The 60948-nt window shown below is 41.4% G+C and overlaps 1 protein-coding gene across 1 annotated transcript; it reads left to right on the top strand.

Moving 5' to 3' along the window:
• The first annotated feature begins 2789 nt into the window (after positions 1–2789).
• On the top strand, positions 2790–55370 carry PPP1R14C (protein phosphatase 1 regulatory inhibitor subunit 14C). Its single transcript, XM_042893938.1, has 4 exons — positions 2790–3167; positions 43759–43842; positions 45069–45101; positions 54044–55370. The coding sequence occupies exons 1-4, from the start codon at positions 2910–2912 to the stop codon at positions 54116–54118; spliced, it is 450 nt and encodes a 149-aa protein (XP_042749872.1). The 5' UTR covers positions 2790–2909; the 3' UTR covers positions 54119–55370.
• The last annotated feature ends 5578 nt before the right edge of the window (positions 55371–60948 follow it).

Genomic DNA, 60948 nt, shown 5'->3' with positions numbered 1-60948 from the left:
ATTCTTGGCAGTGCTTTTTGCCCTGGCTTCCTGAGGAATGCACTTTCTTTACAAACTGAATGAAAAACCAGTGGTACATAAAGCTGCCTTGTGACAATGCTGGCAGTTCTACCCATTTCTCATCCACCCACATTTACAAAGCACTATGCATTATGTTAGAACTGTAATTTCTAAATGATAAACCCTAAGGACTTGCTTTCCCATCCCCAGCAACTCATTTTCTACTTTAAGTGCACTGTAGAAACGCTGTTTGAAGAATGGGTGCCGGCTTTCACACATCTGCAGTGATTATAATATCTTATTAATTATAGCATTGAAAGAGTGCTTCCACTAAGGCTTTCTGGAATCTCACACTGAGAGTCAATAAGAGCATGCCACCCATCTGTATGCCTGGTATTAGCAACACTACTGATTGTGTGCTCCATACTGGTTATACCAGGTAACATAAATCTCAGTATTTCCTATCTGGGTCTAATGCCTCAAGCTACAGGTCCAGTGTGGAACACCTGCAGTGCTTTTGGCTCCAGAAAAGATTCTATTATGGCAACACGTTGGCTCCTCTTGCTTTATACCTCACAGAAAAGCAAGATGATCCTTGTTGTCTTTAAAGTGTCTCATTTTACCTTCTTTCATGTGAATCAATTTTTTCTCAGACCTTTGAACTGTAGTAGATTCCAGCAACTGGCAAAAAATCAGTCTATAAGGAGGGAAGTGTTTCTGCTCTAAATGGAAAAGTGTCAAGTTTTGTGGTGGAGAACCTCAGGATCAGGCTTCCAAGATGACACGCAGAGCCAAAGCCCCAAATTACAGGCTACTCCAAACAAAAAGGCACCCACTGCCCCCTTTCAAAAGCTCTTCTGCATCTTTTTGGTTTCTCTAAGAACAAACTGTAGAAAATGGTGCTTTCTTACTGTATTTACCCAAGTCCAGATTTATAAGCTGGGCAGTCCTGTGCAGCTGCAGCTGCTGTCTGGGATTGCTTGTGTCACGGCTGAGCCAGTGGCCAGAACTACTGGCACCGGGTCAGAGCTGTGGGATGGGGCTCACTCAGCTCTGCCTGCTGCCCAAGCTCCCAGCAGGGCCTCCTCTAATGCCCAGCTGTGGTTGCCCATCTCTGAAAATCATGTGGTCTCTAAATACACACAAGGAGCTTAACTTTGCGTGCTTTGTTTTGAAGAACAGGCTTTATTTTAGATGATAATTCTAAAAAGCTATCACAGCATTTAAGACCAATAATGAGATTTTATCTCCCACCCATATTAGATTATGATCTCTTTAGCAGCACAAGCTGGGTTCCACGTAAGTACCATGATGAGGCTGGGATGCCTCATGCTGGCTGGCTCAGTGGTGGTGTCAAATAAAGAGAGCAGCAGAGGCTGAAAGGCTGCCGCTACCACACAGCCTGCCATGCAGCAAATGCATTTGCCTAGGGCAGGCTGAGGGCCCCAGGGCTGGATGCAGTACTGAAGGTTGCATCTGGAGTACTGCACTCAGGCCCAGGTCCTCCAGAACAAGAAAGTCATGTTGCAGGTTCAGAGGAGGGCCACTAAGGTGATCAGAGGGCTGGAGATCCTCTACCTATGAAAAAAGGCTGAGGGAGCTGACCTTACTTGCCTTGGAGAAGAAAAGGCTCTGGGAAGACGTCACTGTGACTTTCTTGTTCTTGAGGGAAGCTTGCAAACAGGAGAAGAACTGACTTTTTACATGGTCTGATAGTGATGGGACGGGCGGAATGGCTTTAAACTAAAAGAGGGGAGATTTAAGTAAGCTGCTAGGTGGAAATTCTTTACTCAGAGGGTGGTGACGCTCTAGCACAGGTTGCCCAGAGAAGCTGTGTGTGTGTGTGCCCCATCCCTAGAGATGTTCAGGGTTAGATTGGATGGGGCCCTGGGCAGCCTGATCTGGTAGGTGGCAGCCCTGCCTATGACAGGGGGGATGGAAGTGCATGAGCTTTAAGGTTCCTTCCAGCCCAGGGCATTCTGTGATTCTGTGATTCTATGATTCTGTGACATGCCTAGGTGTTACAGCTGACTTTCTGCCCTGTGCTGCCTTCACACTCTCACCAGAACGTGCTCTGAGATTGCTGGACACGCTCCCCCACAGCCATATAGGGTTATGGGACACTGGATGATTTCAATCTCATGTCTGAACACGTGGGAAGCTAACTCCTGTCCCTTGTTGCAGCTGTTTGCTGTCAGGTCCAGCCTGGGGCCCCCAAGCAGAGCCTGCCTTAGGTCAGCTGCTTACTTGCAAACTTGCAAAATATGCTCACAGGTGTCTTTCAGCGTGTGCTGGGCCATCGTGGCTCCACTCGGTGCCTCCTGAGACGTGCCTTGCCATGCTAAATAAAACACTGCTGCTAAATGGTGCCGTCACACTGATGCTAAATGGTGGCTTTTAGAACGACAGCCATCTTCCGATGGCTAATCCTTATAGGAACTGCTGAGAACTAGCAATATTTGCTTTCTATTTGGATCCACTGTCCTGGAATCACTGACCCCCCCTCCCCAACCCTCAATTCCCCCCAGCCCCCTAGCCTCGAAGAGCAGAAAACGATCGCGTGCAGATAGGCGACACCGACAACCGCAGTGCATAAGGCAGGGCAGCGCGAGCATTTTCTCTGAACAATACGCCCGAAAGCCCACAGCTCCCGCTCCGGGGCCAGCAGCGGGCAGCCCGGCAGCCGGGAGGGGCGGGCCGTGCCGTGCCGTGCCGTGCCGTTCCCACCCCGCCCGTGCCGCCCCTTCGCGGAGCTCCTGCCCCGCCCCGCGCCGGCACATCCCTCCCCGCGGCGGGGCCGGCCGAGCCTCCGTGCCATGCCAGCCTTTAAACGGCAGGTGCGGGGGAGCCAGCCAGACGCACCGGCGGATCTGCGGTAGCGGCGGGCGCCTATCGGCTCGGAGCGGAGCATGTCGGTGGCGACCGGGGGCAGCGAGGCGGCGGCAGCGGGCGGTGGAGGCGGCGGGGGCCGCGTCTTCTTCCAGAGCCCCCGCGGCGGCGGAGGCTCGGGGCGGGAGGACGCGGTGTCGGCGGCGGCGGTGCAGGTCCAGCAGCGACGCCACCAGCAGGGCAAAGTGACGGTGAAATACGATCGGAAGGAGCTGCGGAAGAGGCTGGTGCTGGAGGAGTGGATCGTGGAGCAGCTGGGGCAGCTCTACGGCTGCCAGGTGCGGGGACGCGGCGCGGGCTGCCTGGCGCGGGCTGCCTCTCGCGGCTGCCGCAGAGCCCCCGCCCGCCGCGGGCACCGGGACCTGCCACCGCCGGCTCCGGGCGGCGTCCTCGGCACGGAGTCCCGTCCCGCAGAGAGGGGCGACCCGGGGGCAGCTGCGGCAGTGGGGGGAGGAGGGGAGGAAAGGGTCGTGAGGGGGCGACCGGCGGCGCTCCGTGTCCTGCCCTGTCCCCGCCCGCAGATGCGGTGGGCGCTGCCGGTGGGCTTCGGTGAGCAGACGGAAGGAAGGAAGGTCGTGAGAGGGAGAACTGCGAGCGCCGATATGGCTGTACTTAGTGTATTTAAGTCGTGAACGTCAACGCCGTCTTTGAATTTTCTTCTGTAGAGAGTGTATGCACGGGAGGGCTTTCAAGATTATTCAGAGGCATAATAACAGTTGTAAGTAAAGGAGCTTTGTCAAAGCTTCATTGGAAATGTAGCTCTACTCCCCAGGGCATCCTATTTCTCCCCCGCCCTCTCTCCTCAATACTTAATATTATAAAGGCTTAGAACGTTCAGTCTGAGCTGAGACTCACTCGTGCCTTTCTCATCTGTAGGATCTAATTCACCTTCATTAATGTCTTCCGAAGGGAGATTTGTTGGAGCTTAATGTGTGCTTTGTAGCTCACATCCCCAGAGCCAGCATCTCACCTCTGTGCTTGAGGTGAAGCAGAGGAGAGCCTGGCTGCCTTGAGGTGAGGAGGTAAGGGCCCAAGTGACTGGGCCTTGGTAACCAGCACATATGTCATACAAAGAAGCTCCCTTCCATCTTGAAACTAGTTTATCAGCAAATTTGTCAGAAGCATTTGCCTTCATCAAAAATGTGCATGTGACAAGCGAAGCCTTCTTAACTATTTGCATCCGTGAACCAAGGGAAGATATAAATGGAAACTGGTTTAAAAACAAGCAGCTGTCATCTTGGTGTGAATTGCCTTTGCAGCCATGCAACCTGTAGGCTGTGAAGAATCCTTTGAGGTCAGAAGTACTTACATCTCTTTGCAACTGTTGAATTAGTGGCAGTGTGTGGGGATGTGGTCAATAGCTGGCTTGCTGCATCTCCTGCCTCTGGTTTGACTCATGTTGCTCAAAACACACAGCCTGTTTGGGCAATGTGCTTTTAACATGTGCAGGCAGTTCTTCACAAAGAAGGGTGTCATGTTGGACTAAGCCAAAGTCCAGGGGAGCTATTGCTGCTCTTTACAGCATTAAAATAACTGGTTTGTTGTGTACAAAAGCCTGGAGAATATACATTTGAGTCTTTTCCTCACTGTTGGTATTATTTCCAACTGAAATAGGAGGGCTCCCCAGTAAGGTGGAAATAATATATGATTGCTTAAAAGGAGTGGTTTTTTTTTTTTTTTTTTTTTTAAAGAGTTCCTTTTCTAGTATGTCTTTTATATGGGGGGGAAAAATGGTTTGACACAACAGGTGACAATGTTTATAGCTTTGAAGACTGAGGACAAAATGTGTAGGTGTTCTGCTCTTTGCTGTCACACTGGAGCTCTGACTGGTGTCAGCACTGATGGCGGTATGAAAAGGTCAAGCAGTTAATATGCTGTCAAAATCAAGCTGAAGGTGCATGATGAATATAGTGAATAAAGGCGATAGCAACTTAATGGAAGATGCGTTGCTGGAATCTGCCCGATTTACTTCTAGGCTTATGGATCTAGCTCTCATGCTGAAACTTCATCGCCTATGCGGAGTTGATAACTTCGTCTGCAAACTGGGAGGCATTGTGGGAATTGCACCTTCTGTGAAGTATCTACCACAACTTCCTTGCTGTGATGGCACTTCAGTTCTGAAATAACCTCAAATCTTCAAGCGTGTCAGAAGTAGCCATAAAATTACTAATCCTGGAAGAGCCAAGGGGTGTTGGTATTTTGCCTTTATTCTGATCTGAAGCTGTGCTTCTAAGGAGCAATGAGCTCCATTGCTAGGAAGAACAGGAATAAGAAAGCAGAGGGTACTTGCAGGGCACCACACTGCAACTCTGCCAGAGTCCTGGGTGTCTGTGGAACCAAATAAATGTAGTGCCTATCCACTGTTTGGTCTTTAAATAATACTTTCTGCTGAATTATGCCAAGATTTATTGGTAAATGTACGCTTACAGAAAGATTCCCTTTACTCAGAGCTGGACAAGTATTCATAATCTCTCAAGTTACTCTCTCTCTCTTGCAAGTTGCATCAGTTTGTGAGCATGTCTTGGCTTGGTGACAAAGTTTAGCAGATGAGGTTGGGGATTAAGGAAATAGGTTTGTTTGTGCACTCTTTCAAGTGAATCTTGGTTTTAACAGGTCTGATTTCTAAAATTAGATGCCAAATTGGGTAATGATGCTCGTGGAATGCTGTTTAGAAGTGTTCAAGGTGACTTTTGATGGTGGCCACAGATGCATGATCCAAATACCAGCCATAGATAAGGCTGCTTCTACATAAAGCAGTTGCTATGGATAGAGACCATTCTGAATGGTGAAAGGTTACCATGGCAGTAAACTTCAGTGGGACCAGAGTCTCCTCAGCAGGACTCAATTGGCATCAGACCCTGCCAGCCTAGCATACTAAGGACAAATGCTTCAGGTGGACATTGGGCTGGCTGTTTGCTCTTAGAGCTGCTGTCATTTAAAAAATAAAAATAAATAAATAAAAAATTCTGTAGCCCATTCATTTTGGTTTATGTGATGAGGATGCAATCTCAAATTAGTGCATTGAAAATGCAGTTCTTTAACCACAGGGCTTGAACTGACTTCAGTGTCACTCTTTACTAGGCATCTTGTTTCTAAAAATAGTTTCTCCAGATGCTTCACGTTTTGGGCTAAACTCATTATTGGTTAAGAATTGCTAAATAATGCTGCACAGAACAACTTTCATCATTGCCATTTGTTCTGCAATAATTTGTAACTTGTATGGCAGCACGTAACAGATGAGAGCCTAGATTTCCAGATGGATCTACCTCGTGTGTACCTACCAAACTTGTACGACTTTAAATATTATAAAAGCAAATAGACTTGTCCCCGGAAACCATTTAGATTTTCAAGTACATCACTATGCCCAGTGGTACTGTCTACTCATGAGTACAGCATTTGCTATAGATGACAGAATGCTGATGGAATAAGAGCACAGAGGACATATAGTTTTTATGCAACATTAATAAACAATGAAGAAAGATTTTTGCTGACCTATGGGTTTGTTGCTAAGTATTTTTTTTAATGCAGAGATGTGGATGTACAAATCAAACAAGCCCTTAAGTTTTGTGTGCTAGAAGTTCCTTCTAACATAAGCTGTTGCTGCGTGTATTGGATAATCAATTGTTTTACTAGAGTAGTCTATAATCATGTATGGCTACCAGTGCTTAGCACAGGCTATGATCTCAGTGTGGAAGTGACAGGGAATTATGTTCCAACTTGCACCCTTTCCATTCCAGAGCAGCTTACACATATGGAATTCTCTGCTTAAAAATTCTAGAAGAAATGACAACTGGGAAGGCTGCCTGCTAAAGCCCCTCAAAGACTTTATTTCAGAGCACAGAGCTGTGCCAGATTGGAGATTGTTGTTGCATAGGATTTTTTCTATTCCCTCATATGTGGATGCTACAAGGACAGGAATGGCTTAAAGCCCTCAACTGGGTGAGTGGTTTCGTGTTGGCAGGGCCAATCATTGTGTCCCTTAGTTTAAAAATAAAAATAAAAGGTATTGGTGGGAATGGGAGGGAAGGGAACTGTTCAAGCTGTTCCTGCATGGACTGATGTCCCTTCCCTTGGGCTTTCTCTGGGAGAGCACTCTATTTAGACATCTTTGTGGAGCTGCTGGGATACGCTCACAGAGCAGCTTGTCTCTGGTGTAGTGTCAGAGTCTGCCAGTCTGTACACGTTTGACTTAAAGCTGTTTGGTGCTAGATGGGAGAAAACAAGAGGAAGGCCCTTATTTAGGCTGCAGAGGTAGATCATAAAAGTGAGAACTCCCTGACGCTCCCTTTCCCTTCCTACCGCACACACTTTTGGCTGCAGTGGTAAAGCTGATGGTGAAGTGTCAGTGTAAAGAGTTGCAGGAAAGGTGTGCGCTCTGCCTTGTCAGGCTTTCTGGAAAGGATGGGTTTTTGCAAGATGGACTCTAGATACTTAACCTGCCTTTGAACAAATTAGCTGCCTTGACAATTCCCAAAATATTTTTTTTAATACTGAATCAATTTGCAGACTGAGTATTGATGGTCTTCCAAGAGCAGTGCTGCTTATGCAGAACAATGAGATGCTGTCTGGGGTATCAGTTCCTGTGTAGCTACATCCATACAGACCTTTTGTGACCTGATGAGCTCTGCTGCAGCTGTTTCTCTCCCAGATGTTTGGGACTGTATACAGATGGGCTGTCAACCTTCTGCATGGCATGAACTGCCTTCTTCAGCCCATTCCTAGCAATCAGACTCTGTGCAGTCCTGTGCAGCTGAGGCAGTTGCTAGAGTTGCTGGTGGTGTAGTTTGCTCTGTTTTGGGAAGAATGCTGTGTATAAGGGACAAATACTTTCTTTTTTTCCTTTGTAAGGGCACACCAGTATTTCCAAAACAGTGTGCTCAGCATGCAACTGTGGTTGCTTCTTAGTTCTGTGGATGTGATTGTGTGACTGGGGACTACTTATTCCTCAGGCTACTGTGAGGTAATGTTTGGGATTTATGACTTGTTTCTTACAGAGGTGTTTGTAAGGAAATCCACCGAATGAAACACCCCAACCACAAACTTGCTGCCTGGCTCTTTGAATAGACTTCCTCTGACTTGGACAAAGGCTTTACAAATGGTAACTGTGTGTGAACTCATTTCCAAAGAGATTGCAAGTGGAAATAAACTGAAAATTAGAAAAGAGGAGGAGGGAGACTTGTCCATTGAAAATAAGCCTGCCAATAACAAGTGTAATGAAGGATTCCTTCCTTTAGGAAAATGAGTATGACAATTTAGATGCATTGGAGGAAAGTGTTTAGATGTTCATCACGTTGCTTAAATTCAGAGTTATTTCTTTTGGATTATTATTACTGGTGTCAAGTTTCCACAGCATGGAGGCTCTTGTGGGCAGAGACCCTGCTCAGCAGCCAGAGCAGGGCAAAGGTTGCTATAATCAGAGACCTGCAAAGAACACAGCAACGCTAGCATAGCAGAAGTTGTGTAGCAGCTATGGAGAGTTATTTGAAGAGTCCCAAGAGTGGAAAATAGGAAGCCCAAAGTAGCTTATAACATGCTTGAAGCTGTAAAACAGTTCTTGTGAAATTCATGCTTCTGCTTTCAGAGAGGGTGGAATTAAGTACCTGCTAAGGTGCCAGCCACCTGCTGGCAGTGAGGTTGGAGCCCTTTGTCTCTAAAAGTGCTCCTTAAACTCTAATCTTAGGTTCTGAAGACCCTAATTTAGTAGGAAATGTACCACAGTTCAGCTACTTTCATCCCTTTAAAATGCAAAATTGACACTAGATTTTAAGGAGTCCAGGAAAATTATTTTTCAAACCACTTGAGCTTTGTGTAGTTTGAATGTCATGGTTCATTTTTTTAAGTAGCAGCAACATTTGTGACTGTTGATTTAGAAGCTTTACAACACAAATCTTCATTTTCCATTAGCTATTCCATATCAAGACTTGTCCTTTCCCTCTTCATTCAAGATTGAACCAGTCTCTTTGCTGGAGGTGTGGGTGTGATTGCTTTATGATGAAGCAAAGAAATAGATTGCTTACATCACCTTTCATAATTGTGCTTCTTATAAACAGTATTTTCCAACCGTTGTTGCTACAAGGACTCTTCTGCCTTTAGGCAAATCACTTCATGTAGTCAGTGCTTGATTATCCAGAATGATGAGTGAGTGAAGAGGAGATAGAAAAACTGTGGATTAAAACAAGCACAACAAAAACAGTTGTGAACTTCTACAGCTCATGCACTGAACAAACAGTGGAAGCGGAGAGAGGGGAATTGTTGGCCTACCCTTTTCTCCTGCTCAGGTTTGTTACACAAACTCAACCTGTGTTCCTTTTGGACTTGATAGCACAGTAATCTACAGCATGGATGCTTTATTTCCAGACAGCTGGGAGCTGGCTACATTGAGCTTTGTTGCAGGACATGGGATACAGTTGTATCCCTGTACTCAGGGGCAAAATGTATGTCAGGGCAAAATGGTGTCTCCTGTTATTCTCAGGGCTTTGCGTTAGCTGATCTGAACTGTGCTACAGAACCGGATGCCTGAAACAAAAATAGCCCTGATTAAATGAGGAAAATATGTATTTCATGATGCATCTGCCTTCTGTTAAAAGGCATAGTGAATGCTTCTAAGTAGGTGTCGAAACTATATTAAAAGATGTTCTACTTGAAATAGAACTTAATTTCACGAGTATTATGATAGTTGGGGTTCTCGTATGACTTTACTAATTCTGTAGTGGTCCATACCTTGCAGAATCTGGCTGAACTCTTGATTGATTAGGATATGTCCATTCACTTGAAAAGGCACAGTACTTGGCCAGTTTTGTAGTGCTTGCTTCCGCACGTAAACTGAAGCAGTTCTCTTAAGAGTGCAGAAAATGCTTGTGACAAAACATGCTGTCCCATCTCTAGCCTACTTCAGTCTGAGTTATGGTCACCTTGTCTCTTGTCACCACAGGTGATAAAGCAGCAGCAGTATCAACCCATTCTTCTAGCAGCCTTGTGTCTTGCCTGTAGTGTAGGTCCTAGTTCTCATTTTTTCCCTTCTCTTTTTATTTTCTTTCCCTTCATCTAACTCCAGAAACTTCTCTTAGACAGCAGCAATTGAGTAGGTTACACATGGCCATCCATCTGTGTCACTGCAGCTTTTGGCTGCCTGTCATAAAGCATTGTGACATGTGGAATTATCCAAGTCAAGATCTCCCAGAGTTAATAACTTTGGAGAAGGGGAGGACAAAAATCTTAATTGGATGCAGTCCATACAGTGGCAGTATGACTGCATTTCAAAGGTAGAACAAATTTAGCATGTTAAAAATCTTGGAATGAGGAACTGTTTTGGCAGAGGTGTGCACTGAAACAAATCAAATGGTCTTTGAAGTGATAAGTATTTAATTCTGAGGCTCACATTTGAGCAGCAGAACTGTTACCTCTTTTCCCCCTGAGGAGCATGGTATCTATTCTAGGAAACCAGTTCAACGCCATTTCTTAAACTATTTTGAGGCATCACACAGATCACAGGCCTGGAAGGCATCTTGTATCTTTTTAATGCGAGTGATATTAATCAGTAGTACAGATCTAGTAGATCTGAACCTAGAAAAAAATGTGTACTATAGATCTTTATTATACTGTTGATAGCTTAATTAATTCAGTGTAATATGGTTCTGCATGTGGAGCAAATCTGGCACAAAGAGAGCTTTAGTTTAAAGAGGCATAATGGCAAGGATCTAATGCTTGGTTTGTGTACTGAGTGACACATCTTTTGGATGGAGAACAGTTCTGAGTGTGATACTAACAAGGAGATCGCACGCTTCATTCCTGTGTATTGGACATCGCAAATGCATGTGATGGCACAGTGAATGCCTAATGAAAATCCTTGTATCACACTGTCTTAATAGGATTACTTTCTGGAAGATAGAATTGGAAAGGATCTCCTAGTTCACAGAGCCTGCTTTCTCATTTGCAAATAAGCTCTTTACATTTCATATAGTTATTTTTTTTTTTTAACAGGGCATCTGAGTTATACATTTCTTTTGAATTATTTTATGGGATTAAATATACCTTTTACACCTGTAAGGAACAGGTTCTCTCAGTTTTTTTTCTGAATTACAAAAAAGACACAGATAAAAGACCTCTGCTTGCTTGGGGTGGTCTTGCCTGAACTCTCACTCTGGGATGGAGTTTAAATGGATTGTAAATGCATTTTATCATCTGTCCCTACACTGATTATTATCAGGGTCAAGTGATGGTCACAGTAGAGAGAGATGAGTATCAAGGCAGTAGGGCTCTGCTGTAGGTCACTTGTTAGCTTACAACAGAAGTCTGCAGACTTCAGGGAAAATGTACTGACTAATATTTTATAGAATTAATTTAACTGTCCCTCTGCTGCCATCTGCCATGTGGCAACAAAATGTAATATAATATTGGTGGGAAGATTTAGTCTCTACTGCCATACCACCAACATCCACCTCTTACACTGTGGGCTAACATGGTAAAATGGGAGGCATTGCTTTCAGAGCAGCCCATGTACTTCAAACACAAAGGATGCCTTGAACTTTTGCAGTTGATTGCTTTCTATTTTGAAGGCTAATACCTGAAGCATGTATTGCACTTTGTCAGAAAGGAATAAATAGAATAAATTCTTTAGGATTCTTGGTTTTACTGTGCTGCTGGTAGGTGATTGAGCTTATTTAGACTTTTTGTGAAACTGTATTCCAGCTTCAGGTGAGGCTGAGGCAAAACTGCTTAGTCTTCTTTACAAGAAAATTAAGGGAACTTACTGAGTTTGGATTGCGGTGGAATTCTTCCTCTTGATATTGAAAACTGAATCTTATTTGACTGCAGAAACTAGTGTGGGGAAGAGCTGGTGGGAAGTTGCTCACTGGCTGCCAGGAACATCTCAACTCTTACTGAAACTGTTGCTGTGGTCCTAGTTTGAATCTAGAGCTGAATGGGCTAGGAGTTGACTTGCTTGTAGGTATTCAACTGCTATTCATTTATCAAGAGTAAACTTGTATAGGAAAGATCTTCTATAGGGTCTTGATCAACAAATATACTTAAATGAGGAATCAAGGTCCATCCTACACTTTGTAATCTGAGGGCTGCCTTATTTTGGGTTGCCTGCTGTGGAGACGTCTAGGACTACCTCCATAAAGGAAAAACACCTTAACAATCTTTCTCCTTTGCCTCTCTTTTAATTTGATCTCTGAACACATCTTCCTGTTTGTTTCTTTTAAGTTCCTGTCAGATTTCCATTTAAAGCATTTATGTAATGACTTCAATTTTAGCTCTCACCTTGAATGTAGAAAGCAGAAGGCAGGGATATGTGCCAGAATGCATTTTAGGGAGCTTACAGTTGGAAGGAACAATGGAATGACGCTATGGCCCCACCGTCTTTGCTCCCTTTTCCTGGGGTTTGTTGTCCTCAATGGAATGGTCGAATGGTGACAGCAGATTTCTCTACTCCCTTGATCTGAGGCAGTTTAGAAAACTCATTTTAAATAAACCTTAGGCAATGCTCTATCGTTAACAGTCTGGGGACTTGCCCAGGGAGTTAACTGTTTTCTCTGGCCCCTGGGGAAGAGGAGTGCCGGCTTTGGAGCATGTTGAAACTCCTGCTTACATCTCTTGACATTGGTGGACTAGAGCCAAAATGCATCAACTGCAAGTCCCCAGCTTGCGTGCTGCTCAAAACTGGTATCTGGGAGGAGGCATAGCAGTCATCACAATGCAGGGTACACTGCTACACCACCCCTTGAAGGAACGACTTTCTGCAGACTATGGGAATCTCTTCAGATCTCTTACCAATCAAATTTCTGCAACAAGAAGTTGCTCCTGTGTGTGCACAAGTTGCTTGTTTTGATGCCACTGGATAAAACAGTTTTCCCCTAGAGAAGACAGGTTTCTTGTCTCCCTTGTCAAATCTCAAATGACCTAATACTTTTGACCGAAGAATTGTTTGTGCTGGAAAACTGTCTGTTATTCCAACCAATAATGGTTTAATTGATTGGTTAGACAAAAATTATAGAATCATAGAATGGCTTGGAAGGGGACTGAAGGGTTGTGTCAAATACTTGATGTACTCTTGCAAGTGTGACTTTTGTGGTAGAAGGCAGTTCGTACGTAACCTCTTAGGATAGAGGACTGGAGGCTAACATGAATTGGGCAGGACTGCTGAAGCTGATTGTCTTGGGGAGGACAATTTAGAGGCATTTTATCTCACGTGCTCCTTCCTTGTGCTCTCTTAAGAGTTCTGATGGAGTAATTAATCCTTGAAGTGTCCCAAGAGGCAAACCTTCTTAATTGCACTGCCTTAGCATAAATCCTCAGAGCATAAAAGGCCTGGTGTTGATCATGTTTGGTTGAAATGTTTTCTTGAAGTGTTCCTTGGGTCTTTATCACCTCTTCTCTGAAAAGCAGTCAGTCTGTCAAATTTGAGGTTGTCAGGCATTCTGCTAGGAGAGCATAACATCATTGCTCTGGAGAAAGCTGCTGGTGAATTTCAGGGTTTCTCTGAAGTGCTGGGTTGATGTTTAGGAACTTTAGCTACTTCTATATGAGCTTCATTCCCCTATGAAAAGGAGGCAGATCTTTATGTAGGCTAGAAGAGCAGTTCCAAACACTGTGTGTGGTTTTTAAGTAAAGCCTTATTTGTGCGAAGGTGCAAGAATTAGGTATATAGAAAACTAGAAAATGCTCTGCGTGTTCCTTCTGTGTTGTCCAGCTGTGGAGCTCAAGGGACATTCACACTTTGCTTCCAAGTAGCACTGCTTGCTCTTATAAGCACTATTTTTCCTAGATGAGAAGTCCTCTCTCCAGCTTCTGATTCATCATTACCCTCTGTGTGGTGCAACAGCAGAACATGGGCTTAGCTGACTTCTCTCTATTGCATTCTTCCCATGTGCAGAATTATGCACAAACCACAGGGAAGAAGTCAGCTTCCATTATTCTGAGGTGAATACTGGCATGCTATTGTGGATAAGGCAATGATAGGGATGTCCTGTGATATCTCTGTGGAAAATCATTCCACTGGCATAATCCTCAAAGTGCCACCATTTAGTAAACTCTTGATGGCTTAACTTACTGCACTGCTCCAGGATGACTGTGTAACAGTGATTTGGAGTACAGTGTGTATTTGCTAATTCCAAACTATTTCTGCCTTGTGTGAAAGTGCATGAGGATAAAAAACATGACGTATCCTCCCTATCTGCTTTGGAGTGTTTTATTTAACAGAAGTGACAACGATGCATAGACTTAGCATGTCCTATTTTTAAATCAAGAACACAAGGTATTTGCTCTGGAGACAACTCTTGACTTTTAATGAATATTTTGCTGAGTTCGGATCCATGTCACGGGTATGGTTTAAAAAGTGCTGAATGTTTCCCTCTTACACTGCTTAGTGTAGTTTGTGATCAATGCCTCTTCTTCGTTTAGCAATTTCGCACGTTAGTGGATCCTTTAGTCTTCTTTAAGAGATGCACAAATGAGACAAAAATTTCTTAACCAGCAAGTTATGAATTTCTTTTTTTCTTTCTTTTTGTTTTTTAAAAAAAAGTTGAGGTTTTGACAATTCCCTTATGAAAACAGTACCTGTGTTAATTCTCAAGAAGGCTAAATGGAGCCTCAGCATTTCTATGACTGGGTGTCAGTTCCTTCTCTTACTAATCACAGTGCAGCTGTAGTTTCTTTATTTTCTCTGTGTAGTTGTCTTGGTTTTAGCACAACTATGATGAATAGATTTTTCTTTATTTTAATATTTTAAACTTATACCTGAGTAAAATAATTGATATGTGTTATTACAGGCAGTTCTTTTTGTGTGAGCAAAGTGATGTTTTGGCATCCTAAAATGTTTTTCTTAAATCACATCCTCTCACCAATTGATTTTATTTGTCATTTGATAAAGATGATAGAAAGCTACAGTCATTGTAACAGAGGATTGACTTTTATGCCAGAATTATGGGCACCATGAGTTGCGGAATTCTCAAAATTCAGAATCTTTAAGCACTTGGTCTTGTATTTCTTATGGTGCTTGTTTTTCATAATTTAGTAGCAATGATGTGAATCCCAGCTAACCTGCTGCTCCTTGTTGTGTCTTGCCCACACCTCCACCTGCTGGCTGCATCCCTGCTTTTACTGCTTGTGGCTGTGGGGTAATTTACCCACTTAGAAAGCATACCACAAAGGCCTATCTGCCTTGAGAACTGCTCTGAAATTTAAGTGCTTAAGAGAATGGAGAGTTTGGGAACCATTAGGGAACCCTTGTCCTAGAAAATGAAAATGCTACAGTTGTTGATAGGGCTGGGAGAAGACTGAGATTTTGCCACTCTCCTTCCACCTATTTTTCCACTGCTGTGTTTGCCAAGCAAGTCTTCCAAGAGGAGAGAGAAAATACTCCTTGAGAGCTTGCTTCTATACATCTCTGTAGTAAGCAGTGGAAGGATATCTACTTCCCTTGAACAAACTGTTGGCTCATCAGAGAAAATGGGAAGCTGGGTGGGCCTGGAGAAGTGAAGGTAAGGTAGAGGTGGTTGAATTAACATAGAAGTCTAAGGCAGACTGCCTGTTGTTTTTCCATTTTTCCACGCTGTTTCTTTCCCTACTGAGTACTTCTTGCCCAGATACCCACGTAAATGTCTGCTTGCGTAAACTGTGCTGGCTTGCTTCTGGCAGTAGGATTATGGTCAGTAAAAGTGTTAATTTGATTTTAAAAGGAAAAAAAAAAGTACTTTTTCAGAACTGTGCTTTCTCCTAGTGCCCCTAGGTCCCTGACCCAACTTTTCTTCTTCTATCTTTGTCTTCTTTGTTTGGCTTCAAAGACTCAAAGGAATGCTTATATTGTAGGTGTAGAGGAAGAGGGAACATCTGAAGTCAAGGATTATAGGAACAATGAGGTTGACAGTGGCTGTGTTTTAAGTTTGCTTCTCTTGCTCTAGAGGTTGCTTCGGGTACAGAATTTTGTATGTTAGGAGAACTTGTTTGAATAAAGTTTAAAGCAACACCAGTATTGGAGAATCTACAGTAACAGTGGGAACATATTAGAGGGAAAGATAACATGATCACTCAGCTGCTGGCATTTCTGTGATTAAATGAGGGTGTCTCTACATCTTTCTTGGAAGGCATGATGTGTCCAATTGCTTCTAGAGAATTTGTCCAATGTTTTTGGTAACTTCTTCTGCAGAGTCTGGGCAGGTGTCTTCAGGGATGCTTGTGCAGTTGCCGACTTGCTCTAATCTTACCACTGATTGGTGAAATGGTCTGGGCTGACAGGTGTTCAGTAAGATAAACTGCTGCTGGCGTTTCATGGAACAGCAAATACCAGGTCCAAATGTCTGAGTTGCAGATTGTAGTAAAAACAAAGTAATGGACACTTATGAGCTGATTTTCTGCACTCTGTGCCTCTGAGAGGAATGTTATGAAGCAAATTTTTTAATAGAACAATTTTCCACTTGCTGAGCCCAGCTTAGTACTTTAGCTATGGTACAAACAGTGTTAGAATGTAGTCATCCTTTAACATTAGTCTCAAAGTGACCTGTTCACTGCCATGTTACACCATATACTTTTATCCCAGACTCTCACCATTTCCTCATCCTTTCTACTTTTTTTTTTTTTTTTTTTTTTTTACCTTTATAAGAAGGCAGAACCTGAACTATACTTGCAATTATTTCCACAGTGCTGAACAGAGATGTACTTCTGAAATGCAGACTGGCTTTCTGTGCCTTGAAAAAAGCAGCTTTTTTTTTTTCCCTTCTGATTTTCACACCTGCAGTGTTAGGCATAAAAGCAATGAAGCTGGAGTGTGTCTGACTGTATTCCAACTATGGCTTGGTTTTCTTTCACCAGAAATTTGTATGATTCTTTCTTTTAGCAGTCATCTAGGTTTCTGCTTTTCTGCTTTGCAAGCGGTCAGTTGCAAAATCGATGTCAAGAAAGTTGCATTAAAAGTTTTTTGGGGAATTTCTTGCCCCCAAAGAAAAAGTGCACAGACAAAGCAAGAGGAGGGAAGCCATCTGTGCATTAACAAAGTCTGACTATTGGTGTGGAAGACTTCATTTCTGAGTGTTTCTTACAGCTATTGGCTCAAGTGTCAGAAGTTTGGACTTATGGGAGGGAGCTCTATTTCTGGATGAGACTTACTGTGGAAGTTAGTCTGCATGCCAGGGACTGAGAGTTTTGAAGGTGTCCATACAGATCCAGCTGTTTCACCAGTCAGTGTCTGTTTTACCCCAATGGGAGCATGTGCGTCACACCACTCATTTACTTTTTGTGAAGACTTGTTTTTGACGTGCATCTTCCTAACATCCAGTGTATGAAGAGACCTGCAAAGATTCAGGTAGATGAGAGAAGAATAATTGGATAGTACGTACTGTTTTTCTAGCAGTGTAAGCCAGTCTTGGCTGCTGCTGTGTTAATTGTGTCTTAAAGAAAAAATATCAGCTGGCTAATGGCAGGTTTGAAAACAGAAACTTACCCTAACCTATTCATTTCCTAAGAGATGAGCATTTCCAGTCCTAATGATCCATTTAACTACAAGTATTAAACACACACCTCAAGAAAAAATATTTGCAATTAAACAGGAAGAAGCCTGTTAATGTAACTTCGAGGCTGAATGGTTGAGGACAGTCAAGTAACCTGAAGATAGATTTTAAAACAGGTTAGCTTTAGTGCAATGCTTACTGGTAGTATTTTATTTTTCCTGTTTCCCAGGTAAATATGTACATTGCTTTGATTCTGAAGTGCAGTCTCAAATGCTCAAAGGATAATGAACAAAGCATCAGAACTAAGGGCTAACTCAGCAGTTCATCCACATTAGAGATGGAAACAGTCACATTATGACTTGCCTGTTGTCACATAAATACTTCTTGGTGAGATCTGACTGAGAGGTTGTTACCCTCATTCATTGGTTTAATTGGAAGAGCACTTCTATTCTGTACCTGTAATTCCACTTTCAAAATGTGGAGCTCTTTACTCCGCCAGAACAAGCTTACTTGTTAATAGTAAGGTTCTGCAAGTTGAATGATAGTCTTGCAGTGCAGAGATGAGTTTGGTGTTCAGCTGGATATTTTTTCTGTATACGTGGTAGCCCTGTCTGTAAAACATACCTGAAAGCAGAGCAGGTGGATGGGCTACGCAGGATCTCTAGTACCAGAGTACCTGTAGGCAGTGTGAATTACTGTGTGTTCCTAGGCACTTCACTCACATATGCCTGTTGCTAGGACTGCCAGTGTTTTATTCTGATAGCTTTTTCTGCAGCAGTTAACTGAGCGGCTCTTTATGTACCAGAGAACTGTGGAAACTTGTCTGTCCTTGGGGCGTGTTTTGAGGGGGAAGGGAGGAAGATATTGTGGGAAAGCATCAAATGACTGAAGTTGCTTTAGGGCTTCAATCAAAGGGCTATAATTATCAAAAGATGGAAGAGCACCAGCCCACAAGTAAGCAGCACTTGGGCTTTTGCCTGTAGTTCCAGGGAGTCTGGGAGTGGAGCAGCAAGGTGCGTGATGGATTTCTTGTGTAGTAGGATGGAGCAATCTGTGAGCCAAAGCTGGCATAATAAGCAATATAAGAAGGGCAGAATACCTTTCTTTAATGAGGGGAAAAAAAAAAAAAAAAGCCATTGCCTTGGCTGCTGTGGAATTGCTTTGTTGTAAAACTTTGGCCTAGTGTTCAAAACAACTCTGTCACCTGAGCCAGATTTCCAGGTTGAACCCATATGTAATACAGGCTGTCATACTGTGCTTACCAAGGGATGAGTAATTGTAAACTGCACCTTTAATTTACCATCATTGGTTCTTCTGTATAGATTGAATTTTCCTTGTTGACTGGAAACTCAGTCATAGAATCACAGAATGGTCTGTGTTGAAAAGGACTGCAATCACCATTTCAATGCCCCTGTTATGTGCAGAGTTGCCAGCCCCTAGACCAGGCTGCCCAGAACCACATCCAGCCTGGGTTTGAATGCCTCCAGGGATGGAGAATCCACAACCTCCTGGGGTAACCTGTTCCAGTGTGTCACCACTCTGTGTGGAAAAACGTCTTCCTAATAGGGACCTAAAGTCCCCTCTCTCAGTTTAAAACCATTTCCCCTTGTCCTGTCGCTGTCTATCCTCATAAGCAGCTGTTGTCCCTCCTGTTTGTATGCTCCCTTCAAATACTGGAAGACCACAATGAGGTCTCCCCTGGAGCCTTCTCTTTTCCAAGCCCAATGAGCTATTATTTCTCCATTTGCCATATCTGAAGTATTTAAGGATTTATTATATGAATATTCACTGTTTGAGTGTGTAACCTGGACTATCTTTAAAAATTGGTTCCTCCTTTTCCTATGCATGTAATTTTTGTTTGCTGATTCATTTGTCAAGAACTGCAACATGGAGTGGTGTAGAAATTATCCACCTTTCCTAAATGTCTTTGCATGTGTTGTTATACAGAGCTGCTTTTGAAACCACAGCAGGAAATGAGTTTTGGCCTGCGCAGAAACAGGGTGAAACCAATGTCCCAATTTTTCTAATTAAACACATAATTGTTTCATCCCTTTAGATTTGGATTGGAAAATAGTGTTGCAAGTTCATGTATTTCAGTTTTGAATATTTTTGTTTTACAAAGATTTTATGTCTTGACTTGTCCTTATTCAGCAGTAGTTGCCAAAAGCATCATAGTGAGGATCTTCAGCAGTTTTAAGGTGGAGTACGTGTGAGCTCTCCTGGCGTAGCTGACCTACTTACAGCTGTAGGTAGTGGGGGTTTTGAGCAAAAGAGCATTGGATACGCTTAATTTTAGCCAGTGGCAGTGGTTTAACTTTCTTTTCCATAGAAAGTCAAATTCCTTCCTTTTTCATACAGTGCTTCCTAGATGCTGTGTTCTGCTATACTGCAGTGCCTAGGTGATGACTGCTGCACTCTTTCTATATTCAGCAGATTTTACTCTGTAGAAGTAACAACATGTTATGAACGTAGGATTTATTAGGATCCTAATTCCCATGCTGGGCACTGTGTGTGTAGAAGTGTACCTTTCATGCTTTGACTAAGCTATCCGCCTATGGGAAGAATATGGGTGCAGTGTCCTTCTGCAAGTTATAAAGATGGATTTGAGGGAGTTGTTCCATCTTCTGTGTGTTTGGAAGAATTTGAGGAGGACTGATGGTAGCTGTTTGGTGGCTTTCAGGTATAATGAGAAAGTAAAGTCCTCAAAGAATATCCACTGTAGCTATGCTCAAGAAGCATATAAACATCTTTCTTTATTATTAGAAAATAGCCCTCCATTCCTTTATGCTGTCTGTGGGCCAGCAGATAAAAAAAACCACCTAAGCTGTCAAAGCCCTGTCAGTAGTGAGTCAGACACTCATAAGCTGTTGCTGTGACGTTGGAGTTCAGTAAAGAAACGTATGAGAGGGAGTGAGGTTGCTACTCTTACTGAGGAAGACGAAAAATTTAACCACTTATTGCTCATTTTGGAAACAGCCTGAGATTTGCTGGCTATTGGAATGACTTAGAGGGCTGATGAGATGGTGCCGATAATTACCCTTGTGCTGGCTGGTATCAATCACCCTGTGCCAGCCAGTGCCTCTTCTGAGCAACGCTGAGGATGGGCTTGCTATAGCAAAGCTTGTCCTTGGTTGCTGCATATGCATGTTGACAGCATGGAGTGCAGCTCCCCTATGTTGGAGGAAAAGGTCTTTGCAGGGAATTGGATTCAGGCCAATTGCTGTATGAGAAGCTGCTCATGCTGCTCCCATATTCTGGCATTTCCATTCTCCCTGACCAGCTCATGAAGAATCATTAGTGTTTCTTTAGCATTCAAGCATGCCAGACTCTGCATCCAAACTTTTAATTTGAAATGGGGTATTCTATTATTAGCTGTAGCCTGAAGCAGTTTTCAAAATCCACCTGTCACTTTAATTATTCTGACTCTTTCCTTGTTTTTTTTTGTGTTTTTTTCCCCCTTGTTCATTGATAAGAGAAAATATTAGGGAAATGTGCATTGCTTGCAGCTTGTGGCTAATATAGCATGTTAATGTATTTTAGAACACAGAAAAAGGAAGCACATGAATTTTAAAGAAATCTGACAACGTAGATTAGACAAAGAGAGACTGTGTATAATTGTGCTTCATGGAAGTTCTCTGAAGCTCTGTCTTTTTATTTGGGTAAGAAAGAGATATTTGGGCTACCTGAACACTGGCTGTCCATTACCAGCTTTTTGAAGATGCAGTTCCATGTGGAAAGTCTCCTGAGTTGGTGGTGCATTATGCTTAAAAGCTGAGCAGGAGATTATTTTTATGGGCATCAGTATTCTTCTCAAGCTAAAAACAAGTTGCTGAACCCATTTAAATACAAATACTGAAAGCTGTTTCTCAGTCCAGTACTGATTTGGATTGTTACTAGAAGGTGGTGATTTTATTTTAGGAACACTGAGTGTATTTGTTTCCATTATTATGCTAAAATGGCAGGCTACAAGAGCTTGGCAGAAAACCCGCGTGTGTACACATGTCTATGTGCCATGCTGACTTATGGAACATTGGTTTGAAATTGGCTGTGATGATAACTCTGCAGTTCAGCTGGCTATCTGCGGAAAACTTAGAGACTGTGAGTATCTTTACTGAAAGGAAGATGGCAGGGAAACCATGTAGGTAAGCAGCTGTACCTCTCACAATGGAAGGGCTTATTTTTGGACACCTAGGAATCAAGAGATGACTCACAGGAAGACCACGTTTCCTTTGCTCTGTTGCATCTCACATGTGTCACTATTTCTACTCTTTACAAGGACAGACGAGGAATCCATTCACAAGTGTAGTACATAGCCCAACTTTGAGTAGCTCCTATGGTGGTTTCTGACAGACCAGATATAAATCTGCTACATTGAGACCTTGCTCATGTTCCATTTCATTGGCAAAGAGAGTAATTTCTCTTGTGTGCCACAATGTAAAAAACAAAAGAATAAACTGAGCTGGCCCAAAGTGCCCTGCAAGCCCACGTGGTCTTATGTGATGCCCTGAGAGCTTGATGCACACTCTTGTTTCATCTAGAAGTACTTACAAGAGTCAGCTGCTTTAGAATGCACTGGATTTAGCTAGTGCTGAAAGCTCTTGGCAACTGAAATCTTTTAAGCTGGAAACATCAGAAATACAAGAGAGGAGCAACGAAGAGCTTCCTTTCTTATCTTTTTTTCCCACAGAAGTAAAGGGAGTGCCTAGCTTTGATCTCACTCCCTTCCTTCCACCTGGTTCTGTGTGCTTGTTTGTGCAGTTTCATGTCTGAATACTTGATTTTCCTCTCTGGTGTCCCTGGAATATCTCCCATTTGAGAAAAATCTGTAGGTGGGAATGGAAGCGATCTTGTGAAAATCTCAAGGAGCAAAGATTTTAGGAATCTTCCTCTTGAATGTGTTTGCACCCAGGCTGGTCTTTACAAGGACCTCAAATCTCGGACACTGGACATTTGTAGGAAGAGTAGCTACTTAAAAATAGCTTGACTGTTTTACATTGTTTGACACAGTATTATGCTGTGAATTCACTGTTCCTTTAAACTGGCTATTCTCTGTTGAACACATACTCACACAGGACTGCACTGTGTACTTCAAATGTTAAGGTGCACAAGAGTGCTTCTGGGTGCTTTTTGATGGCATGACTTCTGTGCCTTGACAGTAAGATCTGACTTAAAGGGGTTTCTGTTCACAGAAAGTGTGTGATTAGTTATGGCTATGTGGTCTCTTTCTATAATCATTTTGTCCCTGAATGGCAGTAAGGTGCTGCAGGTATTTGATTTGTGTGCATGTGTTTTGCAGGCCTAACTCATCTGAGGAAGAGCTCTATTGAAAGACTTTATTTTGAATTTGTTGGAGATAGTTCCTTATCTGTGCCCTATGGGATAATGATGTTATGTTTCTTATGCATACTTCACTGGTACACAGAGTTTCTGAATTTAAAATGTATACGTTCAGTACAGTGTCATTTAGAACGTTGCTCTTCTTGAAAATTTTATTTTGAATTGTAATGACTACTTGCTTGAAATCTCCAGTGCTTCCAATCACATCTTTGCTTTCAGAGATGAAATTGCATGGAAGAGATGTGATACAGGTGACAGTCAACTCTTTTTTACTAAGGTGTGCTAATGCAGAAACAGTTCTGTTCTAAGAAGCAGAGCAGAAAGAATGCTCAGGTACTGCTACTTTCTTTTCTTGGTGTCTGGATGTATAAAACCATTTTTTGTCACTGTTTGTTATTTTCTTATGTTTTGGTTTTTTGTGTTTGTTTGTTTTTAACAAAAAATGTTTGTTGGGTGGTCAAAGTAGCCAGCTGCTAGTGCCCATCTTTAGAGCTTTTGTTTCTTTTGAGCTGTTAGTAAAAAAGTTTAGTCTTAAAATATAGCATAACAGATGGAAAAACTAAATGATATTCATTGTGATTTGTAGCATGTCTCTTTTGGCTAAGCAGTACAAGCAATGACAGTATGAGACAGTCTTTGAGACAGTCTGTCCATAGTATTACAGCCTGACTCACCATTGTACGTTGATAAAGGTTTAACTTTATGAAGATCTGAAGGGCCCTGGCTCCAGTTCTACTGCACTAGCATAGTGCTGTGTGCTGCTGTCGGGGTCATAATTAGTGACAGTGAACTTCACCTTCTGCTATTACAGGAGGATGCTGGTCTTCTGTGTTTGTATATGAGAGACATGGGAGTAAGATTCATCTGCCCTGAGACAGTCATCTATGCTGTAATTGCTTGATGCTCCCACTGACATATGAGAGAAATCTAAGCTTACGAGTCCTGGGTGTTGGTAGAAAAACAAACAAACAAAACTCATTTTTAAGCTTTTCTTTAAAATGCTGCACAATGTGAATCTTTTTGATCAGATGAAGATCTCGTTCTGCTTTGAGATAGGTATGATGGTTTACATGCTAAGTGGCTTAATGTGTGTGTGTTCTGCCTTTCCCATGATTAGCCTGTTTGTTTTGATGTAGGGAAGATGAAGGAAGGAAAAACTATCCTCCAACTGCTTACAGATGGAAGGCAGTGAAAGGAAATGCACAGGAATGAGTGTTTGAGATTTGAATTTAGGTAGATTGCTTGAATGATTCCTTGAAAGTCTGCCAGAGGCTAGACACTAGCCAGTGTTGTCTAGGAGGTTGAATTCTGTTGATGAAATGCTGTTACAGTCTTACCTGATGCCGCTCAAGCTGTTCTGGCTTTTTGCTGTAAATAGGTTGTATTGTCTGAGTTCAAAACATTGAAACGTTGAGCCCATATTATTCAAATGAACATAATTTAGAAAAACAAAGTTGATTTGCCTCTTGACTCTTTAATTTCTCTAGCCAGCAGCTCCTGGATGATGCCAGGAATTGCAAACTTAAAATGATTAAAATGAATTTGGTGGCCGTTGCAGAAGCATTTGCCAGATGGAGCAGCTAATATTAGAACCCTGCTGTGACAGGAGCTCAGTTATAAACACAAGTGAGAAATGGTCCTTTCTGAAAAATGTGGTGGTGATAGTCACTAAAATGTACCCAGGTGAGCTGGTATAGGGTTCATGCAGAAGTACTGAGGTGGATTGCCTCAAAGTAGCATGCTAAAGATGAGGTACGTTTTGTACCTTGAAAAGGTTCTGTGTGTAAAGGTTTAACCAATACTATTTTTCTTGTGGAAACAAAGGCTGCATTCCAGAATGATGCTTCAATAATTTGCTTTTCATGAGCTCAGAGACAGGGTCACCTGCTCACTGGTCCCCCTGTCAGGACTTGAGAATAACGTTTCTACCTTGCCTGAAAAGGGAGACTTTAAGTTACTGTAAATATTAATGTTATAATGCAGCAAGATAAAATGTATACTGACTTCTACTTAGTTAAACTAGATGTAGTACTAAAGCAGAAGGCATATCTTGTGCTCAGCCATTATCTGGCCAAGGCGCAGTGCACATTACCTGATTTCTTTATGGCCCTGGGAGCAAAATGTGCTGGTACTGTGATAGTGTCATAACCTGTGTAGGTGGGACTGAAGTCTGTTGATGTAGATGCATGAGCTTCTAAGTGGTAAAGTTTGCATAAAATATAATTTAAAAACCCTCCACTTTCATCTATGTTAAGCAAACAGTAATTATTTGGTTGGATCTGTTTGAAGTGTTGATCTTTTGTACTGGAGACTAAAAAAGCTAGTTGCTATGAGACTCCTGGTAGAGAAGTTTGGCTTTTATTTGAAAAAGCAGAACTTCCCATTTATTCAGATCATCTGCACTACATCTTGCTTGGGCACTATAGAAGTGCCATTCTCCTTGATTTGATCAATTTGCTTTGTATCAGGGCAGCTCCATGAAGCCCCAGGGCTGCAGATGTGCTGTGTTTTGCTGATTAAGTTTGTTGCAGCTGGGATTAGGGCTGTCATAACAACACTGCTCTGAAACTGCAGCATGCTTTGTTGCCTTGGGTGAAAAGCGGGAGCTGAGCTGTTGTAGCACCTGAAGGCCTTCAAGGAAAGTCTGCTGTCATGGGAAGTGCTGGGGAGGGGAAGGTGCATTTCTATCAAAGTGTGAATGCTTGCCTCTGAAGCAGCCTCAGAATAAGGCCTCTACATGAATGGATTTAGGCTAGCAGGCAGAGAGAGGACTGTAGCAGGAACAGATGGGCTTTAGCTGAGCAAAGTGAGGTGTAGCGGTGCGCTCTGCCAGATCCCTTCTACTCCCACCTGACAAAGCTGCTGCTGTTGCTGAACCAGGCTTTCATAGAATCATAGAATCACTAAGGTTGGAAAAGACCTAAAAGATCACCCAGTCCAACCGTTCACCTATTCCCAAGCTCCTACTAAACCATGTCCCTCAACACATTCCACTTGGTTATTCATTTTCATTCAGTTTCATTCCACTTGGTTATTTCTTAAGAGCATCTGCTGGGAGGATCAAAGTACTATCTGGATGTACACGAGAGGTGAAGTGTCAGGGTTTGTTTCAGGGTTCAAGTGTGACAACAACTTTTTTTGGTGAAGAACACAAGGTATTTAAAATTTGTATGGTTAACCCGTTCATCCTTGTAAATGTTGGTCTCCCTGCTTGAAATTCTAAGGCAGAGGAACTAATGTTTGATTTTAATCCTAGCTCTCCAAACTTAAGTGCCATGCTTATTTATTTTTTTTTTTTTAAGATGCAAAACAGCTGATTTTCACACATCAGTGGTTTCTCAGTGTACTGCAGATGGTTCTGGCCATTCTTGCATTTTTGTGCTTTTAATGCGTTTGAGCATCTTTTAGGATGGAGTCTGGGGAGCTCTAATCCTGGGAAAAGTTATTAGTTTAATCTTTATTCCTTTGATGCCAGCATTTCTAGGATGAGTAGCTAAACTAAGATTGCTGAGAATTAGCTTAAAAATTTTGGAACTATCAGAGAGCTGTTTTGTGTCTCCTTATAATAGCTGGCCCTGACAGTTTAACAGAGCTTACTGACCATCTGCTTTGTCTAGTTTGCCACATGGCAGAATACAACTAAGCCAAAATACTGCCTGCAGAGTGTATTAATTAAACGACTTGCTTGTGAACACTATCAGGACACTAAATTGATTGATATTGTATGTTTGACATGAAAAGCTTTATTCTTCCCTTTGCTGTAATCACTGAGTACGAAGCCAAAGAGCGTAAGGCAGGTGGGAAGAAAGGAGGTGTTGGACTGCACACTGGAGTCCCCGCTTCCTCCTTGCCCGCTGTCTACTGTTACCCAGTCCCAACAGATGGGACCTGGAGTATATTGGAGTTTTGTTCCCTGCTGCTCCTTCTGACTGCTGCACTTTGCCTCTCACAAAGCTGGCAAAAGCAACAGCTGTTCCATAATTTCTGTGTTTGAAGGGAGAAACATAGCAAGGGGACGAGAGGGGGTCTGAAAGACTTGTCATCTTGCCTGCAGGACTGGGGAGAAATGTTGTCCTTGCTGCTTTTTCGCGAGCTAGTATCTCTCCTGAGAACAGTTTTCATGTTCTTTAGTGTTTACGTTTGCAGGAAATTCAGTGTGCTTTTTCTGAGGTGAAAGCAGAAGTCTGGAGCTTTAAGCAAATCACTTTGGTTATGTCTGCACATCTCTAACTGGAGGAACCTGACTCTGGGCTGTATGTTAGTGTAACTAGTTCTGCTCCAAGGCACGGCTGCCTGGGAAAGCAGCTCTTGAATCTGGAGACATATAACATCTTCTCCAAAATAGCTGTGGCAAGATTTTGGCAATATCCAACAGTTGTCTGCGTGATCAAGGGACATGGTGTGGGTGCATCTCTACAGCAAGAAGCTGAAGCCTGTCTAGCTTGTTATAATGAGCAGATGGTGTGTTAGTGTGCTTTGCTGCGCTATGGCACGCTGTGCTTCTTGGAGGCCTTGCTACCCATATTTCCAGTGCAGAAATCTGTGTGCAGATTCTTTCTATTCTGTAACAACAGGTAACTGTTCATTCATCTGTGTATGTAGGCAAATATTTGTAGCCTATTTATAGGCTTCAGAAGGGCTAGTGTGTATACGTGTGTATACTGTATATAGTGTGATGTTGGATGGCACAACGTGAAACAGTACTGCAGTTCTGAATAACATCAAACTGAATGAAGCTACTGTCTGCCTATATTTTTAATACACATAAGCTGTTGGAAATGCTTTGCATATTAGGTAAATAGCTGTAGGAGAAAGCTGAAAGGCTGCTGTGCTGGTTGGGATTCTATCTGAAAAGCTGTGCTTAGTCAGCAATAGACAAAGCCCCTGCTACCACCCCCTTGTTTTGGCCTCAGGGATCTCCATTCCAACCAGAAGCACCCCCCAGGTTGTGTACTGGGCTGCAGGAGTTGCAGAAGTCTTTGATTTACACCGGAATGCTTCGTACTCCAGGTAGCCCTGGTGAGTGCTGTCCTGCCAGTACAGGGAGCTCTTAGAGTAGAGCAATCTCGAGTGTGTGTGCCAGTTTCCTCTGTTCTGGGAAGCAGTGAAGCTTTGATAATCCCTGTCATTGATGGTTGCTCTGTAGAGCATTTAAGGGCTACTTGTGAAAATTCCACTTCTCTTTAAACCTTCCTCTCCTCCCCAGCTATTTTTTTTTAACGTGCTGTGTTAATTAACACATTTAAGAGTAGAGTGTTATTCTTTTGTTAACTCAAAAATGTGAGGATTGTAGCACTTCTGCCAAGGAACCATCCCAGTAAGGAAGGGCTGGGGTTGATGGAACTGTTTAAAAATAGTCCTTGCCTAGAGCTGTTCTGCTATCACAGGAAACAGTCTAAGTGACTGTTTTCTTTAGCATGTCTAAGAGGGTTGTGCGACTAACAGAAAAAAATGTTTGTCTGTGTTTGTCCTTCAGCACCCTGTCGGGCATCTTTCCCTTCAGCTCAACCCAACTGTATTTTCTTTGGTACTGTCAGTTTATACATTTGTTCAAAGGCCCTCATTGGCCTTGGACTTGCTCTATTTGTCTTGCATCATGTTTCAACCACTGTGGTTTGCATGGGTTAGCAGCTGTTGCATGAGCATCTGGAATTTTTACAGTTGTGCTGGAAAATGTTGCTTGTTTGCGTATCTGAGTAACAGAGGGACACCACCTCAGTGCTTTGCCAGCATTTTGTTTTGGGTTCTCTAACCCGGTAGCGATTATGCACCCTGCCACAAGTCTTCATTTTCCAGCATGAAAAAATGTGCCACATGTTTGCTGCAGGCCTGTCCTGGAAGAAGATGGGCTCTTTAGCATTTAAGAAGTAAAGCTGTGAGTAAATTAGACACTTCATTTTTTTTTTTTTTTTTTTTACTTTGATATCAAGCCAAAGCAACAAATATCCTGCCCTATGTTTTACTTTTCTCTTTCAGTATGCCTTAAATGTCTCTTTAGGCTATGGTTATGGAACCACAGAGCCTTCATTCCTCAGAGAAAGAAAGAAAGGAAGAAAGAAAGAAAGGAAAAAGATATCCCTATCATCCATAACATCTAATTCTCCTGGAATGCCACTGGGAGCAGAAACACACATTTTTATTTAGTCTCTGACCGTTTCCACCATTTCAGAAAATTAGAGATTGTTGACAAGTTCTGACTTTACATGTTCGTGTTTCTGTGAAAAATGGAGGAAAATATTTTAACATTTTATGTTATTGGCTTAAAAAAGATACATCTTGCAGTAGGATCCAGTAGAAAAGAACGGGCTTTTAGGCTGACTGCAGGAAAATGAAAATTGAGCTGAAAAAGTGCGTTGTTAAGGATTGTGAGAGCTGAAACAGGAGGTCATGATGCTGCAGGCTACCTTGGAAGACAGTGAGGCTCATATCTGCTCCTAAAACAGTTGTTGCAGATCATCTGCTGACACTTACAGATGATACTTGCTCAGTTTGCATTTTCAAGATGGCAGAATCGTGCAGACAAAATCATAACCCATTCTAAGACTGACTGTCCAGAGTATGATTGCTTAGTGATGAGCAAAAGCTCACTTTTCTAGGAACGCTTAAATGTGCCCTTAAAAAAGTGGATAAGTGCTCTTTGGTGTGAAGTGTGTTAAAGAAGATGGGAGGAACTGGAACTCAGAAGGGTTTTCTGGGTGGTTTTCTTTTAGTGATGTTTTGCAATGATCTGCTCTTTTGAGTTCAGTACTTAGGTGCCAAACAAGTGCCACTGACGTAGAAATACAGTGTCTCCTCACAAATTGTTTTTCAGAGACTCCCAAAAGTGTGTATATTTGACATAAAATGAGTAGTCAGACTTCTTAGATCTTTAAAATGGAGACATCTTACACTGAAGTCTGAAGCTTCATTTCCTTTCAAACTTGCTATATTTGGATGTAATGACAGAATTTTGGAAAGACAACTGAGCTAAGACATACTGGCAATTAGACTTTAATTAAAATTGGATGAGATGACCTATAGGACCAGTAGGCAGATATGTCAAATAGTGAAATGGTTCTTTTGCAAGTGTGAAAGAGCGGTGGTGCTCCAAGACAGAAATCTCAGTGAACAAACCAGCTGGGAAAACAACACTTCTCTGCAAGAAAGTGAACTGAATGCTTTCTTTGAAAATCTCAATTTTGGAAAGAGTTAATGCACTCCTTTCAGTCAGTGTGGCAGAGTATAGTCTGAACTTTGTTCAGTTTTCAGTTCTTGGTTGCTTTTCCTGTTTTCCCTTCGTATCAGATTTTCAAAAGACTTTTAAAGTGTCAGGTGAGAGAGAAACTGAGTTTTCCTCCCATGTTTCTTACTGCCTTGTGTTCTTTCTGTAGAGAAATGTATTTTTCTAACTGAGCAGCTGTATCTCGCAGAATCATAGAATGGCCCGGATTGGAAGGGACCTCAAGGATCATGAATCTCCAACCCCCCTGCTACATGCAGGGCCACCAACCTCCCCATTTAATGTTAGACCAGGCTGCCCAGGGCCCCATCCAATCTGGCCTTGAACGCCTCTAGGAATGGGGTATCCACAACCTCTCTGGGCAGCTGTTCCAGCACCTCACCACTCTCATAGTAAAAGAACTTCCCCCTGGCATCCAACCTAAATCTCCCTCCTTTAACTTCAACCATTTCTCCTTGTCCTGCTGTTATCTACCCTTTCAAAAAGTTGACTCCTCTCCTGTTTGTAGGCTCCCTTTAGGTGTTAAAAGGCTACAATGAGGTCACCCCGCAGCCTTCTTTTCTTCAGGCTGAACAAGCCCAGCTCCCTCAGCCTGTCTTCATAGGGGAGGTGCTCCAGTGCCCTGATCATCTTCATGGCTCTCCTCTGGACCCTCTCCACCAGCTCTCTGTCTTTCTTGTACTGGGGGCTCCAGACCTGGACACAGTACTCCAGATGGGGCCTCACAAGAGCAAAGAGGGACAATCACCTCCCTGTCCCTGCTGGCCACCCCTCTTCTGATGGAGCCCAGGACACCATTTGCTTTCCAAGATGCAAGGGCACACTGCCGGCTCATGTTAAGCTTTTCATCCATCAAGACCCCCAGGTCATTCTCTGCAGGGCTGCTCTCAAGGACCGCTCCTTCCAGTCTGTATGGATGCCTGGGATTCCTCCAGCCCAAGTGCAAAACTCTGCGCTTTGCTGTGTTGAACCTCATCAGGTTCACCCAGGCTCACCTTTCAAGCCTGTTGAGGTCCCTCTGAATGGCATTCCTTCCTTCCACCGTGTCAACTGCACCACTCAGCTTGGTGTCGTCACCAAACTTGCTGAGGGTGCACTCGATTCCGTCACTGATGACGATGTTAAAGAGCACCGGTCCCAAGACAGACTCCTGGGGGATGCCACTTGTTACCATTATCTCTATTGGCTTTTCCTTGTAGACTAGGCAAAGAATTCCCAGCCAGCAGAGGAAAGCACAATTCTGCCTATTCAAGAAAAGTTGCTGTGTTTCTGTTGTACTGGGCAGCTGCTCCACAGACATAGTTAAAATATCTGATTTTAAAGGGCTGTCGTTTTTTTCAGAAGTTATGATGAAATAAGATTAAATAACTGTCTGTATCTGAGTCTCAGCTTCCATTTCCAGGATGAGCCAAGCAAGGTCTGCCAAACTTTGGCCAGCTTCAGATTCCTATAAGCTGTTCTGTTCCAAATCAGAACCTATTTTGGTTTCTCTCTGTTGGATGTTTGTGGCAGGAGATCTGAGCAAGTGCTTCCTAAACAGCTGCTCATACAAGAACTACTGTGTATGGGCAGACCAGAGTCAACACTGCAAGTGTGTGACCCCTGACTAGTGTTTCAGTCACCCGTTCAAGGAACAGATAAATGCCAAACTAAAAATAGCCAGTCCATGGCCCAGAGTAAGTGTTTTCAGTCACCTACATAATAGACTCTTTTGAGAGCTTGTTCTTAAAACATGGGATACCAAGAAATTCATTTGTTGAAAAAAGCTATGTAGTCTGTATGTATTTTTTTTCCTTTTACAAAAGCCCCTTTTGCAGCTCATTAGAGGAAAAGTTACTTCTGTTGATTCTCTGCAGATTGCTTCCTTAGCTCTCATATAGTTTAAAAAGGAGAGGGAAAAAAAAAAAAAAAGGGAAAAAAAAGGACTGAGAGGAGGGGATATCTTGTGAACAAATGGGAAGAAGGAGAAGTGAAAAATTCTGTTATTTATTTGCACTGGCTGAGGTGCCAGCACAAGCTTCAAGTGCTGTTTATGGAGCTGCAGGCTGCATCTGCACACATCGGGCTACCACCCTGCTGCAAATGGGAGAATGCAGCAGTGAAATGTGGCTGCCGGCCCAATGCTGGCTGTGAGGGCATGTGGGTAAAAAGGCACAGCCTTCTGAAGGAGAACAGTGAGTCTTCTTTCCAGCCAAAGAAACTCAACAGGTGTGCTGGTGACGAACAGCAGGCAATGTGTCTGCTGGACAAGACCAGCCTCAACTGAAGTAAAACAGAAGTTTACCTCTCTTAATATGTTATTCCTTCAAAAAGCAGATCTGTGGCCCTGCTAGTAATCAGAATAGAGATCTGTGAAAAGAGTGGACCAAGATTCCTTCTTCAGGCAAGGTTTAAGAGTGTTGGAGTGAGATCTCCACAATATTCTCTCATGTGAGAAAGTGTGAGTTGAACTAGATGATCTTTAAGGGCCCCTTCTAAATCACATGATTCTATGATGTCAACAGTGTATCTGACAGTAGCTGTCCCACTGATGCAAAAGCACACAGTGGATTTTAATGGCTGGTTAGCCTTTTATGATTAAAAAGAGTCCCTACCTCACACACCCTGACCTCCATTTGAAAATCCCATTGCTGTCACTCTTGGGTATAGGTTAAGATGACTTGAAGAACATTGTTGTTTTATCTTATTATCTACCACTACTATTAAATTGCTGCCTTCAAATAAATATGTCAACAATTTTTCAACTACTTTCTGTTATATGCTGTAAGAGGTACCGTGGTTTATTCCAGATCTTGTGGTGGTATAACTGTGCAGCACTGGGGGCATTCAGTGTGACACACAGCATCTGCTGGTGGTGTATTGGAGTGCAGTCACACAGAAAGCAGTGCATACATTGCATCGCTTCGCTTCTGAAAACCTTTAGTTGCACAGCTTCTATATTTTAAACTCTCCTTTGAAATTGGCCCTGCTTCCTTCTCCCTGAGTAACTTCAGTGAATGGTTTGGCAGTACTAGCACTTATCTGACCTGCTTCAACTTAACCTTCCCTTTCCCTCTGCCAGCTGACTTTTGACACAGGCTGGGGGACTGGCAGCAATCTTACCTCTTCCCACCTACTATATAGGGTAAAATATTATGTGTGCTGTATTTTGTTGTAGCTAACTTAAATGTAGCTTTGAGGCAGCTTGTAGCCTAGATAAGGACTTTCTCCAGGGGAAACTGTGATGCATTCCCATTGTCTTTCTGCTCTGTAACCTTTTAATTAGGGGAGGGGAAAAAAAAAAAAAAGAAAAAAAAAAAACCCAGGGAAAAGCTGGGAAGGCATCTATGAAGGCAGCGGCTGCTTCTGAGAGTGGTGTCAGTGCAAGCTGGCTTGTTTTCTGGGGGAGGGTGAAGATATTCAGGTAAGATGTATGGGGGTGAGAGGCCTTGCTCTAGATGTGGATTGCTCCACATCCTCTTTCACAAAGGCTTGTCCATAAAGGGAGCTTTTATCATCATTGCACTGACTGTTGCTACTATTATCGCTGCCTGTAACCCTGATCCCTCCATGCTGACAGGGGCATGGCAACTGAAGTAAGAGGACAACTGAGTTGCTTCTTTTTGTGTCATTGAAACACCAGAATTGTGGGGTTGCTATTTTGGTCTACGTGTGCACTGTTTTATAATAAAAATGCATGCTGTGGGTACTGCTTTTGAGGGGCTGGCTCTTTGACTAGAACTGTCAATTGGAATAGCATCTGTCTAGTTTGTCAGCTCTGCAGTCACTTGAGACCTGGGTGGAGAGGACAATCTGTGGTAGTAGTAGCTCAAAACAAACAATTGTGGTTGACAGTGGCTGAGGGAAGAGATAGAGCCAGTTTGGATAATGAGACAGAAGAACTTAGCTTGAGTGGCTGTTCCTCCCCTGCTTAATGAAAATATCAGCTGCTGTTAATTGCTTTAATGAGGTTCACAACTAAAATTTTAAATGTTTTCTAAATTCTGTATAGCCATTGCCTTGTTAGTGTAACTTTCATTTATATTTAAATTCTGAACCTACAGCTGTACCTAATTCTTAGCATATATGTGGGCATTAAGATCTCCCTACTGCTTGAGTAAATGTGATTTGCACCTTGTTTTTTCTTTATAACTATTTATAAGTAAAGAAGTTCGAGCTATTCTTGGCTATTAATAAGTAACACTAATATATAGGATGTATCCCCCAGGATTATATCTTTATTTACCTCCCAGCTCTGAAAACCGAACCCTAAAACCAATGTCCTTCATAGTTTATCCTTTCCAAGCAGCTTGCAGAAAAATACTTGATGCATTCTGCTGTCAGATAATGCAACTCAGTCTGTTGCATGACTGCATCCTTTTACATCCAGAAATTCTAGATGCAGAAAGACTGTTTTCCCCCCAGTGGTAAACATAATGTCCCCAAGGCTGGCAGTCTTGACCATCATCTAGTTGTGATAGCCTGAAAACACTTTCCAAAGTCAGCAATTTTTCTTCTCAAGTACATCTCTAAATTTGTCATTGACAAGGCTGGTTAAATCCCATCTTAAGTTTTTCTTGCCTTTGAGGGACGTATTGCTCAAACCAATATACTTGTTTATGTATACCTGCATAACAGTAATTGGTGGTGGATATGGAGGAGTCCAAGCTACTTAGTCTTCGATGTATTTCTTCAGCTCCATGTCTGTACCCCTCTTCAGCTCTCAGCTAACTTTAAACCATTTCATATTCTTTGGAAAAGAATCAGTAATCCTGAATTGAGGCCATAATCCTGAATTGGCCATTGAGAAGTAATACTTACAGGATCCTTCACCTCTGTCAGGTTTTTGTTTTTTTGTTAAGTGAGACCAGGCATATAAGAGAGAACTGCATATATCACCAGAACACTTTCAAATTGCTGACATGAAATGTGAATAAAAGCCTCTTCTCATCCCTGTTCTTATCTTCATTCTAGTTCCATTAACATTTGTCCTCTGGTTTGTTCATGTAGAGGAGTGTACTAGTCCAACAGGTTACTGTGACTGTCAATATTTTTGCAACCCTATGCATCTCCTCGATTAATTTGCAGATGACAGTGCTGTGAAAGCTTTGTAATTGGGAGTAATGAATGAATTGTTGCTCCAAAGCTACAGAAGGAGCTTTAGTCTTAATTGTTTTCTTTCTTGCTGAGTGGTCAAGAGTGAGTTCTGTTCTTTGAAACTTCAACTCACAGGACTCACATTTTCATGAATCACTTATTGGTCAGTTGCTTAAAACAATGTGTATGGACATGTTGGTATATTGAAGGTATGCCTTATAAAAAAAAAAAAAAAGTATGAGCCTAGCATGTTGGAAAATGCAAAGGGATCTTGTCACTCTTGTATCAACTACCCACTAAGTATTGTCCTTCCAGACTTTACTGACCTAATTTAGATAAGGTTATTTCTGAAAATCTGTCTCTGTATTTTGACAGGGATGTGCTACATGGGTACATTTGCTCATGTGGGAGAAGAGGAAGGAGAAGGGAGAATTACTAACCACTCTCTATCAGTGAAGGCTGGCTAAGAGTTAGGACAGGCACACTCATCCAATCAAGGAGCATTGTGGTATCCTTTTTAATATGTAATCCCATGCTTTTCCTCATGTGTTTCTGATTGGGAGCAATGTGCATCTAAGTTGCATACTAACAAGGAACTGTGATGCTGTTATGGTGTACTTTAGATGTGAGAGTCTGAGAGTGCTTATTCTTCCTTGACTTTGGATGTGAATCTCCCAGTGACCTGGGAGTTCCTTGGGTTAAGGTGTGCTCTTCCTAAAGTAAGCTTCAGGCTATTTACCAGCTTATCTACTGAACAACGTAGCATTAGTCGGCAGATGCAGACAGGCTTCAGCTAGGACTTTTTTCTCTGAGCCAGCTGGATGTGAGTGAACTTTGATCTAGAAGTCTGATTTCCATATTAATATACTATGATACCTGAAAGTAAACACTCTGCCAACACAATTTATTCTCATGGTCCTAAAGCTCTTCTTATGCAGCTGTAGTTTGCAGACCATGCAGTTTGTGCACATAAGGCAGAGTATGCTCAGATCAATCTGTGCCTGCCTGTGTAGACAATGCCATTGTGCCTGTCTGTCCATCCTTCCCATCTAGCACCCTTCTCATATTCTTGCCCTGCAGCTTTCTGTTACATCCTCTTTATTGCCAGGCACTAATGGTTTCTAGGTAAGCTCCCTCTCTCCTTCACAGCAGTGTGTGTATTCCACTTCCTTGCAGAATCTTATGAATGTTGTTTTTGGCATTACCTTGATGTAACAACTGGAAAAACACACTTCTAAAATGTCAGACTTGTCCAAATTGAACTAATCTGAACTAAAGAGGTTCATGATATGTGCCTGCCTAAGCTGGAATATCTTGGAAAGATTTTTTGGTAATAGTTGTTATTTAAGGTGTTAACAGAATCATAGAATATACTGAGTTTGAAGAGATCCACAAGGATCATTGAGTCCAACCACTGGCTCCCCACAGCAGCACTCAAAATCAAAACCCTATGTCTGACAGCAGTGTCCAAAAGTTCCTTGAACTCGTGCAGTTTGGGGCTGTGCCCACCGCCCTCTGGTGCAGAACCTTTCTCTAACCCCCAGCTGCCCATCCCTTGACACAGCTCCATGCCATTCCCTTGGGCCCTGTCGTGGTCCCGGAGAGCAGAGCTCAGTGCTGCCCCTCCACTCCCCATGAGGAGCTGCAGCTGCTATCAGGGCTCCCCTCAGCTCCTCTGCTTTGGGCTGAACAAACCCAGGGACCTCTAAACCCTTCTCCATCTTTGTAGCCCTCTTTTGGGCGCTCTCTAATGGTTTTATGTCTTTACATGATGGCACCCAAACACGCACCTGGTGCTGGAGGTGAGGCTGCACAGCAAGGAGCAAGAGTGGGACAGCCTTTCCCCTCGCTTGATGGTAGTGCTGGGCCTGCTGCACCCCAGGGTATGGCTGGCCCTTGCTGGCTCATGTTAAGACTGAAATAAGGAGGAGAAAAAAAAAAAAAGTGTTTTTCCACAGTGTGGGAGGACTTTCAACGGCTCAGTTGAAGCTCTACTATGTCTTGGAAATTTGCAAAAGATTAGACTTGCTTTGTGTCAGAGATGCCTGCAACCGATTTCTAAAAGTGTTCTCAGTTTAATCAAGTATCTCCCCTTCTTTTTCACAGATGTTTATCCTGTGCCTTAACTTGTTGAATTTTGGCAGTAAGCCGCAAAGATTGTCTTATGTGACAAGCTTTCCATGTAGGGAGCTGGGCTGGGCTCCTGGCAGTTTTTGTTGGCAGAAAGCCCTGGTCTCAGTGCCTGCGAGCAGGGAGTTGCTCTTTTCTCTGAATCCAGTGGTCCTTTCTCCGACCCTCAGCTGGAGTAAGAAGGTGCACAGGAAGTACCCCAAGACAAAAAAGGAGAGGAGGAACCTAACTGGGAATAAAAAATAAGATCTAAATATTTAAGAACAGAAGCAGAGAAAAATAGGTAATGAGGGCAAAAGCAGACTGCTGTTCTCCAACCTGAGAACTGACTGTAGGTCTCAGAAGACTTTTCCATGCTTTACCAGCAACTTCCTGGGCCCTTCTGTGTTTGTAAAGTGTTACTTCCCTCTAGTGGTGGGTCTGCAAGGCTGTGGGCATAGCCCCTTCCCGCTTGCTTTAGCGGCAAGGGTAGGTCAGATCCAGGCCACACAGATAAACTATTGTGTCCCTAGCATGCATCCAGCCATTGATATCATATTATGGAGATAAAGATACGTTTGAATTTCCTGTGAGATACTGCCCAACCTGCTTAAGATGTATTATTGTGAAGTGGGCACTCAATGTTCTTCTTCTAGGTCATTCACTTGATCCACAAGGTCGTGCTTGAAGACAGGCTCATCACAAGATATTGGATAAAAGATAGGAACAGTGCCATAGATAAATTATGATTATTCAGAAACTGTAGGATCCTTACCTGTAAATGAGCAGGCAAGTCTGGTAACTTTGCTTTTAATCATAGAATCATAGAATCACTCAGGTTGGAAAAGACCTTAAAGATCATCGAGTCCAACCATGACCTAATCATACTACCCTAACAACCCTCTGCTAAATCGTGTCCCTGAGCACCACATCCAAACAGTTTTTAAACATATCCAAGGATGGTGACTCAACCACCTCCCTGGGGACCCTATTCCTGTGCTTAACAACCCTCTCTGTTAAGAAGTTTTTCCTGATATCCAGCCTAAACTTGCCCTGGTGCAACTTGAGGCTATTTCCCTTCATCCTGTCAGCAGTAAGAAGAGACCAACTCCTCTCTTGCTGTAAGCACCTTTCAGATACTGGAAGAGAGCAATAAGGTCTCCCCTCAGCCTCCTTTCCCCCAGACTAAACAGTTGTCTCCTTGTAGGGCATATTCTCCAAACCCTTCACAAGCCTTGTTGCACTGCTTTGGACCTGCTCCAGCACTTCAATGTCCTTTCTGTACTGAGGTGCCCAAAACTGAACACAGTATTTGAGGCGAGGCCTCACCAACGCCGAATACAGGGGCGGGATTACTTCCCTAGTCCTGCTCACCGCACCATTTCTGATACAAGCCAGGATTCCAATGGTCTTCTTGGCCATCTGGGCGCACTTCTGGCATTACTCTTCTCAGTATGTTTAATTAGTGCACAGGGGTGATGAATAAAGGTAGACCTTGTGTTTGTGGAAGAGGCAGCTGTTCTGATTAGAGCAGCTTGGTGAAAATCAAGCATTTCTAACTCTTATTTGGAGCCAAGACTGGATGATATATGCTCAGGGATATGGGGCTTTGAATTCTATGTTGCTGTTGGGGAGTTCACATTCAACTGACCGGTTGCTAACAAGATAAGTGCCTGATGATGGAGGAAATAGCGTATAACTGCATGATCAGGATTGTGTCATGTTGGGAGCACTGAGTTCACTGGTGATCAGATATGCAACTGTTGCATTCACCTTTTCACCTGGACCAATAGGAATGAGAGAGACTTTTTTTCCCTGACATTAGAACATCATAGTCAATATTTTAGGTATTTGAAAAAACATGTGATCCCTTAGTAATTTGACTGCGTGACTGTTACGGTTCTTCTTTCTATTTTGTGTCCTGATATTTCTAACCCTCCTCTTGTGGTCGTTAACATCTTCCTAATCTTCTGTTCTTGACACCAGTCAGTGAGCATTAGCAGCCTTTTTGTGTTGCAAACCATTTCATTTATGTTGTTGGGTTGTTTTTTATTTTTTTTTTTTTTTTAATTTTTATTTTTTAATTATTATTCTTCATTTTACTAGGATTAGCTCTAAGTCCAAAGTAGCTTTCTTTGACTATAGATTTGCATTTTTTTGATATCTATTTTTGTCCAATTCACAAGTCCCTGAGGACAACTGAATACTTTGAAACAGTTGGGGTTTTCCTTTGCATTCCATGCACATGACTATGGGTAGCATTGTTTCACCTGCAACCAATAACTGCTAGTCCTGGTAATTTATAGCATTTTTATTTATTATCCTATTGTGTGAACTCTCACCTTGCACTGGTGCAATGCCATCCATATCTGCAGATGAACTAGCTTAGGGCTAACTGTATTAGATGTCCTAAAAAAACATAATAATAGAAATCACTTTCCATGTAATAAATGGATACCTGAAAAATAATTCACCATGTTTTTATCTTTGGTTTTGACTATTTAAAACACTCTATCTTCCAGGTCTCTGAAAAAAATCCCTGCTATATATGCTCTGAAACTTTCGAACATGTGGTCTCTGCCTGCGTTTCCCTCATCTTCCTCCTACCATCTTTTCTAGAGAGCTTATTCCAAATTCACTGTACAATTGATGGCTCCAGCTCTCTGGATGAACTTTTCTTGCTGTACTGACTTTCTCCTTTCTCTCCCAAGTTTAAACACCAAAGTAAAAAGCAAACAAATCTGTTCCGTTGTTTTCCAACAATGCAAATGATAGGATAACATGGAGTGAATGGACCATGAGGATGTGGAATAGTGGCCTAATTTTAGAGTTGAGTTTACAGTAAAAAAGTTTAACAAAAAAAAAGTTTAACTATATAGCTACTATTGCCCCTTACATTTGAAAGACTTAGCTAAATGTTTGGTGCTGGTAATGCTTTTAGACCTGCTCTTGCTGTGACAAATGCGCTGCTCTTAGGGTGGGTAGGCTGGAGTGCAATTGTTCAGCTGTGTCTGCAAAATACAGCTTTACAGTTTAAACTGCTGCAGAAGGTGATTTGGTAAGCTGTGAGGCATTTTTGCTGGCCTCACTTTAGAGTGTTCACCTGTTCTTGTTCCATCCTCTGTTTGGAGCAGTAAGAAACCCTGCCAGAGGCTGAATGGCAAACAGTTGGAGAGGTTATATGTCTTAAACTGCCACAGCTATTTACTAATTAATGCATGTCTGTGCCCCGAGGTCTTTTGCCCAGTAGCCTGCAAAGAATTCACGCAATTTAAGTGACCACGAGCCTCTCTTTCAATACAAGGTTGAAATTAAGTTGCATTAAATAGCGCAGAATTTAACTTTGGTTATATTTTTGGACTTCTGAATATTCAAATGGAGTCGGTTCGTGTCCTGCCAACATTGTTAATGGTCTGGAGAACGTGCTTAAAAAGAGCACCTGTCCATCCTGTCTCTACCTCAGCTGTTTCAAATGGTGAATGTTTGCACTCCCTGTCCCCACACCTCTTTTCTTTTAGCTTTTCTGGGGGCTGCCCCCTACCAGCATTATTGTTCTGGTTTCATTTTTCCATCATTTGCTGTTTACAATACCTTGTTTCTCTCTCACTGGAGCAGATGATGGGAATGCATGAGTTTCCTTACACAGCCTCATGGTGCTAACAAGAACCTTAATATCTAACCCTTCAGGTGTGCAGACCCTTTTTAGGCTGGCCCACCCTATCTAGATTTAACTGCATAAATGTAGTAGGATCAGTCATACTTATCTCACCAGTGAAATCAAGCAAACAGAAAGCACAACTGTTTCTTACTTTCCTCTGTCATTACAGGTGTTGTGGAGTACTCGGCTTCTGAGCTATGTATGTTTTTTTTGTGCTTGACATAAAGCTGAGATCATGCACACACAGTGTTTCAGGAGAGAAAAAATGTTTTCATGGTGCCCATTTGTTAATTCTGCCAAAAATAGAAGCAAGAGTTCTCTCCTGCATTTGTACTTGGTATCAAAGTTCAAATCTACTGTAAAGTGGTGAAGGCGTGTGTAATCTAAAACAGTGTCATTTAATTCAATTCCAGTATGTCATGCATAGTTATATCTTCACATTTCTGAAGTATTCCTAAAGCATTTTTCCTCTATGTAGAAGAGCTGTGTTAGCTCTTACACACAAGTTTTTGTGAATTACTGATATCCAACTGACATAGCAACAAAAGTTGAGGGTGAGGGCTAACTCAGCAGTGGATGGCCGTCATTTCCATGCGGAGATAACGTCTGGTGATGTCACTAAAAATGGTGCTGTAAAATACACGCCTAGAGAGAAGAGGCTCAGGCTGAATTCAATCTTTTCTGCTACAAGTATTCCAAAGCTGAGATCAATGAGGCTCCTTGGCATTATCTATAGGACATCTATAGGAAGGTGTGAACTATTCCTGCACTTTGCCTCCTGCAGAGCAGTTCGAACCTTGAAGATGTAGAAGGCTGATTTGAAAGAGGTATGAGTGAAGAGAGATAGAAACAAGGATTTCTCCCGCGTGATTTATACCAATCAAAATAAAACTGGTCTTTGAGGAGCTCTCATCTTCAGTGGAGTGTGATCACAGTTAAGCTTTATACACTTTTTAGGGACTTCCTCTCGTTGTCTTTCTACCTCATTTAATTTGGAAGAATGCAACAGGCAAGAGTACAAAATGCATTATCTGATAAAATATTCAATGTGTCAAACAGCACATCTGAGTGGTGACAGATGCACAATTGGCATTTATGCAGCTCCATGGGTGTATATTTTGATTGGTGTTTAGAGTATTAATGGTAACTCCAGATACCCTATCTTAACAGTATTTATAATAAGCTGCTTAGATAAAATGTTCAGAAGGCTTACTTTCTATTTGTTGAATTTCTGGTTCTTAGTGTGATATGTGAATTGGTGTGGAGCTGGTAGTAAGCTGATGAAGTGAAGCATTGTTGTGGATTAGTCTTTACACCTTCTACTTCTGAATACTTTTATTGAATATCTTTGAAGTCCATGGAAGATCCAGGTTGTTTCTTTCTTTCTTTCTTCTTCTCTCCCCCCACACACCTCATCATTTAAATCACTAACAAGTTTATAGCATTAGGTTAGAAACTCCTTCATTGCTAGAGTTATTTTACAGTAACTAGTCATCTCCACAAATGCCCACGCTTCCTTTCTGACTAAAATGCATGCTGGAAAGGAGTGAACTTGAAAATTGGACAAAGGACACACTTCATATGTTCTTATTCATCAGATCTAGCAGCCTGCATATCTACCCAGTCATGTTCCTGTATGCTTTCCTTCCAACTGGGGAATAGGGAACTTATATAATCCATTTCTATCCCTTCTCCTTCCACCCTAATGAACTTTGAGCAGCTGGCATTTTAGCTGAAAGTTCTGATATGGTTATTTGGCACTTTGGTGATGATATTTAACTTTAATTAGATTAGCTTGAGCTTATTTGGTGTCTTCCTTGATAACGTTTGGAATCTTGTTCAGCAGAAGTGTAATTCTGGTGTTATCTGTGTTGTTTGCTACTGGATCTCTTATTTCACAGCTAGTAAAATTATTTTGAAAATCAGTGGAACTACCACATCTATGTGAAAATGTTCCTTTAAAGAATTGTAAAGGTGTCTGTGGAGTTGAAGAAAATAGGTGCTACTACAGATAACAGTCTTGTTGCTTCCTCATGACTCAAATCTACCCAACCGTTTGGATGCTCCCAGGTCCCTGTCTTCTTCCAGGAGATGCTGAGATGATGCAGTGCTGCTGAGCCAATATCTTGGAGGGGTGGGAGAGGACAGGTTGGCAGTGCTGGTGTGCTGGCTTGATCAAAGCTGTGTTTTTGCAGCACTGAGTTGTTGATGAGGTGGGACTTGGCATGAACAAGAGGCTGAGAGCGAAGTGTTTTGTATGTGCAGTAAGGTGCTGAAGCTATGTTACTTTGATCATAACTTTACCAGCTTGAAGTGCCTCTTGTCATTGAAAAATGTAAAAAATGGCTAAGGGAATGTTTGCTTTTTGCATAACTGCAAAGATAATGAGCAGTGATATCTGTAGCCAGTGAATTCTCATTGGCTTTCCAGAGCTCAGAAGTCCTTCAAAAAGTGGAGATAGGAACTCAGACTTGAGGAGTATTTCTGATGTATTGGTGGTGCAAAAGGAGAAGTGTGTAGATAAAGGCTTAAAAGATCTGTAAGATACTCCATGCCTTAGACTTTTTGCTTCAGTGCAGACTCTAGAAATATGAGCTTTTCTGGTGGGGTGTGCACTTTATCCTTCTAGGCCAACTTTGAGCAGGAGGGATCTTCCACAGTGGGAAAAAATGAACAGTCCAGTCAAAGATGTTTTCAAAGCAGTTGGTAGCTTGCCACAGCTTTTATCTGCTTTCCATTCCCTGACCTCTTTTTCCCTTTTTATCCTCTTGGCCAGTATTGTGACAATAGCATGACTTGTGCTGCTGGGCACGGGTCAGTAACACAACTGCCAGATACGAGGGAAGGATTACTTTTACATGGCTGGGACTTGAGCCTACACTGGCTCATCAGTGAGGAATAAAGCTACCATCCATTACTGATTTTATTCTTGTCTGTCTCTAGGCAGATTGGGTTCTGTGTGCTATCTTTGATCTGATTTTAGTTAGTTAAACTCTATGAACTAAGTGGGAATTTTGCCTTTTCAGGAAGAAGAGATGCCAGATGTAGAAATTGACATTGATGACCTTCTTGATGCAGCCAATGAAGAAGAGAGAGCTCTCAAATTACAGGTAATATTATTTTCTAATTTTAAATCCAAATGTGGTTAAATTAATGCATCTGGATTTGTATCTGATCAAATCTACTGTAAGCATAGAATTAGAACAAAGAGGTTCCTACTTCAGCGTTTAGCATAATCTGCTGGTCTGTATAAAGGTAATCAAAATCTCTTAGGATAAGAAATTTCTGGAAGGTAGGTGATAGCAGGAGAAAGCTGAAGTTCAAAGAATCCAGAAATATAGGGAGATATTTTAAGACAGATGAGAAAGCCCTATTTTTTTCTCCCTCTTTTTTTTTTTTTAATTTTTTTTTTTTAAATAAATATGTAAAGTAAAGAATATAGAAACTGTGTGGCTATCTGGTCACTTTTGATGACCAGATAGTTCCTCTGATTCACTGCAGCAGCAGGAATGTGCATGTGTGCATATAGAGACTAGAAATTCTCCCTTGTCCTTAGGATACTGGAAGATTTGTTTCCCTAATTATACCAGCTAGAAATTTGAACCCATCAAATTCTCATGGAGCAACCTTTCTAAAAGTGCAACAGAATGGCATAATGATCAGGAACAAGAATTAAGATGTGAAAACTGTATAAGGTTTTCCATTTGTAAATTTTTCAGACGTGCTAAAGAAAATAAACTTGTCCCTAAGCAGTGGTTTGCACTTCAGCCCGTTTCTAGATCACTAACTTGTTGCTTAGGTGCACCTCTTTGGTAGCAGTGGCTGTCAGCATGCCTTTCTTAGTGCCCGCTGCCCAGCCACGGAAACACATCTCTCCAAGCTGTTTACTCAGTGTTCATAAATAGCTTTGCCGTTTCTGCTTAAACTAGCTGCTTGCAGCTGTCCTGCCCTGGAGTGCCTGATCTTGCTAATGTCTGTATTTTTGCTTTGCAAATAGTGTGGTGCTCTCACGTAAAGCTGCTTTCGCATGTATGTCACTGGAAGAGTGAATTCTTAGATTCTCCTCTCTTTGCTTGTCTTTGAGGGAGGGATTTTGTTATTTCCAGCTTGGAAAAAGCAGCCATCATTTTTCTCCAGCTCCAAAACACTTTGGCCCACCGAAGGAGTAAAGCTGACTTGTTGCAACACTCAGTGTTTGGTAGCATCTTCATCAAGTGGGTCCTGGTTCTTGCTCCATTTATTTTTCCCCACTCGCTTGTGAGATTTCCTACTGTATACTTATTTATGTTCATTGTTTCTCTTTATTGAAATTGGTGTTTTCATGTTTTGCTTCTAGGAAACTCTTGTAGATTGCTACAAACCAACAGAGGTAAAAAGACTTTTCTTAAATACTATTCATCTGTGACAATGTGGCTATGCTCAAGTTAAAGAAACTCTATTTATTTCACTTATTTTAAAGTTAACATAGGAATGTTAATGGCAAGTTGATGGGCTTGGGACTTTATTTGCTGAAAATGCTGAAGCCTGTCATTTGACTATAGTAGGAATGAACTGTGACTGAACTGTGATCATACCAGCAGAAGTGTACCGTTGTTGTCTTACGTAATGTCATGGTTGAATTTACTGATGTTTATATACTGTCATGGTACAAGAGAACTAGACACAATTTTCAACACATGTTCAAAAAAACCTCAATCCTACTATATTTCCATGAATTTCAACTTGAGAGATGGACTGCGTGCTCTTCAAGGTGAAGTTATGTAATTTTAATGTTGGTAGTAAATCTGGAACTGTAATGCAGATACGCATCTTGGCTAGTTCCTTCTGTGAATAGACTTTGATGATGGTGGGACAAACTGAACTATTGAATAAAGTATTCAATTTTCAACTTGGTTTTGGTTTCAACTTGGAAACAAGGCTGTATATGGCTCCTTTTCACCATGATAAGCAGTCCTGTAATATCTGTAATTGTAGCCACTTAAACTACTGGGCCTTACAGACAGTCATACTGTCAGGAAGAACTACTGTTACAATTACAGATGCATTTTCCAGTCCTCTGGATGCTTACTTTGGAAACTTTTCAATTTTATTTATTCCTGTCGCACATTGGAAAAGTTGTCCAGAAGTTGCTGGTAATAAATAACTTTTTGACAGTAGAGGGAGCTGACCCAGAAAGACTCACCTGGTGAAATGTGTATGACTTGTTCTGTGCTGTTCCAGCTCTGAAGTTTGACACTTAGTGCAAGGACAAATTTCAGAGCTCTCATAAGGATACATGACAGGTGCCAGTGAGTTTTCCTCTGGAAAGCTTGTTTATAAAACCACAGTAATTTGTGCAGAGCAGGTAAATTAAGTTGAGGTGGCACTTCACATGAAAAAACATAATGAACATATATATTACTGTTAAACTGCCCTCAGCTCTCTGGGATGAACGTGGAATATTAATACTGCAGTTTTTGACTTGGCTTTCTAGTCCTCCGTTGGTGGAATGGAGGCAGCTCCTTTACCTGGCAAAATACCCATCTTTATCAGTCTCTTGAGATAATGCAATCTGCTGTGAGGATAGTTGCAAAAATGGGAGTTGTTTCTCAGGACTGTTTTCACAACAGCAGCTTTTCTTCTCTGTAGCATTATGAGCCCAGTCGCACCACATGACTGCTAACTTAGGCCATTTTAAATTTGTAATTTTTAACCTGTCACTGGTGAACGAAGAAAAGCCTGCAAGTGGGATTAAATTTGCTTTATGAGAATCCATGCATTTTCTAGAAAATCTGCAATCCTTTCGCATTTCCAGATACTGAGGTATTTCATTTTTGAAAGGATTTCTAGGAAGCTTGTGGAGAAAAAATATGAGCTGATAGAATTTCTCTTGACCACTCAAATACAGCCCATTGAGTGCACCAGACGCTTTTGCACCAATAGTTGTACAGTTTGAAAAAGGTGTAATCTCTTTCTGGGTAAAAAATTATGCAGTATGATGTCTTCACTACTCAGAACACAAGAAAAAATACAGCTCAGTAACTTGAAGCTTTTATCCCACATGTAATAAACAAAGTAATGAATCATACTTCACACCAGTTTTGCTTAGTTTTATGAAACTGAAGGTTAAAGGATGGCTGAGGAGTTTATGCATATATTCTGGATTGATTTTTCATCAGAGGAAATGGAATTATCCAGGTCACTTGAAAAGGGGCAGGAATTTTGAATCTCCATTCTCATCCTCTGTAATAGAATCATAAAATCCTTAGATTTGGAAGGCCATCTAGTCCAACTCCCCTGCAGTGAACAGGGGCACCTACAGATTCATCATGTTACCCAGAGCCCCATCCAGCCAGGCCTTGAATGTCTCCATGGATGAGCCATCCACCACCTCTCTGGGCAACTTGCTTCAGTGCCTCAACACCCTCACTGTAAAAGGTTTTTTCCTTATATCCAATGTAAATCTACTCTCTAAATCTACCAATAAATTGGCTAAAGGTAGTATCTGACACTAACTTAGGAGGAACTGCTCTGAAACCTTCTGAAGCAAGTATGTGTGGGAGACTTATCTGCACGCTGGAGTTAAACCATAGCAAAGAATTACAGCTAGACTATGAATGTGGACTAAAATTTTAAAATCTTTCTGGAGGTAGCAGTTATTGCTGTTGTGTTAATTTGTATGAGAATATGCTTGATGTGTGAGCTTTCTTGTAAGTAGTGGTTTAATTCACCCAAGCAAGGCAAACACATTAATTTGAAAAGCGCATGCAGTTATTATGATTTTTTGGGTACTGTTAATTTCATATTAGTGATCCTTAAATCAAAAATTTGATGTGCTCATCAAGATTGATATGCATTGTGACTGATGTGTCATTCACTATTAGAAATCAGCTATATAAAATGTGCCAAATGGTAAAAATAATATCTGGGCATAATTTTTCAGCTTGGCTGTTTCTTCAAATGTAATAATCATTAAAAAGCAAAACAAACCAATAAAAAGCAACCAAAACCACACAAAAAACAATCGCAGTGAAGAGATGCATTTAGTGACTATTGCATTCTGAGGTATACATTTTTGTTTGTGTTAGTCACTGCAGCATGTGACTCATCTTTATACTCACATTTTTTATTTGTGCTGAAATCTCCTTGCTCCACGTAGCTAAGTTACACCTGTTGAAGAGAAGTGCTTGACTTTTCTTCTGAGAAGCTTGTCCTAAGGAATAGGTTTAAGGATCTCCAGAGGGACAGTGCTTTGACATATGACAATGGTCTTCCCATCATGCAAAATTAAACATTGCTTTCTCCATTTCTCTTTCTTACTTCTGGTACTATCATATCTAGTTCCAAGATGGTACAAATCATGTAGTTTAAGCTATGTAAGCCAAGGCTTGTTATGAGAGAACAGCATTTCTTTTTTCAGCACTGCTATAGGATATGCTTTGTGCAAAATCAACGTTGTAAAATGTTGTATGTGAATTGTGGCTGAAAAGGAGCTGCGAGCAACAGCATCCACTGCCACTGTCCATGTGGCCAGGGCAGATAGCACTTCTCTGTACCATGCATCGCCTGGGAAGGATCCCACCCACATCTTTCTCAAGTGGCTGTCTCAGTTCTGTGCAATAGAGGGTCTTAACATAGGTCACAGTGAACTTTGAGTTTCATGTTAGCAGTGAATAATGTAACAAAGAAATGTGACCTGTAGCTTTGACGATAAGGTTTTGATGTTTGACAGTAGGCTCATTTAGAATAGGAAGAGTGTTGTGGACGTGAAAAAAATGAAGTATACTTTAAAGTAGGTTGGCTAAATTGCAAGATCACCTGTTTAGACTCTGCTCTGGAGATCGTCTGAAGTATTTGTCACAGATGTGAATTAAAGCTTATGTAGGTGGAGCTGCCAAAGTGATGTAAGGTGAAATGAGGAGACTTGTGAACTTTTATGAAAGAGAAATTGAATGAGTGAGCAATCTGTGTGTATACTGACTCTGAAAGGCGTGGTTGAACTACATAATGTCTGCAAAAAAAGTAATCTTTGAAGAGAACCTAGTTAAGTAAGTTCTGTGTTGTTTTTTTCAAAGGAACATGTAAAACTTAGGGCTAATGGTTTAAAGATCTCTTCTACTCAGGAAGGCAGATTTAAATCTACCAGCCATCTTCTTAGTACAAATCTTCACTCAGTGCAAAATGAGAGAAAAAGCAAATGAAATAGCATGATAAAGTTATTTTGTTGAGAACTTCGAATTAGTAACAGTTTTCAACGTGATTTCCAAATTTACTGTGCATACTTTCTGGACAATACAGGCAGTGATTTAAGCCATTGACTATTTAGGGTTACTTAAATGTCTGGACTATTTCAGCAGCTTTTAACAAGTTTGAGAAGGTAGAGAAGGGCATCTGCTTAATTGTGCATTTCCACAAGTTTAGTTGGAGCCAATGGCAGCTTCAAGAGTGGTCCAAGCAGTGTGTTTTCTAGAACTAATTCAGGTATGTCTTTAGATAATGTATGCATTTAGTATACAGACATGAATTGAAAGCTCAACTCTTTTGAAATGGTATTTGTCAACTTTTGAAAGATCATTTGTTTTTTGGTCCTCCTGTGTTACGAATTACTTTGTGCTTGTGTTACTGGTTTCTGATTGTTTTTAATGTAATCACAAGGCAGCAATACAGAAGATACCCATTCTAAGCAATAGTAACTGAAGATGTGTCCTAAAGCCTCAGTGCTGTATACTGCCTTGTACCTCAGACAGCTTAGAAGCTCAGTCATGGTAGTTCAGGTAATGGGTGATAAATTAAGTCACTATAACTATATTACATGTCCATGTTACTTAGTAGCAAATCATTTTGTAAAGGAAAAATGTTAAGAAACATGCATATTTAAAACAGTGCAGACAGAGGTATTTCGAAAAAATATGATTTCTGGTTGATCCGTTTAGAATCATAGAATGGTTTGTGTTGAAAGGGGCCTTACAGGTCATCTAGTTTAACCACTTTGAATTCAGTGAGCTTAAATGGTTTATATGCCTGCTGAGGTCTGCCCTACATTGTACTACAGTGTTGGAGAGAATTAAACTTGCATGTTGTCATTTCTGCAAGTACTCATGAACACACCTTACAAATACTCATCACGGTATTGAAGGATGAAGGAGCAAATGGGGATTTGACAAGAATAAATTGTGCTCATTTACATGCTGCTGAACTGGAGAACAACCAGAGTGTATATCTTATCCGCAGCTAAGTGTTGTGGTATTTAGTCTGTGCCTTCTACAGGGCTCACCAAGAAGCTGAACTGCTGTGTACTGTCCTTCTCTGGGCATTGATAGTGCTGTGGCCTCACTGGTCCCTTCAGATTGTTCAGAGAGGCTGCAGAGGTGCTGCACCAATTCTTGCTATCAGAAGACAGCTTCTGGCCCCATTTTCCTGAAACATCTGGGACTCATCATTTCCCTTCTTCATGTGCAGTCACCTTAAGGTTTGAGCCTGTGGGGAAAGGAAGGGGTTTGGAAATAGGGTTCCCTCTTCTTCTTTTTTCTCCCGCATTCAGATGGCATATTTGAGTTTCTTCCTCACGGAGTTAGATAGAGCACTCTCCAGGCTGGATTTACTTTTTGATTCAACTGATCAGGCTCTTTCTCTGGGAGATAGCCTCAGGCAAACAATTGAGGAAATCTTGATTTTTGACTTGGCTGCAGGGAAGTAAAGCTGTGGAGCAAAGCTGACTGAGGATTCATTTCATGCTCTGGTGAAGCAGAAGCATGAGACACCCTTCATTTTGACTTAAGACCTAGTCCTATTACATGTGTTCTGTTTGTGGGAGAGAAAACTGGAGAGAAAAAGTCTAATTAGTGTCTAGAATTAATTGGATGACTTGAACAGGAAGCCCAGAATTCATTGCCTGTCAAATGACCTCATTAAAACAGTGATTTGCACCTCCAAAGCAGAGAGGTGATTTCCTCCCATTTGCTGAATTATCATTTTACCTTTGTTTGCCTTCTTTATTTATTTATTTATTTTTATTCTGCGTTAGATGAATGTTTTTGCTGAACTAAATGCCTTTGATTCTAGGGAAAGCATTAGAGAAAGGAGAAGGCAACTGCCTAGGGCTGACAATTAAAGAGTTCAAATGAACTATAGATTTCATCTCTGTCCAACTCTCATTTGAATTTGACTTCAGAATTAGAAAGATGTGTATTCTGGAAACAGCAATTTTGTATTATAAATTACAAGACTCTTCATGCTTGTGACAGAGCTATATATACAGGTGATCTCCTTGAAGAAAATCCATAGAAAGAACTTAAACTACATTTATATACATTTTTTCTTTTTTTTTTTCTTTTTTTTTCTTTTTTTTTTTTCTCTTTTTTTTCCCCTGTTAATGAAGGACCAAACTGTTAGTACTGGATTTTTTGTTCTATTAAAAGTACAGATATGCCCTCTGTACTTCTGGCTGTAGTCCTCAAAGGAATAATTTGTAAGTTCTTGAATCTCTAACTGAGTTATTTTTAAGTGTTTTTCAACTATGAGAATTAAGGAAGTATTAATAAGTAGATAATTCAACGTGTGCTGCAGAACTACTTTTTCCTTATCTTGCTACATGGTTAGCTTTTAAATGCTTGATGCTAAATGTCAGCCCAACTCTTAGAAGGGATTTCACAAAAATGCTCCATGTAAAATGATTTTTTGTGTATGAGGTTGAGATAGATGTGGATATTAAGCCTTCCATTAAGCTTCAACTCAAATGTCCACAAGGAATAAAACTGCAATTTTTGAGTGATGTTTAAAGAAAATAAATGGGTATTACTGTGTGTCATAAAGCTGAGTCAGTTAGCCGTAAAGTGAAGGCTTATTAAAATGCTGCAAAGCTGCCTTTTATGCCTCCAAGAGGGAAAATGTGCATCTGCTCTACAGTGCTGCCTTACCCTGATATAGTGCTGCAAAAAGGCACAAACACCAGAACACAAACATACAAAAACTGCAGGCTCAGTGCAAGTATCAATGCAAAATGATACTTAGAGCAAATCAGAAACGTACTGAACTGGTACTCTGGCTTGACACCTGTGGGACTGCACTACTGCACTGCAGCACTGTGTGAAATGCTTGCTGTGTACAAAATGTTCTTGTTGGGTTTTACTATTCTGTGCTTAGTCCCTTAGTTCAAGAAGAATAACTCCAGAGGGGTAAGCTTTTGTAATCATTATATGTTCTTCTTCAAGTGAACATGGCTTCCTTCCCCTTCCAGAGAATAAGGCCTCATTTACCTCCCATCTGATTAGGTTACTCCCACTCAGCCTGGTTTATTTTCATGCTCTGTTGGTGGTACTGAGGAGTTTCTAGGTGCCTGTAAGATGGAAAACTTTAATCAAATATGTTCCTTTGCAGAAGAAGAGCTTGGGGTGCTGCAACAATAACAAGAGTTTCACTGTAATGTACTGAGAAACAGTTTTTCTGAGCTAGGGAGAAAGTGGACAAAGGAATGAAAGAGGTAGTTCCCAAACAGCTGAGTTCAGCCTGTAGATTTCTCTGTCAGCTCTGCAGATGCCATCCCATCCAACCTGGCCTTGAACTCATCCAGGGATGGGCCATCCACGGCTTCTCTGGGCAGCCTTTGCCAGTGCCTCACTGCCCTCTGAGTGAAGAACTTCTTCTTTCAAACAGCATCATGCTGTGTTAGTTTTGTGTTGTTTACAGGCCTTCAGGATGATGAAAGAGTAACACAGGATCAATGCACAGTGCAATAAATGCTGTGGATTTTCAGGGAAAAACTGTCTTCCTCCTTTTTTGACTTCTCAGTGGTTAAGTGTTGTATTCTAACAAATCTGAGTGGATACTGTTGCAGTGACCTGTGCACATATTGAAAAAATACAGCTTTTAAGCGATAGAGAGGGAGAATTTGGGATCTTAACAATGCACTTTTCCAATCATCCCTTCAAGCTATATGCCTATTCATAGGGGATGTTTGCTGTTGATATGCACAAGTGTATTCATGTACTGGTATTGATCTAGCTGGTTTGTGAGTACCACACTATGATACATAATGTTCCTGGTGAGCTTTTATAACCCACACTGAGATAGCTGTTGCTTTGCCTTTGCTGTTGATACTTGAAACCACAGCTGGTGTGGGTATTTAAGTAATGATAAGACAGTATATGCAGTGCAGTAAGTGTGCCAGAAAAAAAACACTTGCCCCTCTCAAATACCCATTTACGGAGACTTTCTGTATGCACACTTCAGCACCTGTATAATGTGTGTTTCAGTGTGACTCTTTTTGGAAAGGTACTGTGTTGTCATTTAGGTGGTGACCTTGCTCACTGGCATGTTTAGCCTCAAGCACTTGGCTAGGAAGTCATGCTTTTTTGACCTTTCACATCAACCCAACTGACTAAATCCATAATTACATTCCATGTTCATAGCTAAATGATTTCTAGATAAGAACCCTTTTGTGAGTGTATACATAGTACCATAGATAAACATTGTTCTCCCAGTGTGACAGTAAGAGGTGATGTAGCTTTTAGCAGGCCTGCAGTTATTATCTGAAATTCTTTTGGTGTATAATGGTATAATTCTTTAAGCTTCTGCTCTTTCACAATTTTTTTTTTTTAAAAAGGAAATCCACTGAAGCTGAGGAAGTTATCAGTGTAAACAAAGATCTGGCCCATTAATGTCTTTTGTTTCACAATAATGTTGATCACTGAGCTCCATCACAAGTTTTGCCCAGCATTTTGCCCAGTGTTACCCCAGTCTTTCACTCAGAATAAGCCAGTGGTGCTACCTCTAGCCCCTTGCCCCTACAATGCCTCAGACTGGCACTAGTTGGTGCGGAGCCGAGCAGTGAGTCTGGTCAGAGGGTGAACCAGTTTGGAATTTAACAGGGCAACAGGAAAACAGTTGATTTTTCAGCCAGACTAGCTTTCTTTTCCAGCTGAATGAGCAGCCAGCCAAAATGCTTGTGCCAGGCTGGAAAATGGTGAAACAAACACCTCTTTTGTTTGATTTCTGTGCAGGCTGAAACTGTGACATTCTCCTTTGGCTGTTTGCATGGTATCCCATCGTAGATTTTATCTCATTCAACAGTTGGTAGAAGGCTAATAAAAGGCTGGGAGATGACTAGCAACTAAAGCAGCACGCTCACACAGAGAAAAAATCACTAATTCACACCTTCACTATGTGACAAGAGTATGCATATAAGATTCCCGGATATCAGGCTAAAGAAATTTCAGCTTAGCAGTAAAAGCTTAAAGCAAAATGTACAGTTTGCTTTGAATTTTTTTAAAACTCAAAATCGTGGTATTATGGGATCATAAAGATTACTCATATTTTCTAATCTTTTTTTCCTAGGAATTTATCAAAGAGCTGCTAACTCGGATAAGAGGAATGAGAAAACTCAGTCCCCCTCAAAAGAAGAGTATATAAATAACTCGAAGTAGTAGCACTCTGTAAAAGACATGGCAAGGGAAATGGGACTTTGAATACAAGACCTTTATTAAAATACCTGTCTTTCTCCACAACTTTTTTGATTTCATTCAGTTTTGACTCAAGGAATTTCTTTTGTGTGTTTTAAGGGTTCTTTTTTAAGTGTCAATTTTTATTTTTATTTTTTTTTAAATCAAGAATATCAACATTTTGGATGCTGCTCAACTTTCGCTTGAGGATTACAGAAGCAAGTGAAGAATCCAAGAGTTAGTGATGAAAGGCAGCAAGCCTACGTGGTAAACCAGAAGATCTTGTACATTTACAGAGCTAGGAGACTTCTCCTTGTGACTAGTTGGATAATATTTTTTAAGTTGGTTGTACATTTAACTCATGGATGTCAAATTTCTTGTGCTTGTCTGTATATAAATTATAAAGTGGATTGTGAATACTGTTTCACATGGATGGAAGGAAAAGTTTGTTACAGTAAATTATTTAAATGGTGGTTATTGCAAATATGCTACCACAACATACCAATTTAGATTACTAAAATGAGTGCTGCCATTTTTCTAAGTACCCTTAAAGCAGCCCAGTGAAAAATTTCATCATATCTCCTTATTTAGACTGCAGCATATGAGAATTGGGAATTCTAAGGGCTTAATTTGTAGATTTAATGTTATTTTAACTTTGATGCTTTGCCAGGTCATTTCCTCTCCACCTCATGGTGTCTTGGAACTGTGCAAACCTATGCTGAAAAAGGGCCTGCAGTCATATCTAGAGAAATGTCCATCACCACTTAAAAGCTGCTTCACAATGGAGGAAAAGGCAATGCTGCCAAAATGACTTTAAAGCACTGTCTTGCATTTAGTGATGTGGTCTTAATCAAGATTCCTCTCCTATTCAAGTAGACAAAGGTTATTATAGTCTTTGTTTGTGGCTCTGCTCTGAGAACCTGGGGAGACTTTATAGTGTGGATCTCTTGTAAAAGCGAGAACAGAAGAGAGATCCCTGCTCCCTCCTGGAAAATGTCCTATCTGAAATGTTCAATAAGCTACCATATGCTGGTAGGTGACACTAGTCAGGCATTTTATATCAAGGGTGCTCTGAACATATTTTATTTTTCAAAAGAAGTACATGTTTGTGAATTTTATGTATACTGGCAAGCTTTTTTAATGTATTTAATTTTGTAATGTTTACCGATGATTTTATTTACCAGATATTTACTCAAATAAATGGAACAACTTGTGACTTGTTACATGTACACTTTACTGTTGCTGAATAGGTTGGTAAATGGACTTTCTTACCAGAACGAGAAGCCTGGCAGGTGGTAAGTACTTGGGAATCCAGCTGCGTAGATCCCAACTGGCTTTTAATGTACAACAAAAGACTCAGCTCAGTATCACCCAGCCAAATTTCTGTGACCTGGTGGATAGCCTCACTTTTGAAAGTCTACAGCTGAGGCATGCTTTCCCTGTGCCCTGAAGAATTAAAATGAAGAGAAATCTTGGAAATGTTTTCAGATAAGTACTGCTGCTTCCTTTTTTGCCTTCCCCTAGAGGTTAGGTGAGGAGAGCTTACCAGTGGGTGACACTCAGTTCTCTATTGAAAGTCTGGCAGCAGGGCTGTCCACCTTTCTTCTCTTCCATACCTCTCTTAATTTGCCTTAAGGAATTTTAGCAGCCCTGAGAAAAGACTTGGTTGTTTTGCCTTGCAGCAAGTCAAGTTTAAATCTTGTACCTTGGTGAAGCTGCGATTCTACGCTGGTTTCTAATGGAGACTTGTAATTTTTTATTTATTTTTTTTTTTTTTATGACATGTGAAATGAACTGTGGGAATTTCAACAGGGGTGGTTTGTGATTGCTGCTGTTTTTATGCTGCTGTTTCTCGCAGTTGCTGTCAGTGTTATCAATGGGAAGTCTTCGGAAAGAGGCCCATGGTAGATGACCTCTCATCACAAGGAGATTCTCTCCTTGGTCTGTGCTCCTTGTTGAAGATCTGAGGCAGTTACAGCTGTCTACATATTGCAGGTGATATTTAGAAACAACCCCCAGTCAGAACAGAAAGATTAGGGTCATTTCTACATTCAGAGATACAGTGTATGATTCCACTTACAATTTCAAATATGTACATTTTTTTCTTCTAGTGTAATATATCTTGTTGTGTAATGGCAACTATGCCTGTTATCTCTTTTATCCTGTAGCAAAATGACACTCTGTAAATAATTTTTCCTCACCTTACTCAGCTAAAAATGCCCGTATGTGTTGCCTGTTTACATTTTTTGTTGTCTTTTTCTTGCATTGCAGTTGTGGAAAACAGCAGCCTACTTTTTTGAAAGCAGTTGGGGGAGATCAGTGGTAGACTTGGAAACAACAAACACTGGGATAGCCCACACTGTCTTCTGCCATATGTGGATGGGACATTTACTTTTGTGAGAGGCTTCCTCTCCTCCAGCTCTACATGTGTTGCTATCTTACAAGTGTCAGTGACCAAAAACTAAATAACTATAGTTTGCAGCTGGCATGATTTCACTAGAGACTTACAGGGTTTCCTTTTCATTGCTTTTTACTGAGCAGAGATGCTCTTGGCTTTAGTGGCTGTGGGGAAGAACCAAGCCATTCACGAAGATTTCTTTGAGATTTATGTCTTTATACTGTGTGGGTGTTCTTGGCTTTGGGAAATATTCAAGGGGCATATCAATAGCACACTGTTGCTGAAACAATGTGAAGTTAAATCTTAGCCGAAACTCTTCACTGCTGTGGCTGGGCCACTTTCCTTATGTGGACCAAGTCTGCAGTGAGTGCTTCTGTGGGGTTTTAAATGGTATAATGAAAGGAACTGATGTGCCCTGAAATAAATATGTAGCAAAGCTGAGTTTTTTTGCTTTGGCATTGAAATGCCTCTCCAGTATACAATGTTGCCTGTGAGAGCGTGTGTTCCTAGGGTATGCCTTGTGGCATAATTAGCCTTTGCATGTTTTACAGCAGGAGCTGACAGTGTGATGATGTCTTCTAGTTGACTTAGAAGGAGAAAGTGCTTGTAATCAGCATGCCTCGTGGCGTGACAGGATGGTGTATTCCTTTAGGACATAAGAAATAAGATGAGCCTTCTACTTCCAATCTTGATTTTTACCCTTTACTGCAATTATTCCTGTGGTGGGTTTTACTCCTAAAGTTTGTGCAGGGATCATCTGGGGGAACACATATGAACAGTGCACCTGTTGCATGGAAACTGGAAGAGGATACAGGCCTAGTTCTGAACAAAGAGTTGTACTTGAACTCTTGGTGAAGTGCCATAACACAAGGATTAATTGACTCTGCATAGGATTTGCCATCACCAGCATCTTCCACAGATGCTAAACAGGTACTGAATAAATGCATGCAATGATTCTATGATTTATAAAGGATGTTGAGATTCTGAGGAGCCAGAAAGTAGTTGAAGTACTTGGAAGTCTCAAAAAATCAGTAAGAAATTTGTCCTGTTACATGTTCCGCTAGTAAGAAGACTGACAGGAGTCTTGCATCACTCCAAAAGTAATGCATCCTTTTTATTTCCATAGAAACTATAACAGGTACAAAGAGCACAATAGACAACGATAGAGCAAATTCTCAGCTACACTGTTTTTTCAATGCAGTCACTGCCAGTAGCTATGCATTTTTACCAACAAGAGTCTGAATACCACGCTCGTAAATATCTGCCCCAATGGTGATGATCCACAGTCACTGTCTGCACTGCTGAAATGCACCACCCTCCTCTGTTTGGTTTCTATAAACATTCAGTAAACATCAATTAGTATCACTAGGTGCAATTTTTCACTCATTGAAGAATTCAGCAGCACATTTTTTGTTTATATGTGCTTCCATGTCAGACACCATTCTGTCAGACTGTCTCTCTGCTGCTGTCTGTTGCATGGCAACAACATGTAATGCAATACTGGTGGAAAGGTTCAACCTCTACTGCCATACCACCAACATCCACCTCTGACGTCATGGGCTGACATAATAAAATAGGAAGCATTAATTTTAGAGCAGCATTTGTATTTCAATTTGGAGAGAAAATGAGGAATATATAATTATTTATTGGAGAAAAGCATAATGAAGAGGAAGGCTTGGAAGATTAAGGAAGGGAAATTTGTGAGTAGATGGAAATGGACTGATATGGTAGTGAGAGTGAAAAGCACTGAGCCTGATACTGTATGGATAAATGGTATCATCATTTGTTGGTATCCTCAAGTTGAAATTGGATGCTTTTATAAATATGTTCTTCTTCAGTTCAATTGAGATGGTTGTATAGTAACTGTTGAGTCAGGGCTTGAACCACTGATGGAGCACCTGGGGAAAGGACTCGGTCAGCCCTGGGAGCACAGATGAAGGCAATTCAGCTGTGTGACCTGAAGGGGTGGAGCCTGGCTGCACCTTTCTTAGACCTCATTTAAGGGCTGACTGCCACTGGGGAAAGGTCTCCAATTGGAGACCCCTCCTTTGTGGAGTCTTTCCTGCAAGCCTATTTCTTTGGAGAAGGATGAGTGTTTTTCCTTTTCCTTTGTAACACTGTTCAATCTGTGCTAGTCTCATTGTTATGCTCCTGTATTGCCCTTCTACTGTGATTGTAACAATGGTCAAAGACCTTAAAACTCTAGACGTTTCCTTCAAATATTTTCCAGAATTGTGTTACTTCTCTTTCCTTTTTCTTGATGGTAACAGGTGCAGGTGTGTAATTAATGCTGCAATCAAAAGGTAGAGACAAATTGAAGCAAAGAAAATGTGCTTAGAAAGCACCTAGATTTGCAGAATCTGTTTTTGTCACTGGTGAACTCTGCCATCAGTATAAATACAGAGTGTTTATGAAATTTTGATGTTGCTAGTTATAACCTTACCTACTGTTGGTGGGATTTTTTTCTGCTTAATCTTTTTGGTCTAGTAATCAAATTTGCTCAGGTATTAACTTATGCTTCTTACAGGCTTTTCTGTCTTCCAACAGAAACTGAAAATTTCTCTTTAAAATGAAAGAAACTAAGCTTTTAAAATATGTATTTAAGACTGAAATGGAAGTGCAGGTAACAGATCTTATTTGGTAGTACCTGGAAAAACCTTCTGTGAGTGGAGTGTGATGATGTATTGCCTTAACAATGGAAATGAAAAGGATCCCATATCTTCTGGTTTGACTGCCATACTAAACCAGAAGTGGAGTTGGACCTAGCCTGTACTAGAGTGAGCCCTCAAGCAGTTTCTTGCCTTGTTCTTGCAACTAATGATCTTCAATGTACTGCATGTCTTCTCTTGTTTCTCTAGCCTTAAATCCAAGCCTACCGAAACAATAGTTACTATTAGTAACTATTAACTATATAATATAGTAAATTATATTATAGTATATTATATTATTAACTATATAATATAGTAACTATTAATAGATCAGCGTTAGCACACATTACCTCCAGTACTGTCATGATGCATTTCTTTATAACCTGCATCAATATTCCCTATTCTTTTAAGTTTAGTAGCTTATTTCTCCTAAGTACCTTTTACTATTCAGTGAAAGTGGGAAATGTGTGATCTGATGCTATTTTTGCCATGGAGGCTGTGCTGCCTGTGCCGATCAATCTGAAAGCCTTGAAAGGCTGCTGTAAATGTGTCTTCTGAATTATAGTCGCACGCTAATGAAACATATTCACTTTCTCCCTTATTTCTTTATGTCACTTTCCCAATTAAGTTTTCAGTGTGTAAATGTAACTCAGCCACATACAGTAAGGAGAGAACAACGGTCTTGGAGCTGTTTGAGTGATTTCTTGTACATTCTGGGGAAAAAGAAGATTATTGAGGCTTGTAGAGTTTTCTCCCCCCGATATCTGGGAGATGCTCTTGTACCAGCTGCATGAGGCCACAGAAATGGTCCTGTTTGGAAGCCTGAGGGTGAAGCAGAACATAGAAACCAAAAATCAAGAAACACAAAAGACAAGAAATAACCAGTGGCAGGAGCACAAACTTGCCAAGTGTAGACTGTCTTTGTACCCTTTGGAGAAAAGCTGTTCATTCCTCCTGAGCTTAACACTTTGAAAGAAGATAAATGTCCTCCCACCATACTCCATTGAACTTGTGCTGGGTCCAGGCAGCAGGCTCAGCAGAGTGCTGAGTGCAAATGCTTGGGGTGTTATGCAGATAGAAGTACGCTTCCGTAATCAAATCCTAGCTAATCTGCTCAACTCTGAATGCAATGCTTGGCCTGCTAATAAGGCTGTGTGTCAGGCAGAGCACTGGAAGGCTGTATCACCCTCTTCCACCCTGCAGTGGTTGTGGTGCGTGCAGTCTCTGCTGTCCCAACCAGTAAGAAATATTACAGCTTTTCAGCCTTGATATTAGGAAAAAAGAAATAGGTCCTTCATCTGTGAGGGTCAAGAGTTTGTTGCCAACTCGGGTGTTTTGATATGTGAATCGAAAAACCATGTCTCTTGAACACAGATTTAGCTGTACTTATGCTATTATGAACTGACCCGATTTTGATCCAGATTCTGGATTTTGAGAGGAAATGAAGAAGTTTAATGTTCTTTTGTCTAGACTTGTACAGCTTTTGCCTCCTACACTCCAGCTGTCCTTTTAATACAGCTTTCTCAGTCATCAGAAAGGCTTTAATGTATTACTTTGGAGAATTTTTTCTGGTACTGGGCTAGACTTAAATCAAGCACCAAATGGTCATATGTTGGAAAAAGGCTATGCACACTATAACTTATCGTTAAGAGTCTCCTCTTTATCAAATGTGTTTTTGTTTCCATATCAACAGTGTACCTCAGTAGTGCATGTTGTATAATATCCTTGGGATTTTAATGGTCTACCTCAAATGCC

Source organism: Lagopus leucura, unplaced genomic scaffold (assembly GCF_019238085.1).
Source record: "Lagopus leucura isolate 7727_CA_CO unplaced genomic scaffold, USGS_WTPT01 Super-Scaffold_73, whole genome shotgun sequence".
Classification (NCBI taxonomy): domain Eukaryota; kingdom Metazoa; phylum Chordata; class Aves; order Galliformes; family Phasianidae; genus Lagopus; species Lagopus leucura.
Note: the sequence above shows the minus strand (reverse complement) of the source record. Positions and strands in the feature narration are given on the sequence as shown.

What these genes read in the sequence shown, in the direction of transcription:
- PPP1R14C (XM_042893938.1), top strand. Translation starts at nt 2,910, where the DNA reads ATGTCGGTGGCGACCGGGGGCAGCGAGGCGGCGGCAGCGGGCGGTGGA. An exon ending in AGAGAGCTCTCAAATTACAG is followed by an intron (nt 43,843 to 45,068) that starts GTAATATTATTT and finishes TTTTGCTTCTAG; the next exon opens with GAAACTCTTGTAGATTGCTA. An exon ending in ATTGCTACAAACCAACAGAG is followed by an intron (nt 45,102 to 54,043) that starts GTAAAAAGACTT and finishes TTTTTTTCCTAG; the next exon opens with GAATTTATCAAAGAGCTGCT.